Below are 72089 nucleotides of genomic sequence, written 5' to 3'. Positions count from 1 at the left end.
GCCATAGGCAAATAGACATTCTTGGGAGTTTATTGACAATAGTGAACATAAAGTACAAGTGATTAACATCCATGCCCAGGCTATGCAACTACATCTTCTTAAGCTTCCTAACCCTGCCGCTCCATGGACACCCACAGTAGAGGGGGAGGCAGCCAACAGACTGCCACACCGTCTGTGACGAACTTGGTGGGCATCCTCTGAAGGGCCGAAAACTAGAGGGCCCCGGCCTGCTTTCAGGATCCTGCTGTGTGGCAATGACACCCTCCTCAGCCTGTGGAGCTGGATTTGCTGGGGTCACAGGAAGAAAGGATTCAGATGGGCAGGACCAATTCCAAAATCACTTGGGTGGATGGCCCCGGGGTGTACACCTGCTGATCCTCCTCCCTATGGGAGCCCCAGGGCCTCTGGCTGACTCCTTGAGGAGAAGGAGGAGCTGGAGTAAGATCGAGCTGCCCCACACCCCACTCGGGTTGACAAAGTTGGAGGCCAACTATGGCATCAGTGATGGAGTTGAGCCAGAGCAGCAGTGCAGGACCGACGATGTCCTGGACCAAGGTCTCCACAGCAGCCACCATCCTACCAGTGTTGACTTCAATGCATTGGCATGCCAGCGCTTTCACCCCAGACTGAAGGCAGATGGACTCCTCCATTGTGTCTTGCAATCTGAGGAGTGCAACGGACATCCCTTCCTGATGTTCCCGAGCTTGCCTTTGCAGCTCCAACAACTGAGGTATGACCGAGTCCAGAGGCTTGTCATCTGACTTGGATTCAGCAGGTTTCTGACCTCCAGCAGTTGACTGAGTGCTGGAAGCCTGGGAAATCCCTATCACCATCTGCTGTGGATTGGATAGTGCGACATTCTCACCAGACTGTGACTCCAAAGCTGCTCTAAAGCTAGGTCCCAGTGAGGTCTGTGTCTCTGTGATAGTGGGGGGTGTGGGGAAGCGCTGTGACGGTCCTTCATTTAGGGTGTCATCAGATTCTTCTTCCGAGATGTCTTCAGGGCTTGAGGTGAGGACCTGGCTTGTTGACGCCCCTGGATGCTTTCCAGATGTGCCTGGAAAAGCAAGGAGAGCCAATTAGTGCATGGCAGGGGACTGCTGAACAGGGGATCTCACTCACAGTATGGTTGTCTGATGGGTGTTGTAGTGCACGATCCTCACTTGCTTGAGTGCTGTCGACCCACAGGAATGGTCCAGATCATCGCCGGCCAGCTGGATGACTCTATTTTCAAAATCTGTGAGGACCTTGATATCGGGCATTCCTCCACCAGTCAGTGACCTCTCCCTTTTGTTGTGTGCCAGCTTGTCCTGCATGAAGACAGATGGAGAGAGTGTAAGCAGGATGCCTGCCAGGCCAGATAAGAAGGATGTCTGGCATGTGTGGGTGCTGAATGGTGCCATGGACAGGATGAGGACATGATCTGCAAGGCAGATGGAGGTGTATGCTGGAGAGTGAATGATGATGTGCCTTGAACTGGCAGTGAGTGAGATCCCTGTGGATGTCCGATGGGTTTGTGAGTGTGTGAGTTGAGAGTGATGAGAAGAGTGACTTACCTGGGCAGAATGAAGGTCATCGTTCATCCTCTTTTGACACTGGGTGGCTGTCCTCTTTTGCAGGGCATTGGTGCTGACCACCACTGCCACCGCCTCTCATGCTGGATTGGTGACTTTGCTTGTTGGTCTTGGCCCAGGACAGGGGTAGATCTCTTCATGGCAGGTCTCCACTGCACCCAGTAGGTGCCTGAGGCAGGTGTCTCTAAATTTGGGGGCAGCATGTTTTCTCCCTTTGGCAGCCATGACTTTGGAGCAGCTTCCGATCCCTTAGAGAGTGAGATACTCTGTGCAGAGGCACCCTTTAAATATGGCATCCAGATTACTAAAGGCCTGAGGTGATGGTGGGGAGGCAAATCAGGGGTTGGCCCGCCAGCAAGCTGGCGTGTTTCTTGGGAATGCATTATTAATGAGGTGGGATGGACCGGGAATGGGACGATATGGAGCAACAACTCGCCATTGTGGCCTGCGGGTAAAACGTCCTTTTTCCCACCCGCTACTGCACTTTATGCAAATCTGGGACGATTTCGCCTTTGGGCTACTTTAACTCGCAAGTGGCATTTAAACCCTACTGACTGACATCCCATCCATTGCAGGCATGAAGTACCGGTAAAACCCCATTGTCCGGAGTCTGTTAGTCAGCACCTGGTAGGTGGAGGGATCAGCTTTAGGGACCAAGTTGTTTGGGAAGTGTCCCACCTGACAGGAGAGGAACTATGGAATTCCCTTCAGACAGTCCAGTTAATAAGTAGTCGGGTTCAAATAATAAAGAAGAACTTAACCAACTTTGACATAAAAAGAGTGACCAAATATTGTGGCAATAGGGTTGGTGGACTTAAATGTACATATACGATTTTTAATATAATAGGTAATGCATAGAGATTTATTCCTCTGGTTGTACTTGTGTGTTAGATGCAATGGCAGATCGCAAATACCTGAAAAAAACGTTATTTTGTTTGGAGTGCAGCATGTGTTGTTGTGAAGATAAAGCACTACATGTGCATAAATATACACACACAGACTCTGCATTTCCCTGATTTGGGAATGGTCTGGAGAAGGCAGTATAACTCAATTCTTGGGGACTAGACCACTCTAAAACATGTGTTTGTGTAAGTTTCTTTTGTGTATCATAGGTGTGTGAAGAAGACAGACCATAAGTCAACTCCCTATAGTTATTTTGTAAAGATTAACAAATGTAGGCTTGCAGTTAAACCATGTTTAAAGTGGTTAAATTTGACTGTGTACTAGGCGCATAGGAGGCTACTTCAGGCAATAGGTAGACATTTTATAGTCTGCTTCCTCTGAGAATAATTAACTTTTTCATTTAGTTCAACAGAATTAACTATAAATCAGTTCAAACTGACTGCTTCCAGCATCCCTTGATGATTACATTTTGAATTATGGTTTAAAAGTCAGGTTTGAATGAAGTTCCGCTGATTAATTTAGCCCAAGGCTAAGACAGCGGGGGAAGGGGTAGAGGGCCTGGGACATTGAAAGGAAGATACAAAATGGAGGTCAGCAGAAAGTGAATGAGTGTTTCTTTCCCAACCGAAGTGATCAGTGGTTCATATTATTCTGCCTCTCATCAATCTCGAAGATATGAAATAGCTCATTGAGTGGATGACTGGAGAGGGCATGTCAAGATCAGAAGGATTGATTGATTCAGCCAGGGACTGTCAGCATTGAACGTTCACTAAAGGCTCATGCAACTGCACTTTAATTTAACAGTTTTTGATGATGTAGTTACTGTACAACGTAGGCTTTATTAGCCAAGAGTAGGGTTAATGGAATTGTTAGTCTTTTTGTGTATAAAATCTACAGAGAGACAGGATGATGAACTTCAGTTAAGTACAACTGAAATGTACCTTTTCATAGCCTCATGGGTCTCTTAACCAGCTCATGGATAAAGGCTACAAATTTTCAGCGTTTGTGGAAAATGCAATGCAATATCAAACAGATTAAGTCCCAGAATCCCATGATATTCGACTCACTAATGCAAACTTGTGGAGAATGGTGTGGCCCTCATTGTTAATGGCATGTTAGTTATATTTTTAGGATACACAGGTGAAGGGCATTTTAAATCATGTACTTTGAGCACATATGAATAGTGGATTCCACCAGTATGCTTGAGTCCTTCTGTGACTGGTGGGCACCGCGGGGGCTGGGGGTGCATTGTCACCCCCAAGAATGATATTTTGGTTTAAAGTTTCCTTTGACATTCTGATTTTGGTTAAAGTGGCCACCAGGGGCTGTCATCCCCTCTCATTTATTGATTTTTGTTTAATTTATTGTTTTTTTATTTTACTAAAAGAGTGTACATAGGGGATTCTGCTGGCACTCTTGAGGCTTTCCGCAACTTGTAGGCACTGTGGGGGCTGGGGTGCATCATCACACCCCGGGAATTATATTTTGGTTCAGTTAATTAAGTTTCCTTTGATGTTTTTGTTTTAGTTACAGTGCCCCACCAGGGATTGTCACCCATGTTTAACATATTATTTTATTGAATTTTGGTTCTATTTAAAAGAGAATATAAAGAGGGGATAGCTGGGACACTATGTTATATGGGAGGAAAGCTGCAAGACTGAACAAAGTCAATAAGCTCTCTCAACAAAGAAATCCTCTTGGTTTTTGCTTCACCAACCAGCTTGGGTCCTGTTAACACTCATCCTTCCCTTTGTGATCTCTCCTATCTCATCCTATTCTGCCCTAGTCTCCAGGCATTTTCATCTCGAATCATTTTGCAGCTCCTTCAGTAAGAGAAATTGCCACTGTCACTATCAGTGGTTGTTCCCTGATGACATACCTTTGACTACCATTTCAGAGTAGGCTTTATCATGTTGAAAATAAAAGCCCCTTCACTAAAACAGCAGATAGGTGATTGCAAGGAAATGTGCTAAGTGTTTCTGCAATAATATCACCAAGAGTCAGCTCTAGACTTCAACACAAAATCTAGACTGACCCTCCAGAAAGTGGATGTCAATGAGTTATTAAACCAAGGCCCCATCTGCCCAGTAAAATAGTTGGAAGAGATTCCATTTAAACTGTGTTGAGGAGGGGATTTCTCTCCAGTGTTCTGGTCAATATTTATCCCTCAACTAACACAATTAAAACAGACTAGCTGATCTTTATCACATTCCTGTTCATGGGAGCTTGATGAGGCAATTTGGCTATGCTATTTCCTACATTCCAATTTCAGAAATACTTCACTGGCTGTAAAGTGCTTTGGAATGTCCTGAGGATTTGTTAAAGGTATTATTTAAATGCAAGCCCATTATTATTTCTTTACAATAAAAGGGTTAATTGGCTAGCATGTATAACAGATGCCTGATCTGCTTTCAAAGATTATTTAGGGAATGAAAAACATGATTGGCTAAATTTTCGGGCTTTGCCAACGTTGGGAATAGAGGCAGATGCGACCCAAAAATTAGAAGGTCAGCTGGTATGCCAACTTCCTGACCCTGTTCCCAATGCCAACCATTTTGGCTGATGCAGGTTTGAGGCCTAGGAATGCTCCTGCTCCATATGGCAGGCAGGCAATTAGGCTTGTTAAGAGCCTTATTGGGCAGGGATTAAGGAGACCGACTGGGATTTTCTGGTAGGCTTCCAGTTTTCCAATGTGACAAGGTCAGATAAACTGCCTGGAGGTGGACACTCACCACAGGCTGAGGTAGCAGTGCTCCTGGCAGGTCTACAGGCCCTTCCTGCCAGCCTGGCAGGATATCGTCAAAGGCCGTCCTGTAGAGGGCTTCCCCTAATCTCCCCGACAGTAGCCTGTCTAATTTTTGTGTTTTTTAATAAAAGCATTTAAAATGTGGCACCTTCTTTGTTAAAAGTGCTCTCCCAGTTCCTTACCTTGCACTGCAATCAGGTGCTTCTCTGAAGTTGGGAGGACTTTGATTGGCCTTTGAGCTTCAGGAATCCACCCCCCGCTCTTAATTGGACAAGGAACTCTGTCTCCATGTCTTCAGGTTTGGGACCTGAAAACAAACTTGAATCTTGTTTGCTGCCTCCATGGTGAAAATTCAGCCCAATGAGTTCTCTCCTTGGTGAGTTCTACTGACCTCTTGATGAATCTTTAGGGATGCACGGGGTCATTGCCATCGATAGCCTCTGAAAACCGTTAGATGGGGTACTCCTAATCTTACTGTTTTGCACTCAGAATTTTCCATGCTTTAGTCAGGCTGTCAATCAATATTTTCAGCTGTGAAAAGCCCATCACATTTTTAAGGTAACCGCACTTGCCGTTAGCAGCTTTCCTTTTGTACAAAGATCCACACCACAAGGTAGACGTTGAAATTATCTGCTCATTGAATAGAGAAAGGAAACAAAAAAAATTGTGTATTTATATAGTGCCATTCACATCATCGGCATGTCCAAATATACTTTGAGGAAATTAATTGCTTTTGAAGTACAGCCATTATTGTAGGGTAGTAAATGTAGCGGCCGATTAATACCCAGCAAAGTTTCTCAACTAGCAATGAAAGGCCAGTTAATTGGTTTTAATGACATTGGTTGATGGGTTACTGTTGGTCAGGGCACCTGGAGAAATTCCCTCCTCTTGTTTGAAAAATGTCAAGCAAATGGGAACTCAATTGAACCAGATCAGAAGGTGCAACACCATGGCTCCTCTGACCTCACTGCACAGGAGTATCTGTTTAGATTCTGGTGAGATTGGGCTTGGGCTTCCAGCATGTACAAATGCATGTTACCTTGCAGCAAGGGATGAAATAAAATTAAACAGCTCAAAGGTGGACCAAAACTGTGGTACAAATGATGCCATGAATTGTGGCAACATGTCTGGTTTGACTGGTAACTGGTACAAGACTTAAGGCATAATTTTTGTGACTGTATCTGATATATCGTTACTCCTGTCACACGTACTGAGATATTGAAAATAAAAAAAATCTTAATTGAATATAAAAACCATGCCTGTCTTAGTTGGCTGAGTTCTTGATTGTCTTTGAATTATTTTACCCTAATCTAATGAGATGGTCAGGGACTGATGTGGTGTAGGGAGTGGAGTGGTGGGAATTTTAATTTCCTCCCATTCTTGGAGGTTAACAGTTTTAAAAATCTCAAATACACCCCCAACTCACCCGCTTCCAGTTTTAAGAGGGTGTTTCCTTTTGTGGGGGAGACTAAAACTAGAGGACAAGGTTTACGAATAAGAGGTCTCCCTTTTAAGGTAGGGATGAGGAGATTTCTTTTGTCTCGGATGGGTTGTCTCTTCCCCAAAAAATAGTGGAGGCTGCATCTTTAAATTTATTCAAGGCTGAGTTAGATAGATTTTTGATAGATAAGGAAGTCAAGGGTAATGGGGCGTAGACGGGAAAGTGGAACTGAGACCACAGCAAGATCAGCCATGATCTTATTGAATGGTGGAGCAGACTTGAAGGGCCAAATGGCCCACTCCTGCCCCTCAGTCCTATCCTAACAGAGGCAGGGCAAGAGGCTGATGACCATCCCACTCTCACGAGGCAGGTTGGTCTCTAAAATCTTTTAAGGAGGCTGCCTGCCTCCATTTTAATAGGATTTCTATTTTTAACCCATGAAGGCCAGCTTTCCCAGATCTCAGGAAACCCAGCAGGTAACAGGAGGCAGTGAGGACCAGAACCATGAGGCAAGTTGGTTTCCAGCCCTGGCTTGTGGACCAGGAGGAGCAGGAGAGTCTTCACCCAGCCCAACAAGCTTGCCTCCATGTCATTGAACCCCTGCCATCTCCCCCATCCCTCCCATGATATCTGACCCTGTCTCGATGGACCATCTCTCCCACCCACCACTGGCTGACTCCAATTTCAATATCCAAGCCCCCAGCAGCAGCTGCCCCTCCTTCCCAATCATCACAACGTCAGACTTCTCTGGCCTCTGTTCCTTGGCTGCTATCACACCTCTCAGATAGATTGGCTGCTTGATCATAAACCTAGTGAAAAAATATGAAAGGTACCCTGCAGTTAACTTCTGTTGGATCTTCGGGAAACCTACGCTTCTGGGTTTCCTGGCTTCAAATCTGTCCTATCCCCTCCCTCGAATATCTTCCCTGCACTGAGTAAACATCAGAACCAAGATGTTCCCTGGCCTTTTTAAGGGGGAAGCTGAATGAACACACAAATGACCTAAATTAAACATTGCCTCCGTCTTGTAGAGTTAGTTGGCCCCTTAGTCGCAAAGTATTACTGCTGGGCTGCAATTTTGCAGCCAATAGTTGCAGTCTGGTACCAGGAGAACATACATATGTACATGCATTTGCCAGCAGAGAGTGCCAAGAGGAAGTACTTGCATTTATCTAACATCTTTCACAACTTCAGGAGTCCCAAAGGACTTTAATGCTGATGAAATGTATTTTGAGGCGAAGTTACTGTTGTAATGTAGCAGCCAATTTGAGCTTAGCAAGGCCCCACAATCAGCAAATAATCTAGAGTGATGGATAAATGTTGTCTGCCTATACTTTCTTCAAAGCCTGTCATATGGAAACTTTTATATCCACCTGAGTGGGCAGGTGGGGCCTTGGTTTAACATCCCATCTGAGAGACTCAGCTGAAGTTATGCATCTCAAGTTTCTGGGGTGGATCTTAAGCATACACACTTCTGACTCAAGAGATACATGTGCTATCTACTGAGCCGTGGCTTACTCTGCCTCTTAACATTGACATTAACAGGCACTGGATGCAAATTGTTGAACACATACATGTTGCCAGCTCTGTGTAACTCAGGTCTTTCAGCTTCAACTCACTCTAAGCAAGTACCTGACTCAATGCCAATGCATCAGAGATGACACAAAGATTGCGAAAGGATGAAAAGGAACTCATAAAATGTATTTGCAACAATTTTGTGTTCAGTTAAATTGATGCATAAAGAACATTGATGATTATTATTTTTGTTTAAAGTCTGTGTTGCTATTAACACAGTGATTGATGCCTTCAACCTAACTCCACTGGAAATGAAAGCTAATTGCACTCTGCATACATAAAATTAAAATGATGGCATTTTTCAAAGACTATTATTCTGAGTAATTCATCCTAACACTTTTATAGTCAATAATGATTTGTATTTGTTGGAAAATAATACTTTTCAAGGCCCTTTAGTGGGCTAATTTTAATGAACAGCTTCATAGTGGATATTATTTCACTCTTTGACTGAAAAGCAAAATGCAGTTGGCGGTAAAGTTATTAAGAGTGAGAAATCGCCTTTCGTCATGATATATCAATACAGTAGAACAGTTTTTATTTTGCCCCTGAGCCTCAATGCTTTTGATAACCAAATTAAAGAAAAGGGTTTTATTATTCTAGCAAAGACACCGTGAAACATTTAACAACATTAAGGCCCTTGAAAAGGTAGCGATAGGACATGCAAGATGAATTAATTTGTCACCAAGCTAAGTTGAAGAAAGGACAAGGGAGTGCAACTGGTACGAGTGGAAGTCGAAGGGGAGGAGGGTGATGGGGTCCTGGAAACTGAGGCTGCAGGCGATGAGACCATTGCTCTGGCCAGACGATGCAGTCGTGATTGTGTGGCCCTGATAACTGCAAGATTCCATGAGGAGGATGACGAGATGCAGTGAGGACTCCCTTGAGAGCACAAGATAGCAACTGGGAGTACCTGGCACCAGTCTGGCAGAGGTAATTGCACACGCACTGTGTACAGGCCTTGCTGGAATACAGTGGGAGCATGAACTTCAAAAGTACTTGATCCTTTTGCATGCATAATCACCTGTCCCCTTCAGCATTACATCTTCATCTGTTCAGAATGCAGACAAGGAGGGCAGCTCAGCCTCAAAGGTGCTCAGAGCATGCGTATCATCACGAGACCTAATAACACTAAGGATATTCTTGCAGTAAACACAATTAACATCAAGATGCAGCATCACTGAGGTGGACTGTGACTTTGAGATGGGACAATCATTGTGGTCAGAGGCACAGAGTGTCTATGCACTGGACAGAGGAGAGGCCCTGGGCTGCGACTTGTGACTCAATTTTGCAAGGGACTAAGGTTTCACATCTGAATGACTCAAACGCACTTCATCATAACAAGGAGCCATATAAAAGAAGGCGTGATTATGAGTGCATTTACATTGGTGAACATTATATACAAGTGATTAACACCCAAGCCCATGTTGGGCAAGTACATCTTTTTCACTTTCCTAACCCTACCGCTACTGATGGAGCTTTGGGCTGACAAGTCTCTGGGTCCAGATGGCCTTCATCCTAGGGTCTTAAAAGAGGTGTCTAATGAGGTAGTTGATATACTGGTATTAATTTTCCAAAATTCCCTAGATTCTGGAAAGATTCCATCAGACTGGAAAGTAGCAATTATAACCCCTCTATTCAAGAAGAAGAGAGAGGCAGAAAACAGGAAACTTCAGCTTGACGTCTGTCATGGAGAAGGTGTTAGATTCAATCATTAAAGAGGTTACAACAGAGCACTTAGAAAAGCTCAAGCCTCTGTCTGGATCAGACAGTGCACTGTGATCACCAGATTGTGACTCCGAGGCTACTCTAGAACTAGGTGCCATTGAGGTGTGTGTCTCTGCACTGGTGAAGGGTGTGGGTGTGACGGGACTTCAATTAGAGTGTCATCAGATTCCTCTTCTGAGGTGTTTTCGGGCTTGAGTCGAGTGCCTGGCTCGTGGACCCTCTCGGCTGCTTCCAAGATGTCCCTGTGAAAGAAAGGAGGGATCACCAGTGCATGGCAGGGGACTATGGAACAGGAGACGTCACTCACAGTATGGTTGTCTAAAGGATGTTGTACTGCAGGACCTTCACTTGGATGAGTGCCATCAACCTCGACCTCAACACAGGAACAGTCTTCATCCTCACCGGCCTGGTGGATGGTTGTATTCTCAAAGTCAGCCAGGACCTTCAGTTGTGGCATTCCACCCCTGGTCTGGGACCTCTCCTGTTGTTATGAGCCAGCTTGTCCTGCATGAAGATAGGCGGAGAGGGTGTATGCAGGATGTCTGCCAGGCCAGATGAGAAGGATGCGTGGCATGTGTGATGAGTGGTGTCATGGACGGGATGAGGACACAATCTGCAGAGATGACGGTGTGTGTGTGAGAGAGTAAATAGGTGATGTCTCTTGAACTGGCAGTGAGTGAGGATGTGTGATGTGCTTGTGAATGTGTGAGATGAGAGTGATGAGTAGGGTAACTTACCTCAGCAGAATGGAGGAGATCATTCATTCTCTTCTTGCGCTGGGTGGCTGTCCTCTTTTGTAGGGCATTGGTTCTCACCACCGCTGCCACTGCCTCCCATTCTGGTTTTGTCACCTTGGATGAGGTTCTTCACCCAGAGCGGAGGTACATGACTTCACAGTGGGCCTCCACAGTGTTGAGTAGGTGCTCGATGGAAGTGTCACTAAGTTTGGGGGGGGCAGCATGTTTCCTCCCTTTGGCAGCCACCAGTTCCCAGCAGTTTCCTATCTTTTAGAGAGTACTAGCTCAGTGCTGGGGTGACCTTTTAATATGGTGCCTGGATTACAGAAGGCCTGAGGTGATGGTGGGGCGGGCGAATCGGAGTTCACCCTGCCAGTGATCTGACGTGAAGCCTGTGCCTCTCAATTTTTTCAACAAAGTGGCCCACGATACAGCGAAGAAACCACCATTGCCGTCGGCGGGTCAAATGCCGATTTCCCCGCCCGCTTTCGGACTTTTGCTGACTTCAGGGAAAATCCTGGCCTTTGTCTTAGGAAATGAAGCTGGGCAAGTGGATGAAGTAGCAGTGGGTGACCATTTTGGAGATAGTAACCATGACACAGTTAGATTTGGCATCATTATGGAAAAAGGTAAAGATAGAACAGGAATAAAAGTTCTAAACTGGGGGAAGACAAATTTTACAAAGCTGAGAGGTGAACTGGATACAGCTACTAGAAGGGAAAGCAGCGTCAAATCAGTGGGAGGCTTTCAAAAGGGAGTTTCTGTGGGCACAGCATAGACATGTCTCCACAAAGAAAAAGGGTGGTACTGCCAAATCTAGAGCCCCTTGGTTATCCAGAAGCATACAGGGTAAGATAAAGCAGGAAAAGAAAGCTTATGACATTCACAAAAAGCTTAACACTGTAGAAAGCCTAGAGGTGTATAGAAAGTAGAGGGGTGAAGTAATACGGGAAATTAGGAAAGCAAAGAGAGGATATGAAAAGATATGGGCAGGTAAAATCAAAGAAAACCCAAAGATGTTTTACCAGTGCATTAAGAGCAAGAGAATAACCAAGGAAGGGGTATGCCCTGTCAGAGATGTACATGGTAACTTATGCACTGATGCTGAAGATGTGGGCAACATTCTCAATGAGTACTTTGTCTCTGTCTTCACTAAGGAGAGGGATGATACAGACCTTCTAGTTAAAGAGGAGGAGTGTAAAATATTAGATACAATAAGCATAACGAGTGAGGGACTGACAGCCTTGAAGGTGGATCAATCACTAGAGCTGGATGGATTGTATCCCAGGCTGTTAAAGGAAGCCCTGGAGGAAATAATGCTTTGACGATCATTTTCCAATCCTCATTAGAGATAGACGAGGTACCAGAGGATTGGAGGTATGTGAACGTTGTACCATTTTTAAAGAAGGGTGCAAGGGATAAGCCAGAAAATTACAGGCCAGTCAAGTCTGATTTCTGTGGTGAGCAAATTATTGGAATCAATTCTGAGAGACAGGATAAACTGTCACTTAGAAAGGCACAGATTGACCAGGGATAGTCAGCATAGTTTTGTTAGGGAAGATTGTGTCTTAATAACTGAATAGAATTTTTTGAGGAAGTAACAAGGAGGATTGATGAGGGTAGTGTAGTGGATGTTGTCTACCTGGATTTCAGTAAGGCATTTGACAAGGTCCCACATGGCAGACTGGTCAAAAAAGTGAGATCCCATGGGATATAGGGAAAGATGGCAAGTTAGATCCAAAATTGGCTCGGCGGCAGGAAACAAAGGGTAATGGTTGATGGATGTTTTTTCAAATGGAAGGCGGTTTCAGGTGGTGTTCCACAGGACTCAGTGTTGGGGGCCCTGCTGTTTGTTCTATATATCAAAGATTTGGACTTAAATGTGGGAGGCATGATCAGGAAATTTGCAGATGACACAAAAATTGCCCATGTAGTTGATAGTGAAGAGGATATCTGTTGTCTCCAGAATTATATCAATGGTTTGGTTGAGCAGGTGGAAAAGTGGTACATGGAATTCAGTCCAGAAAAGTATGAGGTATGCATTTTGGGGAGGGCAAACAAAGCAAGGAAATACTCAATAAACGGAGGATATTGAGAGGGGTTGAGGAAGTGAGACACCTTGGAGTGCATGTCCACAGATCCCTGAAGGTGGCAGGACAGGTGCATAAGGTGTAAATAAATCATAAAGAATGCTTTCCTCTTTTGGACAAGGTATTGAATACAAAATTAGGGAAGTAATGATGGAACTGTATAAAACACTGATAAGGCTACAGCTAGAATTTTGTGTACAGTTCTCGTGATCACATTACAGGAGGGACAAAATTATTCAGAGGGGAGTACAGAGGAGATGAGGGCCCTGGGGTGATCCAAATTGTTTATTGGGATTAAAGGGGAAACAATTTGCAGGGCCTTGGGGAAAGAGCAGATGATTGGGACTAATCAAATAATTCTTCCAAAGAACTAGCACAGGCCCAATAGGCCTCCTCCTGTGGCTATGTGATTGTAAATACATTGCTCATGGATAAGATTAATACATAAATCATACTTTACTCCTTTATTGTCAGATAGATAATCAAGAAATAACTGTATCTCTTCCATATACCACAGCTGAATAGTTAAATTAGAAGCACAAAATCACAAAATGCACAATAGTTGCAAAAATAAACAACCCTCGAGTACATTCTTTACCCTGTCAAAGTTGTCTCAGTCAGAGTTCAAAAGTTCATGGTTTTACTGCACTAAGACCAACAAAAAATCAAATTTGCTTTCAGTGTATTCATTCGTTTTTTTTTTTACTTTTAAGGCTGACTTTTGCAGTAAGGAAGGCTTACAACAACGTGCCCTATGAATGGCTAGTCTTCCTGTGCATTATTTAAAAGGGAAATCTGTGTTCCTCCAAAAGACTTTCAGAATAGAGGTGGTCTTAGTTGCATTTTCAGGTTATGCAAAAATATATTGACACTGTGCAGAAATGGGGTTTCATAGCAATGGTAATGTTAGCAACAAAGCGTGACAGGAAGTAAGTGTGCAAAATACATGGAGCTCATACACATAACATGATTTTTTTTGTCATAGGAGTTTCTTGCAATTAAGCAATAGGCATCACTATTGAATGAGAGGCTGTAATTGGCCAGTTGCACTGCGGTTTCTGCTTCCCTTCAATGGAGAGTTTTATTTATTTATTTATTTGAAAAATATACTTTATTCATAAAATATCCGGAAGAACATTACAAAATATTTCAAAATCGCCATCACAAAAAGTGCAATCAGATTCAACTTTTACACATGGATCATGAGGTGCTTCAATACGATCAATGAATATTACAATCATATCAATATGATCATTACAGACAGTCAGGCAGTGCAATGGTATTGGAGTTATCAACATACATCATGTTGCACTCTGAGGTGCTTCAATACAATTATAATACAATTAGTATTCACTGCATACATTCATTGTGAGCCTTACAGCCCGAGCGGTCTATACCTTTCCCAGCCGCTCAGTGCACTGTGGCAGAAAGGTCTTAGACAGCGACCTTTCCCCATTGCGCCTTTGTGGCGGCTGCCCCAAGCTTTAGTGCGTCCCTCAGCACGTAGTCCTGGACCTTGGAATGTGCCAGTCTGCAACACTCGGTCGGGGACAATTCTTTGCGCTGGAAGACCAACAAGTTTCGGGCAGACCAAAGAGCGTTTTTCACTGAGTTGATGATCCTCCAGCAGTTGATGTTTGTCTTGGTGTGTGTCCCTGGGAACAGCCCGTAGAGCACAGAGTCCTGTGTCACAGCACTTCTCGGGATGAACCTCGACAGAAACCACTGCATCTCTCTCCAGACCTTCTTTGCAAAGGCACAATCCGCAAGGAGGTGAACAACGGTCTCGTCCCCACCACAACCACCTCGAGGGCAACGTGCAGAGGGGGTGAGACTCCTGGCATGTTGGAAGGATCTGACAGGGAGGGCCTTTCTCACCATTATAACACATTTACGGATTATAACAATGGCTTCAAGTCACTGATTTAAGAGCAATTTAAATTTTGGTAGGTGCTGTGAAAACACATCAAGGTGAAATTGTACTGTTAAGGTCTATCAGAAAATGCAACACCTGCCCCTTCACTTCTTCTCTCCTCGCCGTCCAAGGGCCCAAACATTCCTTTCAAGTGAAGCAGCATTTCACTTGCACTTCCCTCAACTTAGTCTACCGCATTCGTTGCTCCTAATGCGGTTTCCTCTACATTGGAGAGACCAAACTCAGACTGGGTGACCGCTTTGCAGAACACCTTCGGTCTGTCCGCAAGCATTACCCAGACCTCCCTGTCGCTTGCCATTTCAACACTCCACCCTGCTCTCATGCCCACATGTCTGTCCTTGGTTTGCTGCATTGTTCCAGTGAAGCTCAACGCAAAATGGAGGAACAGCACCTCATCTTCCGACGAGGCACTTTACAGCCTTCTGGACTGAATATTGAGTTCAACAATTTTAGATCTTGAACTCTCTCCTCCATCCCCACCCCCTTCCCGTTGCTTCCCCCCCCCCCTTTTTGTTTTTTCCAATAATTTATATAGATTTTTCTTTTCCCACCTATTTCCATTATTTTTAAATGTATTTCCATCCATTGTTTATCTCTACCTTTTAGCCCTTTTAGTATTCCCCCACCCCCACTAGAGCTATCTGTACCTTGTCTGTCCTGCTTTCTGCTCTTAATTAGCACATTCCTTTAGATAATATCACCACCTTCAACACCTCTTTGTCCCTTTGTCTGTGACATCTTTTGGTTATCTCCACCTATTACTGGCTGCTTGTCCCAACAACCCCCACACCCCCCCCACAAACCAGCTTATATTTCACCCCTTTCCTATTTTTACTTAGTTCTGTTGAAGGGTCATGAGGCCTCGAAACGTCAACTGTGCTCTCCTCTGCCGATGTTGTCAGACCTGCTGAGCTTTTCCAGGTATTTCTGTTTCTGTTTCTACTTTACATTTTAATCTTAGTAAGAAGCTGAAATAACAGTAATCAACTTTGTAAATTGATCACAGCCAACATTACCTGAAATGAAACTGTGCATCTACCAAGTATGCAAACGTTTACTTCACCTGATTAACCAATAGAGAATATTCAATACTTTTTCATCTTGTTTTGATGATCAGGTCTCAAAGCTTCCACAAGCTGCATTGGAAGGGAAGCGCAGCTTTAACAGAGGCTTCATGATGTAAGGATGGATTCCAAAGGACAGCATCCTTTAATGGCTCCATTACTAGTCAAAGATACAGTCATAAAATAAGAATTGAAGATGGATGATAGAATTAGTCGCCAGGAAATGTTAATTGTCTTTTGAATGAGTTCAACAAGTGTAAATACCTATTCTGGCCCATGGTTTACAGAATATTATGATAGAGTAATATGCTGCTTGCACAAGAGAGGTCATAACCTTTCTTCACATTAATCAATCAAAATAGGCTGTTTTCACAGCAAGCTGGTAAGGAGAAATCTGAAGAGATGGGCCATGAAATGAGAATACAGTGACACCAAGCCCTGATTGATTCCTGTTCAATGGAAATGTAATCTTTTGTTTCTTTTAATAGGCCTTGGAGAGGGTGCAGGAGAGATTTGTTTGAGTCATACCAAGGATGGGGGACTTCAGTTATGTAGAGAGACAAGAGAGGCTGCAATTATTCTTAATAGAGCTGTTCATAATTATGTAGGAATTTGGTAGAGCAGAAAGGGAGAATCTGTTCCCACTGGCAGGAGATTTGGTAACCATAGGGTGCACGTTTAAGGTATTAGAGAAAAGAATTAGAAGCAAGATGTGGGGAAATGTCTTTACACAGCAAATCGTTGTGATCTTGAATCCATTGCCTGAAAAGGTGGTAGAAGAAGATTCAATCATAACTTTCAAAAGGGAATCTGATAAAAACTAGAAAGGAAGAAATCTGCAGGGATATGGGGAAAGAGCAGGGGAGTTGGACAAACTGGATAACTCTTTCGAAGAGTTGGCACAAGCATGATGGATCAAATAGCCTCCTTCTGAGCTACATTGGAGAGACCAAACGTAAACTGGGCGACCGCTTTGCAGAACACCTGCGGTCTGTCCGCAAGAATGACCCAAACCTCCCTGTCGCTTGCCATTTTAACACTCCACCCTGCTCTCTTGCCCACATGTCTGTCCTTGGCTTGCTGCATTGTTCCAGTGAAGCCCAACGCAAACTGGAGGAACAACACCTCATCTTCCGACTAGGCACTTTACAGCCATCCAGACTGAATATTGAATTCAACAACTTTAGGTCGTGAGCTCCCTCCCCCATCCCCACCCCCTTTCTGTTTCCCCCTTCCTTTTCTTTTTTTTCCAATAAATTATATAGATTTTCCTTTTCCCACCTATTTCCATTATATAAAATTTTTTTTTTTCTTTACATCTTTTATGCTCTCCCCACCCCCAATAGAGCTATACCTTGAGTGCCCTACCATCCATTCTTAATTAGCACATTCATTTAGATAATATCACCAACTTTAACTTTAACACCTATGTGTTCTTTTGTACTATTGTTGTTGACATCTTTTGATGATCTGCTTCTATCACTGCTTGTTTGTCCCTACAACCACACCCCCCCTCCATTTCTCTCTCTCTCTCTCTCTCCGCCCCCCACACACACACCTTAAACCAGCTTATATTTCAACTCTTTCTTGGACTCGAACTCAAGTTCTGTCGAAGGGTCATGAGGACTCGAAACGTCAACTCTTTTCTTCTCCGCCGATGCTGCCAGACCTGCTGAGTTTTTCCAGGTAATTCTGTTTTTGTTTTTGTTTTGGATTGCCAGCATCCGCAGTTTTTTTGTTTTTATCTCCTTCTGAGCTGTAGTGTTCAGCAATTCGATGATTCTTCATGACTTCAACATGTTTCTCTCAGACTTTCCTTCATCCTACAATGTCTGAACTGGTAGACCCAAGATTGGTGTCACTACCATTACTTCATCATTGACCTAGTCTTTGTTTATAAGGCTACGCTGTTGGCAATTACTGTTGGCCAGCTAATGGCCAGATGGTTAACACATCTATCACATTCTTCTGTCTGCTATTTTAGTGAAGGCTTGGGCCCACTGGGAATAAACTTGTTAACAATCTTATCGAATAGTAGATAGAGGACTGTCATATGGATGTGTTATATATTCATTCCGGTATGGTTTACTTTCATTTCTGTTCTGTACTCTTCACAATCTTCTTGATGTCCTGTATTATGGTGCCTTGGACCTTCACCAGATTCGTGGATAATGATAAAACTCTGGGACATTCAGTTTCTGTATTGCAACATGAGGAGATGAGTTTCCTTTGTGTGCAAACTTTAATTACTTAAGTGCAAGTTCAAGTCAAGAATTGTGATGCAGTTAATCTTTCATTTTAACCAAGATGTACACTCTGTTAGGACAGAACAGAAAGGCAACATAAACACAGATTTGTAAGCCAGCCTGCTAAGTATTGTGCATTGTGAGGATTAGTGTCAACCGTGGGTCATGACTCTGCATCAGAAGATCATGGGATCAAGTCCCACTCTAGAGATTGGGCATAAAACTGACACTCCAGACAAGGTGCCACTAAACTGAGGCCCTCTCTGTCCTTTCAGGTGAACATAAAAGATTTCATTCCACTATTTTGAAAATAAGCAGGTTGGTTCTCCTTGGTGTGCTGAACAATATTTACCTGTCAATCAATATCACTAAAACAGATTACTCTTTGTAGGAGCTTGCTGTGATAAATTGGCTGCTGCGTTTTCTATATTACAAAAGCGAAGACACTTCAAAAATACTTCATTGATTGTTACTCACTTTGGGACATTCTAAGGTAATAAAGACACTATATTAATCTTAGTTTGTTTTCCTTTCTATTAATCCCCTCTAGATGACATTATTCCAACATGGAACCTATTGTACCAGGTTGGCAGGCACTGTTCCCCTGTAACCAATCTTTCTTCACCTTGCCATTACTATTTGTATCTCTGAAAGTCATCTCACGACAATTGCATTTAAAAATCAACATTGCTTTGGATTTTTGATTCCATTTTCCATTTCATGCCTCTGTTGGTTTTCAAATTTCTCTCATGATAGTTAGTCAATGTATTGTGGGGTCAGCTGGACACAGAATTGCAGAGTAAAACACTCAGTCCCTGTATTCTGTTGGATTATGAAGCAGTTAGATAGAAGGGTGCAATGTTGGTTAAAAAAAAGTATTGAAACATTTAGGGCAGGATTGTCCAACATATGGTCCACAGGCCACAACCTGGCCAAGCCTCTCTATCCGGCATGCGGAGCCAGTGTTCAAGACACAGGTCAGTTCAAGTAAAAGATTCTGCAAGGAGCTGCTCCTTCAATCACAGGCTGTTTCTCTCCAGTGTTTGCTACTGATAGGCTCACAAGTAAGAGAAGCAACTTGTGATTGGAGGAACAGCGAACAGTGTGAAGGCAGCTGGCTTCATGTTAGTGAGTCCAATGGGTAAAGAGAGAGGCTTTCAGGGAAGGGAGAGGTGAGAATGCCTGCTGGAGGGAGGAGGGAGTGCAGGGTAGGTCGGGGGGAGGGGGGCAGGAAGGGAATGGATAGATGGAGGGAGGATATGGCGGAGGAGGGGCGGGAGAGAGAAGGTGGAGACAGTGGAGGGCGAGGGGGAGGAGAGAAGGACAAGAGGGGAGGGTAAAGAGGAGAGACTGCCTGCTGAGGGGGAGGGAGGGTGGGAAGAGACACTGCCTGTTGGGTGTGGGGTGTGGATGGAGGAAAAGATAATGCCTGCCAAGTTGGGGAGGGGGAGCAGAGAGTGGCAAGGGTGAGGGAGGGTAGGGGGAGGGGTGAATACCTGCCAGGGTTTAGAGCTGAGATGAATACAAGGCCCAAGGTCCCTTAAAGGACTACAGGCATCAAGATGGCAGAGTGGCGGTTGCAGGAACAGTGCGACCCAGGACAACTGGAGTGTTAGATAGGGCGGGGAGAAAGAGCCTTGGTACTTTCATAGCCGTCCCAGCCCTCTCCTCACCATTTCCATCTCCAAACCAGCTGGGCCCGGCAAATGTGAGTGAGTTAGTGTGTGTGAGAGGCAGTGAATGTGTGTGCATGAGAGAGTGAGTGAATGTGTGAGAGAGTGAATGAATGCATGCAAGAGAGAATGAGTGTGAGAGAGATAGTGAGTAAATGTGTGTGTGAGAACATGAATGTGTGTGTGACAGAGTGAGTGTGTGAGAGAGTGAATGAGTATGTGAGAGAATAAATGTGTGTGTGAGAGAGTGAATGTGTGTGTGAGAGAGTGAATGTGTGTGTGAGAGAGTGAATGAATGTGTGTGTGAGAGAGTGAATGAATGTGTGTGTGAGAGAGTGACAGTGTGTGAGAAAGTGAATGTGTGTGAGAAAGAGTGATAGTGTGTGAGAGAGTGAATGTGTGTGAGAAAGAGTGACAGTATGTATGAGAGAGTGAATGTGTGTGTGAGAGAGTGAAAGTCTGTGTGAGAGAGTGAATGTGAGTGTGAGAGAGTGACAGTCTGTGTGAGAGAGTGAATGTGTGTCAGAGAGAGTGACAGGGTGTGTGAAGGAGTGAATGTGTGTGAGGGAATGACAGTGTGTATGAGAGAGTGAATCTGTGTGTGAGAGAGTGACATTGTGTGTGAGAGTGACAGTGTGTGAGAGAGTGACAGTGTGTGTGAGAGTGACAGTGTGTGAGAGAGTGATAGTGTGAGAGAGTGACAGTGTGTGTGAGAGAGTGACAGTGTGTGAGAGTGACAGTGTGTGTGAGAGAGTGACAGTGTTTGTGAGAGAGTGAATCTGTGTGTGAGAGAGTGACATTGTGTGTGAGAGTGACAGTGTGTGAGAGAGTGACAGTGTGTGTGTGAGAGTGACAGTGTGTGAGAGAGTGATAGTGTGAGAGAGTGACAGTGTGTGTGAGAGAGTGACAGTGTGTATGAGAGAGTGACAGTGTGTGTGAGAGAGTGACAGTGTGTGTGAGAGTGACACTGTGTGTGAGAGAGTCAGTGTGTGAGAGCGTGAATGTGTGTGGGTGAGAGTGAATGTGTGTGTGAGAGAATGGCAGTGTGGGTGAGAGAGTGACAGTGTGTGTGAGAGAGTGAATGTGTGTGTGAGAGAGTGACAGTGTGTGTGAGAGTGACAGTATGTGAGAGAGTGACAGTGTGTGTGAGAGAGTGACAGTGTGTGTGAGAGAGTGAATGTGTGTGTGAGAGAGTGACAGTGTGTGTGAGTGACAGTGTGTGTGAGAGAGTGAATGTGTCTGTGAGAGAGTGGCAGTGTGTGTGAGGGAGTGAATGTGTGTGAGAGTGACAGTGTGTGTGAGGGAGTGAATGTGTGTGTGAGAGTGGCAGTGTGTGTGAGAGAGTGACAGTGTGTGTGAGAGTGACAGTGTGTGAGATTGTGAATGTGTGTGTGAGAGAGTGACAGTGTGTGTGAGAGAGTGAACGTGTGTGTGAGAGAGTGATAGTGGTGTGTGAGAGAGTGAATGTGTGTGTGAGAGAGTGGCAATGTGTGTGAGAGTGACAGTGTGTGTGAGGGATTGAATGTGTGTGTGAGAGAGTGACAGTGTGTGAGAGAGTGAATGTGTGTGAGAGAGAGAGTGACAGTGTGTGTGAGAGAGTAAATGTGTGTGTGAGAGAGTGAATGTGTGTGTGTGAGTGACAGTGTGTGTGAGAGAATGAATGTGTGTGTGAGAGCGTGACAGTGTGTGTGAGAGCGTGACAGTGTGTGTGAAAGAGTGAATGTGTGTGTGAGAGTGGCAGTGTGTGTGAGAGAGTGACAGTGTGTGTAAGAGTGACAGTGTGTGAGATTGTGAATGTGTGTGTGAGAGAGTGACAGTGTGTGAGAGAGAGTGAATGTATGTGTGAGAGAGTGACAGTGTGTGTGAGAGAGTGAATGTGTGTGTGAGAGAGTGGCAGTGTGTGTGAGAGTGTGACAGCGTGTGTGAGAGTGACAGTGTGTGAGAGTGTGAATGTATGTGTGAGAGAGTGACAGTGTGTGTGAGCGAGTAGCAGTGTGTGTGTGAGAGTGACAGTGTGTGAGAGAGTGACAGTGTGTGTGTGAGAGTGACAGTGTGTGAGAGTGATTGTGTGTGAGAGTGACAGTGTGTGTGAGAGAGTGACAGTGTGTGTGAGAGAGTGAGTGTGCATGTGAGAGAGTGACAGTGTGTGTGAGAGAGTGAATGTGTGTGTGAGAGAGTGACAGAGTGTGTGAGAGAGTGACAATGTGTGTGAGAGAGTGACAGTGTGTGTGAGAGTGACACTGTGTGTGAGAGAGTGACAGTGTGTGAGAGTGTGAATATGTGTGTGAGAGCGTGGCAGTGGGTGTGAGAGAGTGACAGTGTGTGTGAGAGAGTGAATGTGTGTGTGAGAGAGTGACAGTGTGTGTGAGAGTGACAGTGTGTGAGAGAGTGACAGTGTGTGTGAGAGAGTGAATGTGTGTGTGAGAGAATGGCAGTGTGTGTGAGGGAGTGAATGTGTGTGAGAGTGACAGTGTGTGTGAGGGATTGAATGTGTGTGTGAGAGAGTGACAGTGTGTGAGAGAGTGAATGTGTGTGAGAGAGAGAGTGACAATGTGTGTGAGAGAGTAAATGTGTGTGTGAGAGAGTGAATGTGTGTGTGTGAGTGACAGTGTGTGTGAGAGAATGAATGTGTGTGTGAGAGCGTGACAGTGTGTGTGAGAGCGTGACAGTGTGTGTGAAAGAGTGAATGTGTGTGTGAGAGTGGCAGTGTGTGTGAGAGAGTGACAGTGTGTGTAAGAGTGACAGTGTGTGAGATTGTGAATGTGTGTGTGAGAGAGTGACAGTGTGTGAGAGAGAGTGAATGTATGTGTGAGAGAGTGACAGTGTGTGTGAGAGAGTGAATGTGTGTGTGAGAGAGTGGCAGTGTGTGTGAGAGTGTGACAGCGTGTGTGAGAGTGACAGTGTGTGAGAGTGTGAATGTATGTGTGAGAGAGTGACAGTGTGTGTGAGAGAGTAGCAGTGTGTGCGTGAGAGTGACAGTGTGTGAGAGAGTGACAGTGTGTGTGTGAGAGTGACAGTGTGTGAGAGAGTGATTGTGTGTGAGAGTGACAGTGTGTGAGAGAGTGACAGTGTGTGTGAGAGAGTGAATGTGTGTGTGAGAGTGACACTGTGTGTGAGAGAGTGACAGTGTGTGAGAGTGTGAATGTGTGTGTGAGAGCGTGAATGTGTGTGTGAGAGAATGGCAGTGTGTGAGAGAGTGACAGTGTGTGTGAGAGAGTGAGTGTGCGTGTGAGAGAGTGACAGTGTGTGTGTGAGTGACAGTGTGTGTGAGAGAGTGAATGTGTGTGTGAGAGAGTGACAGTGTGTGAGAGAGTGACAGTGTGTGTGAGAGAGTGACAGTGTGTGTGAGAGAGTGAATATACGTGTGAGAGCATGACAGTGTGTGTGAGAGAGTGAATGTGTATGTGAGAGAGTGGCAGTGTGTGTGAGAGAGTGACAGTGTGTGTGAGAGTGACAGTGTGTGTGAGGGAGTGAATGTGTGTGTGAGAGAGTGAATGTGTGTGTGAGAGAGTGGCAGTGTGTGTGAGAGTGAATGTGTGTGAGAGAGAGTGAATGTGTGTGCGAGAGAGTGACAGTGTGTGTGAGAGAGTGAGAGTGTGTGTGAGAGTGAATGTGTGTGTGAGAGTGAATGTGTGTCTGAGAGAGTGACAGTGTGTGTGAGAGTTAATGTGTGTGAGAGAGTGAATGTGTGTGTGAGAGAGTGACAGTGTGTGTGAGAGAGTGAATGTGTGTGTGAGAGGGTGACAGTGTGAGAGAGTGAATGTGTGTGTGAGAGAGTGAAGGTGTGTGTGAGAGAGTGACAGTGTGTGTGAGAGAGTGAATGTGTGTGTGAGAGAGTGACAGTGTGTGTGAGAAAGTGAATGTGTGTGTGAGAGAGTGAATGTGTGTGTGAGAGGGTGACAGTGTGAGAGAGTGAATGTGTGTGTGAGAGAGTGACAGTGTGTGTGAGAGAGTGAATGTGTGTGTGAGAGGGTGACAGTGTGAGAGAGTGAATGTGTGTGTGAGAGAGTGAAGGTATGTGTGAGTGAGTGAATGGGCTGAATTTTCCCCCTGTTGGGGGAGGCAGTGCGGTGCTGGGCGGGGGCCTGTGTGAACCTGATCGGTGCCCCTGATCGGGGACGCACCACCATTTTACGTGGGTGGGCTAATTAAAGCCAGCCCAGCATGATGCTCGCCCGGAAGCGCTGTGCACTCCCTGTGCGGGCTGGGGGGGGTGGGGGGATTCCCTGAGTCATTCGGGGTGCTCTGTTGTGCATGCACGCAGAAGAGTGCAGAACCCTCCCTGAACACAGAGACGCCTCAGGGAGATCAGTTTGACATGTGTAAATTTAAATAAAGGGAAATAAAAACTTTTAAATCATGTCCCCTCATGTGACACTGTCACTTGAGTTGGGACATGTGAAGAATTATTTTTAAAATTTTTATTAACTTTTAAAACACTTCATGAAAACTCATCCCGCCCGTGGATGAGGTTTCATGTAAAATGCAAAGGCCGCCTGGGCTCTTCACCTCCCCGTCAACCTTAAGGTTGGATGGGCAGCTCAGCTAATTGGATTAATTACTATTTTAATGGCCTTAATAGGCCTTTGATAGTTCAGCAGGCGCGTAGCCAAATCGGCTGTGCACTCGCCGAACTGAAAATCTAAATGACACGCAGTGATGTCGGGACAATCGCCCAATGTCACCACAGGTCATTTTATGCGTCGGTGAGTGGGCCCCACCTCCGCTCACCAACCAGAGAATCCTGCCCAATGTGTGTGAAAGAGAGAATGAATGTTTGTGTGTGAGAGTGAGAGTATGTGTGTGTGTGTGTGTGAGTATGTGTGTGTGTGTGTGTTGAGAGTGAGAGTGCATGTGTGTGTGTGTGTGAGAGTGAGTGCGTGTGTGAGAGTGAGTGTGTGTCTATGTTTGAGAGTGAGTGTGTGAGAGTGAGTGTGTGTGATTGTGTGTGTGCATGTGAGAGTGAGTGTGTGAAATTGTGTGTGTGTGAGATTGTGTGTGTGTGTGTGTGTGCATGTGAGAGTGTGTGTGAGATTGTGTGTGTGTGTGAGATTGTGTGTGTGTGTGAGATTGTGTGCGTGTGAGAGTGTGTGTGTGTGTGTGTGTGTGTGAGTGTGTGTGTGTGTGTGAGAGTGAGTGTGTGTGTGTGTGTGAGTGAGTGTGTGTGTGTGTGAGAGTGTGTGTGTGTGTGAAAGTGAGTGTGCGTGTGTGTGTGTGAGAGTGAGTGTGTGTGTGTGAGTGAGTGTGTGTGTGTGTGTGTGTGTGTGTGTGTGAGAGTGAGTGTGTGTGTGAGTGCGTGTGAGAGTGAGTGTGTGAGAGTGAGAATGTGGCCGGAAATTTCCAGCCCCGACCACCCCACTGTGGTGGGTTCCCCCAGAAGGTCCCGTCAGTGTGAGGGGCTGGAAAACTCCGGCCTGTGTGTGTGAGGGAGTGAGTGAATGTGTGAGTGTGAGAGAGAATGTGATAGAGTTAGTGAGTGTGTCCGTGTGTGTGTGTGTGTGTGTGTGTGAGAATGAGTGAATGTGTGTGTGTGTGAGTGAATTAATGTGTGTGTGCATGTGTGTGTGAATAAGTGAATGTGTGTGTGTGTGTGAGGGAGAATGTGTCTGTGAGAAAGGGTGTGTGTGATAGAGTGAGAGTGTGTGTGTGATAGAGTGAGTTTGTGTGTGTGTCAGGGTGAGTGAGTGTGTGTGAGTGTGTATCACAGTGAGAGTGTGTGTGTGATAGAGTGAGTGTGTGTGTGTGTGTGTCAGGGTGAGTGTGTGTGTGTGTGTATGACAGTGAGAGTGTGTGTATGATAGAGTGAGTGTGTGTGTGTGTCAGGGTGAGTGTGTGTGTGTGTGTGTGTGTATGCCAGTGAGAGTGTGTGTGTGAGAGAGTGTGTGTATGTTTGGCTCTCTCCTAGTCTCAGTATTCTCACACACTCACATACACCCAACACACACACTCTCACACACTCACTCACACAAACTCACTCGAACAGTCATCTTGATTAATTACTCATTTTTTAAACATTGACATTGTTTTATCTTTACTCAGCAAGCTGTTTCTTTTCTTCATACTCAACATTGTTTTATAAATTCGTGTTTCATGTTGTGCCAAAACTTATCTTTCCGAAATTTGCTCAATTTACTCATTCGGCCCATGAGTGAGAAACAAATGAAACGTGGCCCCTCATGTGAAAAGGTTGGATAAGCCTGACCGAGGGAGATGTTTTGCCTTTCCCAGGTATTCAGGAAATACAAGAAGTGCAATCTTTGCGCCAGTCTAGGTAACTTTTTACCATGGGTAACCCAGTGTAAAAGAACTGCTGCCTTCCCCCAACTTTGCCAGTATTTAACAACTGGAGGCAAGCAACAACAGTGACAACTTGCATTTATATAGCACCTCTGACATAGCAAAACATCCTGAGCTTCATAGGAGTAAGCAAATGCTAACAATCACACATCTTTTGCATTACTTTTGTCATTCCCTGATGGGAATGTTCTAGAGGGTCTGGAAATTAAAAAAAAAAACTTTTGTTAACACTACTGCAATCACAATGTTTATTTTGGACAGAGCATTAATGATTGGTGACCCCAATATTCTTGACCTTTAAAAACACTTATGGAAAAAAGTGGGCCATTCCTGGAAGTAAAGCCAAAAAAAAGGGGAAAACTTTCGGCATTGCCTGTGCACTGAGAAGAATTTCATGACCGAAGCTACTATTGCCAAGTATTATAACAATCATAAACCAGTCAATATTCATAAGGAGTAAGTATTTGGAAGTTGCCCAAGGGGATAAAGATTGAGTATAGCAATGGAACCAAAAGAAATGTTAAATAACGGTATGTTTTGACTTTCAGAGAGTCATGAAAATTTCCAAGCGTTCTGATAAATTATTACTTTCTTGCAAAGTTACTCATATCTTTTAAAATCATGGGCAGACTGTTCTCTTTGGCTGCAATCTGGAAATTGTGCTGGTTAGGTTACAGTTCAGGAGCAGAATCTTGTATCCTCCCTCATGGTGCGCTGCATGTAGATGGGGCATTTAATTAGGTGGGAGTGTGGTAGGTGGGGAACCTGCCACCTTCCTACCTCCATCCCAATTAAGTCCATGGCAGAATGTCCTGTGGACTGCCTTCCCTCCCTGCTGCCAACTGAGGCATTGAAGTGGGAAATTAATGCCCACTTAAGGGTCTCATCCTGCTGGTGCTAACCCAGTGGTGGGTGGCAGGCTCACCATGTGGGCTCGAGCGGGTCTGCTCGTACAAAGGCACTCAGTGCCCGATCAAGGGACCCAACATCGGGAAGGGGCTTGTCCCGCTGAGAGTTGTCCTCCTGCCCTTGCTGCCAAGCCCCTCACCCCGCCTCATGTCCCCCACCTCCAGCTATCACTCACCTCTGCCTGGGTCCCTCCTCAATAGCCTCGATTGGCAGCACCCCTTAGTCCCGGGGAAGGCCGGCCACTGGCCTGTCAAGTGCTTGAATGGCACAAGATGCAGCGTGCCTCCCGGAAAAGAGGCAATGCGGGGGTCTCATTGGCTCTCCAGCCTGTGGGCAAGACCCCTGTTGCCTCCACAAGATTTAGTCCCAAGTTTTCACTGAAATTCATTCACAAAGTGAAACCTTCCATGACCCAACAAAATAGGGCAGAGTAACAGAACTGAGCTGTTTCTTTTATTTCCTTTCAAATAAGTGTTATGCCTTGATTATTAGTTTTATCAGCAAAAATTAGCATTATTAATAAGTGCAGCCTTTCACCTGTAAGTGACCGGATTTGAAATCACTGAAAATGACTTTAAAGGAATTTGATAGTGAACAATTTAATAGTTTCACTGGTGGGCACAAGTCAGTTTCTTAGCAGATTAAATATCTTTTGAGATGAGAAAGCTTTTAAAGTGTGACTACTAGTGCCTATGTGCCAAAGAAAATGAGCTTTCTCAAACCAGAGCAACTGATGGAAACTCACAATTTTGACCTTGGGGGTGTGTCCTGTTTTGAGGGCAGGGACCGACCTGGACCAACCGAGTTTTAAACCAGTGTAAAAAATATGAACATCAGTGGTTTTGGGCATAATTCCACAATCTGTTGTGCTGATCCTTGAAATTGCATGGAATCAACCAGATACTAATTAATTCAGGAGCAGGGACCTTCAGAAGTGACCTTCCTTCTCAGCAGACCCCGCCAATAGAATAATTAATAAGCGAGAATGGCTTCATTGGAGTAATTCAATCAAGGCATTCAGCCAAACTCATAAGAATAAGAGTCATGTATGTCCATAAAGACGAGGTCATGAATGGTTTGAAACTTTTTTAACATCGACTCGAGGGCCATCTAGAAGTCATCAGTCATCAACTGTCAAAAATCTTCCTCATCTGCTCTCAGTTAGGAACAGCAATTTTTTGGTCATTTTCACCCCTTTTCTGCCTTATTACATTTTCGACAGGTATTGATTCAATATGGCCAAACGTAACTTGTGCAAGCTGCAATTTGCAGAACTCTAGACAGAACCCATCAGTAGATTCTTTATTATGTCTGATCCTTTTCTCACCCAAAGACTGAGCAAATGAACTTTCCAACTGGCGTTGCTAGATAACAAGCTGAAATTAGGAATTCTGGATGATTCTTCTCTTTATTCCTTGATTGCTGAAAGTGTGTCTCTTGACAACATGCTGAGATCGCCATCTCAGTGCAGACCTGATGCCTTCGCTATATATGACTTAGTTACACAATGAGTATGACTCATTTGGACGCTGGATGTGTCTCTGTTGGACAATCTGGTTCATAAAATGGACGTCCAGCAGTGATATCAATAATAAAGGCAGGGTCTCCACTTACAGTCCACTTTTCCATCAGCTATTCTCTTCTGCAGCCCCGTGTGTCACTGATCTTCAGTCACGACCCACCCAGCAGTGAATTGTTCCTAATGCTGAAATTCAGCACTGTTCACTGCTTCTCTTAGCAACTGAGCAATTGGGAACATGGAAACTGTTTCGCTTGAGCATTTTGTGAGCTGAATGCATTCAGCAAATTGTAAGCTTCACAAGCAAGTAGTCCTGTACTGCTGTCAGCTACATGGGTCGTAGGCCTTTTTGTGATATTACAGCATGAGAGCTACAGGTCTGTGAGTTAGCAGCACTTACCTGTATAAGACCACGGGTTATAAGCTGGGCAAATGTTTTTCAGTGACATCTGCTATTAATTGAAAGAAAATGGTGAAAGCGCCAGAGCAATTCCGTTACTTCACTGTACAACAACCATATGAATGACTAAAGAGTCCAATTCTCAAGCAAGAGCTCTTGGCAAAGATGGAGGAGATGATAAAGGTTGCACAACATCGACTCTTGAAACTTAACGCGTGATCTACTTTGCCGTCTCTCAGCCATCTTTCTACCATTTACTGGAGGGGTAAATGCTTTAGAGCACAGCATATAGACCAAGAGGAGGACACCCAGACTAAGAGGACATAAAAAGGGAAAGAGAAACGACTTGCACCATGAGAGATCAAGGAGACTAGGTCCATGTTCCCTAAAGTTTAGAAGAATGGGAAGCGATCTCATTGAAACATAACATTTTTAAGGAGCTTGACAGAGTAGACAAGAGGGTGTTTTCCCTGGCTGGGGAGTCTGAAACTAGGGGTTGCAGTCTCAGAACGAGAGGCCTGCCATTTAGGACTGAAATGAGAGAACATTCTTAACTTAAACTGTTGTGCATCTTGGAATTCTCTGCCAAATGGGTGGTGGATGCTCAGTCATTGAATGTATTCAAATCAAAGCTCAATGGATTTTTGAATATTGAGGGAATTAAGAGATATGGAGACAGTATGGGAAGGTGCAGCTGAGGTGAAAATCAACTATGATCTTACTGAATGGTGGAGCAGGTTTGAGGACCATATGGCTTTTCTGCTCCTATTTCTTATGTTTGTGTAGCACTTTTCACAACCTCAGGAAACCCCAAAGTGTTTTACAGTCAAAGAAGTATTTTTGAAGTGTAGTCGCTGTTTTAATGAAGTAAAAAAAAAAGTCAATTTGCAGACAACAAGCTCCCACAAGTAGCAATGTGATAATGACCAAACAATCTGTGTTATTGCAATAAAAGGAAAATATTGCAGATGCTGGAGATCAGAAATAAAAACAGCAAGTGCTGAAAAAGCTCAGCAGGTCTGGCAGCATCTGTGGAAAGAGAAACAGTCGGGAGAATTCTCCCCCCATCCAGTGTGGGGGGTGGGATGCGGTGGTGTTGTCTCTTGGTGGGGGGGAGGGGCACGGACCCGATCGGCAACCCTGATTGGGTCCGCGCCGCCATTTTACATGGGCGGGCCAAGTAAGGCTGACTGGTCCCTGTGCGGGCGAGGGTGGGTTCTCTCAGTCTGGAGCCTTTGCTCTTTCGCACGCATGTGCAGAAATCTCCCTGAGGCACAGAGCTGCCTCAGGGAGATTAGTTTAAGTTCCCAAAATTCTAGTAAAGAAAAGAAAGAATTTCAAGACATGTCCCCTCATGTGACAGTGTCACACGAGCTGGGACATGTCAATGAACATTTTTGAAAAAGCCTATTTAATTTATAAACCCCTCATGAAACCTCATCCCGCCCGTGCATGAGATTCCATGAAAAATGTGAAGGCCGCCTGGGCTTTTCGGCTGCCCGTCAAACCTTAAGGTTAGACGGACAGCTCAGTTTATTAGTTTAATTTATATTTAAATGGCCTTAATAGGTCTTTGACAGTTCAGTGGGCGCCCAGCTGACTCGGCTGCGCGCCGGCTGAACTGAAAATCTAAATGATGTGCGGTATTGTTGGGACACCCGCCCGATGTCACCGCGCGTCATTTTACGCCTTGGCAAGTGGGCCCCGCCCCCAATCGCCGAGCTGAAGACTCAGGCCAGAGTTAATGGGCAGAATTTTGCCGTCGGTGAGCAGGGGGGCGGGGCCCACTCACCGACGCGTAAAGTGACGCGGGATGGTGTCGGGCGGAACCCTCGACATCACCGCGCCCCATTTAAATTTTCAGGAAGGCGAGCAGACAGCGAAATCAGCTGCAGGCCCGCCGACCTGTCAATGGCCAATTGAGGCCATTGACAGGATCAATTGTACAATTAAAGGACCTGCCCGTCCAACCTTAAGGTTGGTGGGTCGGCCAGGAACCCCGGCGGCAACTAGAGAAAACACGAAACCACATCCACCAGCGGAATGAGGCTTCATGTAGGGTTTAAAAAAGTTTAATAAACTTATTATGTAAATTATGACAAGTCCCATCTCACATGAGGGGGACACATTAAGGAACTTTTTTTTTCTATTTTTAATATTTTTCAAAGTATAAGCGACCTACCTGAGGCAGCACTTAGCCTCAGGGAGATGTGGGCATGCGTGAAAGAGCGCACTCTCGCTTTTGGGGAGTTCCCTCCTCCCGCCCGCACAGGGAGCGCATAGCGCTTCCCGCTGGACGTCACGCTGGGCGGGCCTTAATTGACCCGCCCACTTAAAATGGAGGCGGGGCCCGCTTCTCCAGCGGGGATGTGCTCCCCACCCCCCAGAGATTGGGTTGGGCCCGCCCGCCCGCCAGGCACAAAATTCTGCCCCAATGTTTCGAGTCAAATATGACTCTTCTTCTGAATTGAATCTGTTTTAGTGGTTGAGGGATAAATATTAGCCAGGAGAACTTCTGCTAAATCAGAAACTGGTGAAAATATGGTACTCACTACCACACTTTGGAAGGAGTAATTTGACAAGGAAGTATTCAATGAACGGCATGGCACTAGGAAGTTCTGAGGAACAAAGGGACCTTGGCGTGTGTGTCCATAGATCTCTGAAGGCAGAGGGGCATGTTAGTGGGGTGGCGAAAAATGCATGTGGGACACTTGCCTTTATTAATCTGTGAAAGAGTATTTGAAGTAAATATACAGAGATGCCATTAAGGGAAAGTTGGACAAGCAGATGAGGGAGAAAGGAATAAAAGGATATTCTAATAGGGAAGAATGCAAAGGGGTGTGAAGAGGCTTGTGTGGAGCATAAACATGAGCACTGTCCAGTGGGACTGTACGGCCTGTTTCTGTGCTATACATTCTATGTAATTTTATATGAAACTAATGTGTTTAAAAATGAGAATGTGGAAATCACTGCCCTAGAAAACAGGAGCTGCAGAATCAATTGAGGCTTTTAAAAGGCCTTAAAAGGCAGATAGATGGTTACACTGGAGATAAGGTATTAAAAAGGATGTCCTGGCAAGCAAAGTGCTGGAGCAGATTCAATGGCCCACTCCACTCTCCATATTCACACTCAATGGCCCACTCCTCTCTCCACATTCACATTCAATGGCCCACTCTCCGCATTCAGACTCAATGGCCCACTCCTCTCTCCACGTTCAGACAATGAGACAATGATTGGGTTGTGATAAACTGGAAGGTTTTTGTCTAAACCTATTGCATTAAAAGAAAAAGAAGGAGAAGGTGCTGCTAAAGTCATCCATTTTTCTGATGTCTATAACCTATTTAAAGTAAATGATTGTGAAATGCTAGTAGTGTATCATTTAGATTGTACATGTCAGTAGTGAAAAGTGGGAGCATAGCTGATGAGATGATGATGCTGTTCAAAAGATTAATAAAATTAGAGGGGAAGAAAAATTGATATGAAATATTTTCTGTTCAATAATCTCCTCTAACATCTACATAAAACATATCTGCTTCTGTGTCATTTTGAAGTGGGTAGCATTCTTGCCTCTGAGTCAGAATGTTGTGGGTTCATGGCATGAACTCAGTACTGAAATTAAGGTGTGTCTTTTAGGGCTCTCTTTTAATATTAAATAACAACCCATGGGTAGTGGAAATCCCAGAAGACCAAAAAGTTTATCCAGTGTACTTGCCAACAGTCCTCCCCTAACCAGCACTAAAAACACACTTTATCTCAGAATCATAGAATCAGCAGAGCATGGGGCCATTCAGTTCATTGTGCCAGTGTCAGCTCTTTGATAGAGTTATACGCAACTCACTGTGTAATTTTTTTTCTCATGTCGCCATTGAAAGAATGGAGAGAGGAGGACCCAGAGAGACAGGCAGCAGCACCTAAAAGAGTGGGAGAGAGGAAGACCTGGAGACAGACAGTAGCACCTAAAACAGATTTCAAATCCAATCTGTGGATCCAGAGCGGACCAAAAAAAATCAAACGGACGTTGCAGGAAAACAGGTAGTATTTTTCTCATTTATTTTACAAAACTCGGGTAATTTTAGCAGTTGCAAAGTTTTATTAATGGTAGTAAGGTTTACTAATAGTAGTAAAGCTTATTAGATTGGTTGGTAAGTATTTCTTACTTATCATAACTAGGGAATTTCAATCAGGGCAAGTAGAACATTTATTGAAATAATAAGAATATAAGCACAGGCGGGACTAGAGACATTAATTAAAATTTAATCAGTAAAATAATTAATTAATTAAACAGTACAAAGTTGACAAGACAGGTAACATGCGGCGGCTGCAGAATGTGGTAGCTCATGGACGCCTATGTGATCCACGGCAAACATGCCTGCAATAAGTGTCTGTGCCTTGAGGAACTTTGGCTTGGAGTTAGTGAGCTGGAGGCCGAGCTGCAGACACTGCGACACATCAGGGAGGGGGAAAGTTACCAGGCCATTTAGTTCCAGGAGGCAGTCACACCCATTAGAATAGGGTCTTCTGATTTGGTCCATTGTCAGGGACAGGGGAGTGTGACTACAAGTGAGGCAGGTGGGGATCAAGAAGGTAGAAGTGGAGCTCAGCCCTTGCAATAGTCCAACAAGTTTGAGGTTCTTGCAGCCTGTATGGATGAAAGCAGAGAATGCAGCATGGATAAGCAAACTCGCCATGGCACTCGTGGTAAAGGAAGCCATTCAAGCAGGGGTAGTTAATAGGAATATAGTGGTAGTAGGGAACAGTATAGTCAGAGGGATAGACACAGTTCTCTGCAGCTGAGAGTGAGAGTCCATAGGGACTGTGATGCCTGCCTGGTACCAGGGTTTGGAGAGGAACTTGCAGTGGGAGGTGGGGATCCAGTTGTCATGATCCATGGAGGTACCAATGACATGAAGATTATGCATAGACTCAATGAGCAAGATATAAATCAGGAAATTAGAGGTATATGTAACAAAGGTAATATGGTAATCAAAGGGGACTTCAATCTATATATGGATGGGTAAACACAATTAGCAGGAATTCTGTGGAGGATGAATTCCTGGAATATATACAACATGTTTTTCTAGAACAGTGTGTTGAGGAACCAACTGGAGAATAGGATATTTTAGATCTTATATTGTACAATGAGAAAGGGCTAATTAATAATCTTGTTGCAAAAGAGCCTTTAGGGAAAAGTAACCATAATATGATAGAATTTTACTTTAAATTTGCAAGTGATGTAGTTCAATCTGAAACTGGAGTCTTAAACCTAAACAAAGAAAACTGCAAAGATATAAGGGGCAAATTGGCTATGGTAGATTTGGAATCTACATTAAAAGGCATGGCAGTAGACAGGCAATGGCTAGCATTTAAAGAATTAATGCATGGTTTACAACTAACTTACATTCCTTTGAGGGACAAAAACCCAGAAGAAAAACTGACCCAACCATTGCTAATGAGGGCAGTTAAGGATTATATTAGGTCAAAGGAAGAGGCTTTTAAAGTTGACAAAGAGAAGTAGTCAGCCTGAGGATTGGCAGCATATTAGAATTCAGCAAAGGAGGGCCAAGAAACTGAAAAAGAAAGGGAAAATAGAATATGAAAGTAAACTAGCGAGAAACAAAAAAAACCTGACTGCATAAGCTTCCAAAGTATGCAAAAAGGAAAAGATTAGCAAAGACAAATGTGGGCTACTTAGAAACAGGAGAATTTATAATGGGGAATAAGGAAATAACAGAGAAACAGAACACACACTTTGTGTCTGACTTCACAGAGGAAAATACAAAAAAACATCCCAGGAATATTAGGGAACTAAGGGACCAGCAAGAAAGAAATTGGCATTCATAACAAAGCAGTACTGGAGAAATTAATGGGACTAAAAGTTGATAAATGCCATGGACCTGATGATCTACATCATAGTGTTGAAAGGGGTGGCTGTAGAGATAGTGTTTGTGTTGGCGGTTATCTTCCAAAATTCTATAGATTCTTGAATGGTTCCTGCAGATTGGAAGGTAACAAATGTAATCCCACTATTTAAGAAGGAAGGGAGATCCCACTATTTAAGAAAGGAGGGAGAGAGCAAACAGGGAACTACATACTTGTTAGCCTGACATCAGTAGTAGAGAAAATGCTAAAATCTATTGTAAAAGATGTGATAACAGGACATTTAGAAAATAATGGTAGGATTGAGCACAGTCAACATGGATTTATGAAACGGAAAACACGTACAGGAGTAAAGAAGCCTTGCTGCAATTGTATAGCACCTTGGTGAGACCACACCTGGCGTATTATGTACAGTTTTTGTCTTCTTGCCTAAAGAAGGATATACTTGCCATAGAGGTAGTGCAACAAAGGTTCACTAGACGAATTCCTGGAATGACAAGATTTTCCTGTGAGGAAGGTTGAGTAAATTGAGCCTGTATTCTCTAGCGTTTCAAAGAATGAGAGGCGATCTCATTGAAGTACACAAAATTCTTACAGATTCGACAAGATAGATGCAGGAAAGATATTTCCCCTGGCTGGTGTTGGGGAGGGGATCCAGAACCAGGAGACACAGTCTCAGAATAAGAGGTGCATTATTTAGGACTGAGATGAGGGGGAATTTCTTCACTCAGAGGGGTGGTGAATCTTTGGAATTCTCTACTCCAGAGGCTCAGTCATTGAATATTTGAGATAGAGATTTCTAGATATTAAAGATATCAAGGGATAAGAGGATAGTGCAGGAAAATGGCACTGAGGTACAGGATCAGTTAAATAATAGAGTATGCTAAGGGGATGAATGGCATACTCCTGCTCCTATTTCCTATATTCACTGGTTCTTTTGTCAGCTGCCTGTCATCCCAGGAATTAGTCTGGTGAGCCTTCGTTGCACTTCCTCTATGGCAATTCCTTAGGCAAGGAGACAAAAACTGTACATAATACCCCAGGTGTGATCTCACCGAGGTGCTACACAATTGAAGCAAGACTTCTTTACTCCTGTATGTGATTTCCCTTTCATAAATCCATGTTGACTCTGCCCAATCCTACCATTATTTTTTAAATGTCCAGCATCACACCCTTTAAAATAGATTCCAGCATTTTCCCTACTACTGATGATCTGCCACTGGAAACAATTTCTTTTTATTTACTCAATCAAAACTATTCATGATTTTCAATGGCAAATCCCCTCACACCTAAGGGATCTTGGGCTTCACAAATAAAGCTACTGAGTAGAAAAGCAGGGTGGTTACGCTAAACCTATATTAAGCTCTGGTTCGGCCACAAGTAGAGAATTGTGTCCAGTCCTGCTCATTACACTTTAGGAAGGATGTTAGTGTCCTTGAGAGGGCGCAAAGAAAAGTTACCAGAATGGCTCTAGCAATGGGGAATTTTAGTTACAAGGTTAGATTGGAGAAGCTGGAGTTGTTCCTTGGAGCAAAGGAGATTGAGGGGAGGTTTCATAGAGGTGTACAAGATTATGAGTGGTTTAGATAAGGTAGGAAGGAAAAGTTATTTCCAGCAGCTGATACAAGGAATAGGGGACACAGATTTAATGTTTTGGGCAAGAGATACAAGAGGCTGTGAAGAAGAACAATTTTAAGCAGCAACATGGAACTCGCTGCCTACAAGGCTGGTGCAAGTGGGGACGATCAATGACTTCAAAAAGTGATTGGATAGATACTTGAGAGAAATAAACTAGCAGGGCTACAGGAATAGAGTAGGGGGACTGCAACTAAATGGATTGCTCTGCAGAGAGGTGGCACAGACTTGATGGACAGAATGGCCTCCTTCTGTGCCGTAATAAATCTATGACCCTGTGACTCTAGCTTAATGCCTGAAGACACAGCCTCCAATGTTGGACTGATGAAAATTGGGGATTTTTAATAACTTATTTGTTCATGAGATGTGAGCATCATTGGCTAGGCCAGCTTTTATTGCCCATCCCTAATTGCCCTTGAGGAGATGGTGGTGAAATGCCTTCTTGAACCACTGCAGATGCATAAAGGGCCAGAATGGGAGAAAGGCAGAAAGCTGTAAGGGGTTCGATCAGTGCTCATTTTACCATTACTGTTGGTTCTTGATTTTAGGATTTTATAAAGGACAAACTCACAGGAATACAGGAGTTTAGGCTCAACCACAAATTTATTTATTGACAGAACACCTCCACTGCCCCTAATACAGGAGCTCTAAACTAGTGTACTGATGCCACACAACACTAAACCACGAACGTATTTATAAAACTCCACTGAAAAGTAGGACCACAGGCAAAACCCCACACTTCTGCCCCAAAACTTACTTGGTCTAACTCAAACCCCCTTTCAGGACTTAGTTACTACCCTTAAAGCTATCTTTAATTCTAAGCCCCAAAATCTGTGGATCTGGCTGATTCTTACACCTCCCCACATGGTTGGTCACTCCGGTGCGAGCTGTAGATCTGTGAATCAGGTTGACTGTTGCTGATCCTCCTTGGTGATGGCAGTGCCAGACCTCAAGACCTTGATCTTTTTATTACAAATCTTGTTTATAGTATTAAAGTACATTTCCTGGAGCACATTCTGTTTGGATGGTTGGTGCTTAGTACCCCTAAATCTCTTTAGTCTGGTTCCTGCCTTGATTCAGACGACCCATACATCGCGATGTTGTTTCCCCGACTGAAACAATGGACCCCATCCCAGTGTAATGTCTCTGGATCGCAAATTAATGTGTATGTGATAAAATCCATTTCTCCTTAGCTATTGTGGATATTTGTGTGACGGCTGTTGTCTAGGGCCATTTGCTGTGATGGTCTCCCAGTTTCTTTAATTGAATTTTCTGATGGCACATGATTTATGTCTTTGAGATGATAATATCCCAGTATCTTTACATGTATCGATTTGATTTCAGTATTGACATGAAGCGAGGTCTTTGGGATTTTTAATATTTAATCAAGTCCAGTTGGAGGGGATTCCAATCCTACAACCGTGGAGGCTGTTGGTCTCGGGGCAACTGCATTCTCAGGTGCCAGTGGGCTAGAAGGAAATAGGTGTTTTATTTGTTCATTGGATGTGAGCTGGGGTGGGCTTTATTGCTCCTCCATGATTGCCCCTTGCAGAGGGCATTTTAAGAGTCAGATAAGGACAGCAGATTTCCTTCCCTAAAACAATTGGCAATGATTTCATGGTCCTCATCAGACTTTGAATTCAAATTTCACCATCTGCTGCGGTGGGATTTGAACCCTGACCTCCGATTACCCTGGGTCACTGAAATACTAGCTCAGTGGCTATACTACTACCTCCCCTCATAAATCTACACAGTAATCCTTGACAATGACATTCCTGACACCTTTGGCCATTTCACAGCAATCCCCACCATTTGTGCTGGAGACAGTGATCAGGGCTTAATTTTCAAATAGGCAGTGTTTCAAGTTCATACCCCTCCCTCTGGATTCTTATCTTCTCTTGATCTTTTCATTGAGAACTGTCGGCGTGACATCAGTCGTCTAAATTTCTCTGCTCCTCTCACCTACTCTAACCTGTCTCTCTCTGAACTTGCTGCAGTCCGTTCTCTCAGGTCTAACCCTGACATTGTCATCAAAGCTGCTGACAAGGGTGGTGCTGTTGTTGTCTGGTGCACCTCGCAGAGGCTGAGCGTCAACTCGCAGACACTTCCCCCTACCTCCCCCTGGACCATGACCCCACCACTGAACATCAAGCCATTGTTTCCAGGACTGTTACTGACCTCATCTCCTCTGGAGATCTTCCTTCCACAGTTTCCAACCTGATAGTCTTCCAACCTCGGACGGCCCGCTTCTACCTCCTACGCAAAATCCACAAACAGGACTGTCCCAGCAGACCTATCATGTCAGCCTGTTCCTGTCCCACCAAACTCATTTCTTGCTTTGTTGACTCCATTCTCTCTCCCCTTGTCCAGTCCCTTCCCACCTACATCCGTGATTCCTCTGACACCCTACATCATATCAACAATTTCCAGTTCCCTGGCCCCAACCACCTCCTCTTCACCATGGACGTCCAATCGCTCTACACCTCCATCCCCCATCGGGATGGTCTAATGGCTCTCAGCTTCTTCCTCAAACAGAGGCCCGAATATTCCCCATCCATCACTTACTCTCCTCCGTCTGGCTGAAGGTGTGGCTATGGGTACCCACATGGGCCCCAGCTATGCCTGTCTCTTTATGAGGTATGTGGAACATTCCTTGATCCAGTCCTACTCCGGCCCCCTCCCACAACTCTTTCTCTGGTACATCGATGATTACTTCGGTGCTGCTTCATGCTCTTGTCGGGACCTGGAAAAATTTATTAATTTGCTTCCAATTTACTCCCCTCCATCATTTTCACATGGTCCATCTCTGAAACTTCCCTACCCTTCCTTGACCTCTCTGTCTCAATCTCTGGAGATAGACTGTCCACCAATATTCATGACAAGCCTACCGACTCCCACAGCTACCTCGACTACAGCTCCTCACACCCCGCATCCTGTAAGGACTCCATCCCATTCTCTCAGTTCCTTCGCCTCCGTCGCATCTGTTTTGATGATGCTACCTTCAAAAACAGTTCCTCTGACCTGTCTTCCTTCTTCCTTAACCGAGGTTTTCCACGCACAGTCGTTGACAGGGCCCTCAACTGTGTCCGGCCCATCTCCCGCGCATCCGCCCTCACGCCTTCTCCTCCCTCCCAGAAGCATGATAGGGTCCGCCTTGTCCTCACTTATCACCCCACCAGCCTCCGCATTCAAAGGATCATCCTCCGCCATTTCCGCCTACTCCAGCATGATGCCACCACCAAACATATCTTCCCCTTCACACCCCCGGCAGCATTCAGCAGGGATTGTTCCCTCTGGGACACCCTGGTCCACTCCTCCATCACCCCCTACATGGCACCTTTCCATGCAACCGCAGAAGGTGCAATACCTGCCCCTTTACTTCCCCCTCCTCACCGTCCAAGGGCCTAAACACTCCTTTCAAGTGAAGCAGCATTTCACTTGCACTTCCCTCAATTTAGTCTACTGCATTCGCTGCTCCCAATGCAGTTTCCTCTACATTGGAGAGACCAAATGCAGACTGGGTGACCGCTTAGCAGAACACCTTCGGTGTGTCCGCAAGCATGACCCAGACCTCCCTGTCGCTTGCCATTTCAACACTCCACCCTGCTCTCATGCCCACATGTCCGTCCTTGGCCTGCTGCATTGTTCCAGTGAAGCTCAACGCAAACTGGAGGAACAGCACCTCATTTTCCGACAAGGCACTTTACAGCCTTCCGGACTGAATATTGAGTTCAACAATTTTAGATCATGAACTCTCTCCTCCATCCCCACCCTCTTTTTTTCCAATAATTTATATAGAATTTTCTTTTCCCACCTATTTCCATTATTTTTAAATGTATTTCCAACCATTGCTTTATCTCTACCTTTCAGCCTTTTTTGATTCCTTCACCCCACCCCTCCCCCACTAGAGCAATCTGTACCTTGCTTGTCCTGCTTTCTATCCTTAATTAGTACATTCCTTAGATAATATCACCACCTTCAACACCTCTTTGTCCTTTTGTCTATGACATCTATTGGCTATCTCCACCTATCACTGGCCATCTTTCCAGCTCTACTTGTCCCACCCTCCCTTGAACCAGTTTATATTTCACCTCTCTTCTATTTTTACTTAGTTCTGTTGAAGAGTCTTGCGGACTCGAAACGTTAATTGTGCTCCTCTCCACAGATGCTGCCAGACCTGCTGAGTTTTTCCAGGTATTTTTATCTTTTTTTTCATTCATTCTGTTATCAGGAGGCAGATAACCTGATTCTAGATAGTTAAAAGTGAGTACATCTCACAGTCAAGCGCTGATTAAGAAATGTGGACTACAATTACATCTGCCCGTGTTGGAACTTTTAATGAGGCTTAGTGCCTGGTATTCATTTCTCCCTGATGTTTAACAATTCATAGATTAAGTTAAATGTAAATTAATAAGCAAAGAAACTGCAATCTTTTTATTTTCACTTTAACATTTAATCTATGTTAGAAATTTATATTCTATTAAAGTCTAGTGTTTAATTTCAAATACATTTTTCACTTGGATCAATTACAGTTCATTCCAATCTGCTGCCTTTCTTGAAAACAAGTGACTATTTGGAAAACTGAATTATCACTTGCACATGCTGTGGCACTGCCTGTACAGAGCAGGGAGGGAGAAATAGATTAACTAGCGTTCCTGCTCTTTCATTACTATCCAACCAACATTTGTAGGAAAGTGGGTGCAGGCAAGTTTTAAGGGGAACTATGCTTTGCAGATACAAGAGGAAATTTTGCAGATTCTGAGCATTCTGCATCTACAAATCACATTACAACAATCAGCAGCTGGGCGAATTAATCCTTTCCTTGGCACCTAATTTAAATAAACCATTCAGGATAAGGTTGGGTTGGCCCGTTGTTATTAACCAGAAGGCAGCTCCTTAAAGTGAGTGAAGGCCGCTAATAGTATATATAAAATCTAATTAAGCTGAAGTAAATTAATCAGTTAAGTTATAAGATAATTAATTGTGTTTACCAGACATCTGATGGCCTCAAGCGTATCAGCAGTTCCCATGTACTCCCAGAGACCTGGGCTTAGACAAGACTGTAAATAGAGGCAGGCAGCCAAAGCAACCAGCGCCCCCATCTAGGCTGCCACCTTGACCAGGTCCGGGAACAGACCCATGAAAGGATCCACCAATTTGGTCACTCTCCTTAAGTCACACTGATGCTAAGTCATGTTGCTGGAGTAGAACAGTAGCAGATTTACTGATGTAACCATGCTGAATGTTCCCTGGGATTGCTGAGTGCTGCTCATTCCCCTGCCCTGCCAAATAAGAGTTGACATGTTCTGTTACACATTGCTGACATTCCTCATCTTATACAAAACTTCTCTGGAGCATGCCTGCCTGTACGCATGCTGCAGATTCGCAAAGTGAAGTAAAGAACTCTCAGTATACACTGAAGCCCCTCCAAGTGCCATTCTAATCTTTTAAAATATTGAGGGTTGCCATGGGAAGCAAAGACTTTTCTTCAAGATTGCACTTTAAGAGCACTTCTCCACTCACTCAGGTTCTCTTCTGACAGCTGCAACAGCATTCCCGGTTGACGAACGTTGCTTCCGTGCCATTTGCAAATGGACTTCTTTGGAAAAGGCAAATGGCAGCTATCTGCTCTCTCAGATCACAGTGACAGGGACAGCTGTGCTTTGATTTTGTGCACTGAACACAAATGATAATTGTACATGGCACACACAATATGTGTACAGATTATGTTTACTGATCATCAGTTCTGATCAGTGCCCAAGTTCATTCCTGCTCTGCAATATATTTTTGACTCACTTCACTCTGCTGTTTGTTGACACTGTGTAGTGGACATTTTGTTTTGAGCTGGTTTATTATAGCTGTGAGATATGAGCTTCCAATGAATTGTGCTCCAAAATGACTGTTCTGTTGCTGTGCATATCTCCTGTCTTCCAAAAGGCGCACTTGCTAAATGTGTAGTGAGATGGGGCTAATCACTTGAACTCAGGAGTGATAGCATTTGTTTTTTTATTCATTCATGGGATGGAGGCTTCACTGGTTGGGTTAACATTTATTGCCCATCCCTAGTTGCCCTTGAGAAAGTGGTAGCGAGCTGCCTTCTTGAACTGCTGCAGTCCATGACAAGCTGAGTGAGTGGGCAAATGCAAGGCAGATATAGTATAATGTGGATAAATGTAAGGTTATTCACTTTGGTAGCAAAAACAGGAAAGCAGATTATCATCTGAATGGCTATAAATTGAGAGAGGAGAATGTGCAACGAGACCTGGGTGTTCTTGTGCACCAGTCTTTGAAGGTAGGCATGCAGGTGCAGCAGGTGGTCAAGAAGGCAAATGGTATGTTGGCCTTCATAGCGAGAGGATTCGAGTACAGGAGCAGGGATGTCTTGCTGCAATTATACAGGGCCTTGGTGAGACCACTCTTGGAATATTGTGTGCAGTTTTGGTCTCCTTTTCTGAGGAAGGATGTACTTGCTATAGAAGGAGTGCAGCGAAGGTTTAGCAGACTGATTCCTTGGATGGCAGGACTGACATATGAGGAGAGGTTGAGTCGGTTAGGATTATATTCGCTGGCATTCAGAAGAATAAGGGGGAATCTCATAGAAGCCTATAAAATTCTAACAGCACTAGACAGGTTAGATGCAGGGAGGATGTTCCTGATGGTGGGGGAGTCCAGAACCAGGGGTCACAGTCTGAGGATATGGGGTTGACCATTTAGGACTGAGGTGAAGAGAAATTTCTTCACCCAGAGAGTGGTGAGCCTGTGGAATTTGCTATCACAGAAAGTAGTTGGGGCCAAAACATTGTATGTTTTCAAGAAAGAGTTAAATATAGCTCTTGGGGCGAAAGGGACAAAAGGATATGGGGAGAAAGCAGGAGCAGACTATTGAGTTGGATGATCAGCCATGGTCATAATGAATGGTGGAGCAGGCTTGAAGGGCTGAATAGCCTAATCCTGCTCCTATTTTCTATGCTTCTATGTGGTGTAGGTACACCCACAGTGCTGTAAGGAAGGGAGTTGCAGGATTTTGACCCAGCGACAGTGAAGGAATGGCTAGGCGGGGATGACTTATCTCCAGCAACCACAACTATCTTCCTTTGTGCTAGATATGAATCCAACCAGTGGAGAGTTTTCCCATGATTGCCATTGACTCCAGTTTTGCCAGAGCTCCTTGGTGATGAGCCTTGTCCAAATTCCTCAGTGTCTCAAGCAGGAATGTTCCCCCTGACACTACAAAAATACTGCAGTCCCTGTGTGGCCCCCTCCAAGATTGCCTCCACTGACACCCAGCCACCTAATCCCCCGGCCTAGAATATTGTCAGCTTAGTGAAGGAACCAGTTGAGTTCCTGGTTTGACTGGTGCAACTTGCTGTATCCATGTAAGTGACGCCCAGACTTTGAGGCTGCAACATCTCTGCTGACCACCCATTTTGTGCCATATTTTAAAATGAACCCCATTGTGTGTTAACTGATAGGTCCTTCATCCAACCTTCTTTTAGATGAGACATGAATCTAAGGCCCTGTCTGTCCTCTCAGGTGGGTGCAGAGGAACCCATGGCATGATTTGAAGGAGGGCAGGGCAGTTCTCCCTGGTGTCTTGGCCATTCAACCAATACCTCTTTGCCTATTTCATTGCTGTTTGTGGGACTTTGCTATGCACAAATTGGTGGCTACTTTCATACACTTCAACCATGGCAACACTTCCAAAAATGTCCACTGTTGGTTGTAAAGCATTTTGTCACCTTGTGAAGTTGTGAAAGACGCTACGTAAATGCAAGTTCTTACTTCCTTCGGGTTGTGCATACCAGAGTGATTGCTGATTGGATCCCTGGGCATTGTTCTTCAGCTCTGAGTGGAGGACAGTGCTGGATCCTTACTTTCAACTTAGGTTATCTCCAGAATGGTTGATACATATGAGTGGTAGCGTGAGTCTTGTGCACAGTGGCAGACACATCCTTCACAATTTAGAGGCATCACATCAGTTTTATTAATTGTTCTGACAGGACAATTGCTCTTGAGATTTGCATTTTATAATCAGATGTTCTATGAGCAACAAATTATGAGATGATTTGGAATGTCGGACTCATATAAGCTGTGTGTTATGAGGCCACTGAAGGTGACTGTACCCCTTAGTCCCTTTGCTGCTGCTCCCTGTCACCCATCCTTTTCCCATTGGAAGATCAATTCTGTATGGGCATCAATCATTCAACAACACAAGGATTAATTTGTTCAAGTCACGGATGCTATGCTCAGGAGAACCTTTCAACAGTAACATGGAATTAAAAAGGCTTTTGGTAGAACTCATATGCACTTTGCATCCAGCCTAAATTTTATCCCTCTGCATATAAGTACCCATTTCCAAACTTGCACCATTTCCTATTCACTCTTTGTCCTGGCCTGTGCTCATTGATTTACATTGAATCCCAGTCCAGCAGCAGTTCTCATCCTTGTTTTCAAATCCCTCTATGGCCTATCCCCTCCCTGCCTTTGTGACTGCCTCCAGCCTTCCAGCCTTCCAAGATCTCTGTGCTCCTCTAGTTCTGGTCTCTTGCACATTCTCAATATTCATTCTCCAGCATGCTTTCAGGCTAGCTCCTAAGCTCTGGAACTTCTTCTAAACCTCTCCAGCTCTTTACAGCCCTCTCTCCTCCTTTAAGATGCTTCTTAAAAGTTTCCTAATATCTCCTTGTGGCTTTGAGTCAAATTTTGTCTGATTAAGCTCCTATTTTACTATACTCGCTAGGGTTTACCACATCAAAGATGCTATATATAAATGCAAGTTGTTGTTGAAATGGTGCATGGAGTAATCTTTCTCCAGGGGCTGCACTGAATTACTGACCCATCAGTAGCACTGCCTCAAGAATAATTTCCTCTGATTTTTCTCATCCTGTTTGCCATGCTGTTGTCTTTTTCTTGCACATTTCTTCTGACAGTTTGGATAAAAGTGCCATTTGTTGGAGTCTTCCACATCTGCTGTCAGTGCTCTTTCATCCCTGACCAACAGGAACCAAGTGACTGCTGGGCAAGTCAAGTCTAGCCAATTTCTTCTTTCTCCTGTGATATACAGTTCCACTGCCACACACAATGAAATAAATGTCCAAGATAATCTGTTTTTAATGATGTTTTAATGATGTAAGAAAAATATTGGCCAGGACACCAACAGAACTCTCTTTCTCTTCTTCAAATTACATGCTATAAGGGCTGTGAAATAAAGCCTGAAAACAGGTGTAGGAGAACGCAATGCATGATTGATCAGTGCCAGTGTTTCTGAGCAGTGTGCAGCCAGCAGCAAGTGTGCTATTGACTGCTGTGCACAACTGTGAGATGCTAACGTAAGTTCCAGCCATTGACTGAAGCCAGTGTCATGGGTTTCCATCACAAACTCTACTCCCTCGCCACTGACGTCACCCCTCTTCCTGGCAACTCTCAGAGGCTGAACCAGAATGTTTGCAACTTTGGTGTCATATTTGACCCTGTGATGAGCTTCTGACCATATATCCACATCATCATGGAGACTGACTAATTCCACCTCCTTAACAACGCCCAATTCTGCCCCTGCCTCAGATAATTTGTGCTGAAGCCCTGATCTATGACTTTGTTAGGTCTGGACTCTACTGTTCTAATGTACTCCTGATCAGCCACACTCTCTGTAAACTTGACATCATCCAAATGCCGCCTTGTCTTAACTCACAACAGATCCCATCGATCCATCACCTCTGTGCTTACTGACTTACATTTTCTCCCAGTCAAGCGACACCCATTTTAAAATGTTTGTCTTTGTTTTCAAATCCTTCCATGGACCCGTCCCTCACTGTCTCAGTAATCTCCTGCAGCCCCCAACTCTTCAAAGTATATGTGCTTATCTAATTCTGGCCCTTTGAGCATCCCTGATTTTCATGCTCCACATTGGAGCTGCCTGAGCCCTAATTCTGGAATTCCCTCCCAAACATCTGCACCTCTCAACCTTGCTTTCCTTCATTAAGATATTTCTTAAAACCTACCTCCATGGCAAACTTTGGGTCCAATATTTCCTAATGTGGCTCGGTATCATTTTTAAAAATGACTTGGAACTTTTTTTAAGGTGCTATGTAAATAAAAGTTGTTGTTGTATTGTTGTTGAACCCCTTTATAATCTTACGAACCTGTAGTTATAAACCTGCAATTTTAACTTAAGTGGGTTCATGTCCAATTTACACCCTGCATGATTCCACTCTCAAATGAAAGCTTAGGTTTTAGCTTTTCTTTGCTAATTGTACAGTAATCTATGCAGGATACTGACCACTGTTTAATGTCCTTTAGGTAAACATGCCAAGGATGCAAAATGCAGCTAAAATATAGGGTAACAATTCAGGTTGCTCAGTGTTAGTTGCTAGCCCTGATAAACACACAATCTTCTGTCAGAGTTAAGTCCTATTCCAGAGACCTGAGCGTATGGCCTGAGCTGCAGGAACATGCTGCACAGTTGGATGTTAAACCAAGGCCCTGTGTACCTTAAATAAAAACAAAAATGCTGGAAAAACTGAGCAGGCCTCACATCATCTGTGGAGAGAAAAACAATGTAAGTTTCACCCCATTTCAATGTCGTTCGGGCTCAACACCAACAATAACTGGCAGCAATGTAGCACCCTCAATGTAGGAAAATGTCCCAAGGCGCTTCACAGGTGCGTTATCAAGTAAGATTCGATACCAAGTCACAGGTGGCTTTCTCTCCATAGATGCTGTCAGACCTGCTAAGTTTTTCCAGCATTTTCTGTTTTTATTTCAGATTTCCAGCATCCGCAGTATTTTGCTTTTAGCCCTGTGTACTTTACAAAGTGGATGTGAAACCTTCCACAGCATCGGTCAAAGTAGAGAAGAGGTGTTTTCATCAGTGTCCTGGGCAATATTTATCACTTTGCCAACTTCACTAAAACCAGATTATCTGTTCATTAACTCATTGCTATTTGTGGAACCTTGACGTGTGCAAATTGGCTGCTATCCTGTTACAAATATTCTTCACCGTTGTAAAGTACTTTGGGACATCCTGAGGTCATGAAATGCGAGTATTTCTTTCTTGGTAGGCTTGTGTAGCCATAAATAGAAGCTGGTGGCAGAATAAAGACTGACGGGTAACCCACATTGACCACAGTATCTGATAATGAATGGTGACCGTTGCTTATCGATGCTTATCTTGCCACGAGTCTTATTACTTTTTTTGGGACTGAGTGGGATCAGTGCTTCATGTACATTATGTTCCGCAGTGTGCTGTTGACACTTTGATCCAGATGGGAGATTACTGAAGGAAGACTGAGTTGCATGAAAGGATGATAATCAGATTGGACAACACAAATGAAGTAGGAGAGACGCTAGCTAAACATTCAGGATGGTGGGAGTGCTGTCTGATTCTTGTTCGAAGTCAGTGCTCTAACTCATGAATAATTTTCAGCAGCAATTTTTTAGTTCAGGTCATAAAACTGCGGATACATGACAACTGCAGATACACAATAATTGCAGGGGGAGGCAGTGGCATAGTGGTGTTGTTGTTCCTGGACTGATAATGCAGAGACCTGAGGAATGTTCTGGGGACCTGGGTTCAAATCCCACCATGTTTGAATTCAATAAATATCTGGAATTAAAAGTCTATTGATGACCATGAAACTATTGTCAATTGTTGTAAAATCCCATCTGGTTCATTAATGCCCTTTAGGGAAGGAAATCTGCTGTCCTCACCTGGTTTGGTTTACATGTGACTCCACAGCAATGGGGTTGGATCTTAAAAATGCTCTCTGACAAGGGTAATAAATGCTGGCCTAGCCAGTGATGTCCACACCCAATGAATAATAAAAAAAAATCTTTAGGTCATGGAGTTTGCTTCTTGGATGTAATCTGGAAGCTGGGCCCAAAAATATGCTCAATGTTACACACATGTTGCCAAAGTCATATTATGCCTCCAATATCCTGACAATTTCATGGAATGATATAGCATACACAGCACAGAAGCAGGCTATCTTACCCAACTGGCCTATACCAATGTTTATATTCCACATGTGAATCCTCCCTAACCCTGTCATCATAACCTTCTATTCCTTTCTTCCTTATGTGTATATCTAGCTTCCCTTTAATTGTGTCTGTTATTTACCTCTACTGTGACAGTGAGTTCCACATTCCCATTAGAATTTTCTCAAACTTAAAATAGACATAAATGGTTGCAATGTGGATGTTCCTAAATGACATCTAATGGGCTTGCTCATATCAATGCTGATTGTGGGACCTTGCTGCGCACAAATTGGCTGCTGCGTTTTCTTCCATTATAACAGTGACTAGACTTCTAAAGCGCTTAATTAGCTGTACAGCTCTTTGGAATATCCTGAGATATTAAAAGGTGTTATATAAATGCAAGTCTTTCTTTGTTTCCTTCCTTTGATGATTGTAAGGGGAGAGCAAATTTCCACATTTTCTTCCTGCTTGTCCTGGGTTCTTTGTGTCTCCCTAGAGATTACATGTCTCTCGGTGGGATGGGAAGGCTCTGTGTTCCGATGCAAGGGGCAGGAGACTTCCCGTATGTCAGCCCACCAACGGGGGACCGGTAAAACCCTGTCCAATGTTTCAGATCGATGACCTTTCGACCAAAGGGTTCCGTAATGAACTTGATATACTGGACAAGTTTCTTACTTGAAACAAATAACTTTATTACAGAGTTCTTTTAGAAGCTACATGTTTGAGCCAGGTCCACGACTAGAAAACCCTGCCCTTAAGATTACCTGTGTTTCAGGCTCGTTCATCAGAACAGTCATGTGACCCCCTAAAGGCAGTAAGGATAGGTTATACTTACAATCACGACATTTCCTCCCACTTTAGTGTTTTTCCATTTAGTATTTAAAAAGAAAACCTTAATCCACAGCATATCCATATATACACAGGTCATGTGAGTAAAGATCAAGTCTCTGAGGTGGTTTTCTAATTCGGTTAGAATGGCGTAATTCTACCACTTGGATTCTCCCACTAGATCGACATGATCAGGAGCTGCAACAACTGCGACATCTTAGACAATGGCTGTTCAGGATTAGGTAATTGAACAGAGACACCAGGTATAACTGTTCGAAGTCAATTTGTTACCTCAAGGATTAAAGGTTCGACATCAATTATAGTTGGAATAGCTGGTTGTTGGAATGTATCTCTACTCTTTAAATGATCCATATGTTTTTGAACAATCCAGTCTTCCACTTGGAATGACAAGGGCCCAGTTTCAGGACCCATTAAACCAGTAACTCAACTAGGTCCATTTCCAAAATTCTGCACGAAAACTGTATCTCCCACAGTAAATATTCAAGCTTTGCTATGAATATCGTGATTCAATTTCTGACTACTCTGGTTCTTCTCTACCTTCCCCTCTAAGTTTGGAAATACCAGACTTAACCTTATATGAAGCTGGTGTTTCATCAGTAATTCAGACAGTATTGAACCCGTAGATGCATGAGGAATCGTACGATAATGGAGAAGAAAACGTGAAAGTCGAGTTTCTAAAGTACCTCCGGATAGCTTCTTCATTCCTGATTTGACAGTTTGCACTGGTATTTCAGCTAACCCGTTTGATGATGGATGATATGGTGCTGTTTTAATATGTTTAACGCCATTCGAATTCATGGTTCTCCAAAATTCCGTACTAGTGAAAATCGTATCGCTGTCCAAAGCAATGACTTCCGGTAGGCAATGAATGCTAAAACGATCGATGCAGCTTCTCAATAGTTGCACACAATGTCAGTCACCTAACTTCATACACGTCCATTCACTTAGAATTTGCATTGATCACCAATAAAAATATGGTACCTAATAATGGATCTACATATTCTATAGGCCACTCCCATGGATGCAGTGGAGCTGAAACAGGCAACTTCTGTTGTTGCTGACACTGGAGACAGTGCTTGACTGTGCTTTCAATGTCACTGTCTATGCCTGGCCACCAGACATAGCTTCATGCAAGCATCTTCATCTTCGATATGCTTGGATGCGCACTGTGAATCTCTGTCAAGAGTGGTTCCCTTCCTAGTGAAGGGCAATGACTCTTGATCCCCACAACAAGATTCCATCTTGCCAGCTTAACTCTGTTTTACAGGCATGGAATTGTCTTATCTCTTCAGACACTGGTGAATTTGGCCACCCTTGTGATACCTGGTCTCGGATTTTTGACAAAATTTGATCCATGTTTGTCCAATTCCTTATTTGCTTCGCATAGACTAGCAAAGAGTCCAAGATATTCAACACATGTACAACTATTGTGGCACTGGACCATGTACAATGTTATCTGGTAACAGAAGATGACTGAGTGCATCTGCATTTGCAATATGCACACTCGGACAGTGCATAAAACTGTACTCATATGCTGATAAAATCAAAGCCCAACATTGAATTCTTGCTGATGCTATTGGCGAATGGCTTTATCCTCACTAAATAAACCCATTAATGGTTTATGGTCTGACACTATGGTGAAATGTCATCCATTCAGATACTGGTGGAATTTCTTCACTCCAAATATCACTGATAAACCTTCCTTTTCTAGTTGTCAATAACCCTTCTCAGCTGCAGAGAAGGTTCTGGAGACATACCCTATTGGCCTTTCGGAACCATCTTCCACCCTGTTTGAAAATACAGCTCCCACGTGGTAAGGAGACACAACACAGGTTAATATTAACTTATTTGATGGGTCATAATGTACTAGCAGACATGATGAATGTAATAGCTTCTTGACTTTTACGAAGGCTTTTTCTTGTTGCGCATTCCATGGCCAACGATGATTCTTTTTCAATAATAAGTGTAAAGGTGCTAACACTGTTGACAAGTTTGGCAAGAAGTGATTGTAATAATTTATCATGCCCAAAAAAGACTTGTGTTCAGTGACACTGGAAGGACAGGTTGCCTCTTTGATTGCCCTGACTTGCTCCTCTACTGGATGCAACCTCTTGGCATCCACTCAGTGACTTCTGGCACTTGGAATGTACATTTCTCTTTCCTCAATCAAACACCAGCTTTCAAAAATCTTCTAAAAACCTCTTCTAGGTTGGCCAAATTTTTGGCTTCCATTGATCCTGTGATCAGGACATCATCCAGGTATACTACTACTCGGGGAAGCCTTTGCTATAGAATTTCCATGATCCTTTGGACAATTGCACATGCAGATGATACACCAAAAAATAGGTGTGTGTATTGATACAGGCCCTTGTGCTTGTTGATGGCTACATACCCTCTAGACATGATATCCAGCTCTAGCTGTTGGTTTGCATGGCTCATGTCCAGTTTGGTGTAGGATTTTCCTCCAGCTAGCTTAGTGTACAGATCTTCAGTCCTCAGGATAGGATATTTATCTAGTTTAGTAGTCTTGTTCATAGTTAATTTGTAGTCCCCGCAAATGCAAATAGTTTGATCTGTTTTCATCACAGGGACTATGAGTGCTGCCCATTCTGAAAATTGGACTGACTGGATGATGCCTAGCTTCTCTGAGCAGCACAATTTTGCATCCACCTTCTCCTTTAGGGCATAAGGCACAGATCTGACCTTAAAGAACCAGGTGTTGCCTCTGAATCTACATATATTTTTCCTTGTAAGCCTTTTATCTTTCCCAATTCTTCACAAAGTACGCTGTTGTACTTCCTTAATAGTTCAGGAATTCCTCCTGTTCTCACTTGAAATATTTGTGACTGGTTGAGCTTAATTTTTTGTAACCAATCATGGTCCAGAAGACTAGGTCCTTCACCTGTCACAATGATCACTGGAAGCTGGGCTGTCTGTTGCCTATAGGGCACAGGTACTGCAGCGATGCCTTTTACCTGTATTGACTCTCCAGTGTAGGTCTTCAGTTGAGCCATGGCCTGCTCCAGATTCAGTGGCTGGGCACCTTCCTTTAGGTAGTTAAATATGTGTTCTTCCATCACTGTGGTCGAGGCTCCCATTTCTACCTCCATTCACTTGAAGGGTGACGGTGATTGATTCAGTTTTTACTGCTTTTGACATTGTATATGGAATAGATATCAGTATCGACAGCTTTTGGTTCTGTTATACTGTGCACTTCAATCATCTTAATGTGCTGTCTCGATTTTGCCCTGCATTGCTTTAATACCTGTCCTTTTTTGTGGCAGTAATGGCATTCTGCCTCCTTGAATCTGCAGGCTTCTGGTTCATGGTTACCCCTACATCTGTAACAGTTTAATTTCTGTATCACTGCTGTGATGCTTTCACTAGGCCTTCTTGTTTTTCAAACAACAGAGACTATCTCCCACTTCATGGATGTTTCTCTGGTTTGCACGCCATACCCAGCAGTAGGTTCCCGCCCCAACTGAAGAATAGCGCCATGTTGCACACTCCGTAAAGCCTGTGAGTTCCTCTCAGCACTTTCCATGGCTAGCGCTAATTCCATGGCACGCTTCAGATCAATGTTAGCCTCCGTAAGTAAATGGCGCTGAATGGTGTCGTCATGAATGCAACAAACCAACTGGTCTTGTAACATGTCATTGAGGAGATCTCCAAAGTCACAGTGCTAAGTCAACTGCTTCAACTTCACTATATAAGTTGCGATGGACTCTCCCGGAGCCCTTACTCTGGAGTTAAACTTAAATCTCTGCATAATTACCAATGGCTTTGGCTGAAAATACGCCTTCACGAGGTCTACCAATTTGTTAAGAGATTTAGAATTAGGCAGGCTCAGGGCCGTCAGACTGCGGATGAGGTTATATATCTTGCTACCACTGACACTTAAAAGAATTGCTTTCTGCTTCTCCTCTGCTGTTATTTCATTCGCCACAAAATAAAAACCTAGGTGCTCTCTGTACTGGCTCCAGTCTTCCATGAACGAATCATGAGGGTCGATTCTACCAAAAACAGGCATGACTGGAGAGTATACTTTTCTTTCTTTCCTTAAGAACTGATGTACTCACATTCACAAGGCGAGGTGCAGCATCGGAGCTATTTTACCCTCCTCACCAAGTGTAGTGAACTTGATGTACTGGACAGATTTCTTACTTGAAACAGGTAATTTTATTACAGAGTTCTTTTAGAAGTTACATGCTTGAACCAGATCCATGACTAGAAAGCTCCGCCCCTAAGATTATTCACTCTTAGGGCTCATTTGTCAGACCAATCACATGATTCTGAGAGGCAGTAGGAAACATTATACCTACAATCACTACAGGTTCCCAGTTCTCATGGAAGATCATTTACCTGAAACGTTAACACTATTCGTACTTCTCCACTGATGCTGAGCATTTCCATCATTCTCTATTTTTATTAATATATACACAGGTTATTTTCCAGGATGACAAACACTATCAAATTAACTAAGACTTCATCAATAAATGAATCCTCATCAAACCAGCCTGACAGCTATTCATAGCCCGTTCAGTCATCAGTCCTGTCATAGACTAACTCCCAAGGTTTGTAGGTTCATTTGATTTAATGCTTTGTTGAGGCATCACCGAAAAGGTGGGAAATGTTTATTAATCTGTCAGCTTGCATTAGCTCAGACTGATGTTTATGGTGGAACAGCATTATGTCTCACTGATAATCCACAAAGGTTTTGCAAGGGTTATAATTGTTTCTTATTGGTGATGAAATGATGCATTCTTTAGGGGTTTTGGAGTTGGGACTTGCCATAGTACAGTGAGAAAGAAAGCGGGAAGAAAAAGTATAAACTTTCATTTATATAGGGCCTTTCACAACCTCAGGACATTCCAAAACACTTTAGAACCAATGAGGAAATTTTGAAGTTTTGTAATGTAGAGAAACACAGCAGCCAATTTGCTCAAGCAAGGTCCCACAGAACAACAAGATAAACGAACAGATCATCTGTTTTAATCGTTTGGTTGATGAGTAAGTTAAGGATGGAATACTAGGAAAGCTCTCTTGCTTGTTGTAAAGTTGTGCCACAGTATCTTTTACATTCATCTAAGAGGGCAGATGGGACCTTGATTAAAATATCTGAAAGATGGCACCTCCCATATTGCTGCACTTCCTGGGGACTGCACTGACATGTCTGCCTAGGTTATATGATCAAGTCTAGATTGGGCTTCAGGACCCATAGACACTCTGACTCAGAGGCAACAGTGCAACCCCTTGAGGCAAAGCTGACTATGACATGACAAGGACGAAAAGAAAAAATGCCATATCTGACAATATGAAACAAAAACCAAAAATCCCAACAGCTCAAATCTAATTGAGCTCCTATGCCTGTTGCTCAATTTCACTTTTAGACACAGATAAATCAGGATAATATTTGCTTTTCTCTAGGCCTGTCATGTCATTGAAATGTCTTGAAGTGCTTGACGCAAAGAATTATTTTGGAAGTGGGATGGCTGAAATTATGAAAGTAAACACAGCAACCAATTCAACTGCAATGAGACAAGCAACCAAATGTTTTTTTTTTGATGTGGTATTGGTTAGCATGCATATTGGCCAGGACAACGGGAGAACATCCTGTCCTTTCAAGCAAAACAAGATCTTTAACATCACCTGAAGAAGTAAGTGGATCATTGTTTTAATGTGTTATCCAAAGTACAGAGGAGAAAAATGAAGAAATGAACCTTGAATAAAAGCTGAAATATGGAGTGATCTGGATGCCATAATGACCACTTTTGATCGGTTTTAAGGCATAGCCTTTATCATTTTACTGCATTGGCTGTGAAGTGTTTTGGAGTTTCCTGAGGTCATGGAAATGTTTTACTATTCTATGTCTTTCTTATTTTTAAAAAATCTTTTTGTAGCTAAGCATAGTAGCTCCTCACTTAAAGACCACAAATTACTTTTGGGCACTTGAACCAAAATGTTATTTTGGTTCAAGTCTGTTATTTTAACCAAAGCTTTAACCAGTTTAAAATAATCAAGCTCCATGTTTCCATTATAACAGAGGAGAGACGACTTTATGTAAGTTTGTTATGTACTGGTATATCAGCATTGCCAACAGGACATGTACAGTTAGAAGCATTTCGCATGGACTCTATTATTAAACTGCTGCTGGGCTATTTACTGAGTTCTGATATTCAGCTCATGTAGGTGTGAGGATGATTGAAGAGAACAAGATAAATGAGTGCTCGCTGCAACACACATTACACACACGCAGATAGCTCAGCAACCTATTACCAAAAGTGGAGTATTATAAATTTCAAATTGCACTAAACACTCTGCCATTTGGATTCCTGAGTTGATCATGTGCTTGCTCTTATTTTATTTTTGAGCCACATATTCATTTAAAGGGCCATCGCCTTCAGTGGAAAGTAAAGGGGGAGGAGACCCAGTAAGGTGGATTATTTACACTGGACAACGAATGCAATTTTGGGAAGGGAGAGGGCTAAAAATTGGATCGCTCCCATTTTCAGGGATAACAATTTGCGATCAGCCTGTTCCTAGTTGCATTGAGGCAGGCAGTGCCTCCTCATTTGAATAAGTGTAGCATTCAGGCAAGCGTGACCTGCCGGCTGAATCTTTAACTGAAGCCCTGCAAAATGCATGGCCAGCATTTGTTCCAGTTAGCCTGATTTTCTTAAAGGCAGCCTGTCCCTCTTAAAGAGGAGCTGCATTCATTATAAGGAAGCTGCTGCTGCTGACTTGCCTATATTGCAAGTGGCTGTAAAGAGAAGGACCCAAAAGGAGCAATGACCAAAAGAGAGGGCTTCCGGGTTCTTAATCAGGGGTTGACAGAAGAAGAGAGGCCATGATTCCACAAGGGGGAATCAGGAGACCATCAAGGAATGCCTTCCGAAGGGATTGGCAGTAGGTGGTCAGGGAAGTCAATGCAAGAGGTCTGGATCCAAGGACAGGCAGCAGTGCTGGAGTCTTCAAGGTCAATAAAAGCATTGTCACAGGACATCTGTTACCCACCAGACCAATGTTCTCTTACGCTGCGTTATACACCACACCCTCATCGCTCACCAATAGCAATACCTAGCAGTCAAGAGTCAGGTCTAACAATCGCCCTCACAAATCCAATACCCAGCCTCACACTCTCCTTACTGATGCCAGGTCCTCAATCAGGCACAAAGTGCCTGACTACTCGGGATCCCTGCCAGGAAGACACTGGCAAACAGGATTTTCTGGACAGCTTTCCGAGGGTGCAGGAAAGCCGTGTGTCCCCCACTTAATTCCTGAACCACCATTAAGTTGCAGTGGACTCAGGAATAAGGAGCATCAATTGGCTCACCAGCGGCAGGGAATCTCGTGTAGCCCCTTTTGCCCTCCAACTCAATCGGGGGGAGGTTTTGCCGCTGTTGGGTGTCTGAAGCAGGGCTTCTCCGACGATTAAGTGGACCCACTGCCGTGGTTGCCACTGTGACTCACTTCATTAAATCAAGCCCATTGTAAGTCTCTTCTGTAAATCTTCAAGATATATATTTTCTTTTGGTAATGGTATCATTGATCGGTAAACACCTGCCAGACTAGTGACTTGCAGTAGTTATTAAGGGTGGTGAAAATAGGTTTCCTTTTATGCAGAGGGTTAAGTGAGCTAGTGCAGGGCATCAGCCTACCTGGAAAGAGGAGGTAGTTTGAGATCAAGAGGTTAGATGATGTCAAATTAGGTTTTAAAAGCCTATTGAGTGTAAAAGGAATGGAAAACTAAGGGAGTTGAAAGGTTCTAGTTTTTTGAGGTCAAACTAAGAGAATAATAGGGACAGATTCAAATCAGTCAAGATTTAGAGAGGTAAAGTGACATAGTTGAAGGATTGGAACAACAAAAAAAGGAAAGTTCAGGGGAGCAACAACCACAGACATATTGGGCAGAATTTTGCCCTAGGATGGCGAGGGGGCCCCTCCGGCTTGGCGGCCAGCCAATCCCCGCCACTGAAACGGGGCCCGCCGCCATTTTGAGCGGGCGGGCCAATTAAGGCCCACCCAGCAGCCTGCCCGACGGGAAGCATTGTGTGCTTCCTGTTCCGGGGTGGGGTAGGGATTCCCCATCTGTCGAAGTGCGCACTTTCACGCATGCGCACGAAAGAGCCCACTGCTCCCTGAGGCAAAGTCCTGTCTCAGGGAGAATACTGACAGTGTCAAAAACATTAAAACTAGAAACACTAAAAAATTATTAACGTGTCCCCCTCATGTGACAATGGAACACATAAACTTTATTAATTTTTTACAAAGCGGACATGAAACTTCATCCCGTCAGTGGATGAAGTTTCATCAATAATCTGGAGCCCGCTGGGGCCTTTGGCCTGCCCGCCAGCCTTTAGATTGGACGAGCAGGTCTTTAATTACTTTAAATAGCCTGTCAATGGTTGATTTCGCTGTCCGTCCACCTTCCGAAAAATTTAAATGGACCGGGATGACGTCAGGGATTCCTCCTGATGTCATCCCGCATCATTTTCCCCTCAGCCACTGGGCCCTGCCCCCAAATCGCCGAGGGGAAAATCCTGGCCATCGAGAAAGCAAATATAAAATTCAGTCATTTTACGCATTTATTGAGGAAGTTCACTTGAAGAGAGCTAGGGTGAGGGGCTCCTATCATCAGAAAATAACAACAACTTGTATTTATATAATGACTTTAACTTAATAAAATATCTCAAGATGCTTTACCAATTTGACACCAACTCCCATAAGGGGGCAGTTGGGAAGGTGACCAAAGCTTGGTCAAAAAGGTAGACAAATCTTATAAGGATTGTCTTAAAAGATGAGAGGCAGAGAGGTTTAGGGAGGTAATTCCAGAGCTTATGGGCCAGGCAACTGAAGGCGCAGCTGTCAATGGTGGAGCGATTAAAATCGAGGATGTGCAAGAGGCCAGAATTAGAGAGATCTCAGTGAATTGTAGGACTGGAAGAGGTTAGAGAGATACAGAAGGTCTAGGCATGGAAGAATTTGTAAAGAAGGATGACCATTTTTAAATCAAGTTGTTGCTGGACCAGGAGCCAATGTAGGTCAGCGGGTACAGAGGGTGATGGGTGAAGGGACTTGGTGCGAGTTAGGATTCTGGCAGTGGAGTTTTGAATGCATTCAAGTTTACAAAGGGTGGAAGGTGGGATGCTGGTCAGGAGACCATTGAAGTAGTCGTGCCTGGAGTTAAGGTCGGTTTGGATGAGGGTGGCAGCAGCAAAGGTCGTGTTATTCCTGCTGCTTACTGACAGGCAGCGAGAGATGTTGCATATTTTATATTTATCTCAGAGCCATGCAAGGATGATACTAGTTTCCAAGTGTGCAGCATGTTTATTTACAAGAGTTCTAAAATATTTTTGCAATCACAAAATGTCTGCACTTTTGTTTATCCCAGTTTTAGCTTCGAGCAGCTTCTGTGGCATCTGTTCACTTATCTGAGTCAACACCCAGGCTTATCCAATCAAGCATAATGAGCATAGATCAGTCATCAGGCTCTCATTGTCAAAAACAGAACAATTAAACCATTGAAGACTCCAGGGGGCAACCCCAAAGCGAATGTGTCAGATTTGACAAGGTTATTTTGTTTCTTTAGCTGAACCTTTTCAACAAATCTAACAAGTCCTCTTGGGAATGGGTGTTGAGCAGTCGGTGGTCCTTGTGTGGGTTGCAGAGCCCCGTTCAAAATAAAAAGCCTCTAATATTGGCTCAATTTTTGGATGGTGGAGTGCGGCTGCCTTTCAGGATAAAACGCAGTCTATTCTTCTCTGCATCACAAAACACTGAATCACAAAAACAGATTGTGGCAAGCTGCTTCTGCTCCTTGTCGCTGCAACAAACAGCAGTTTGTTTGACAACAACAATACTTTGGGGGAATAATTATAACAGTGCTTCTCAAGCAATTTCACACTATGACCACATTTTAATGCTTAAATTGCTGCCACCCCAGAGTGAGAGCAGTGGTGGGAGGTGGGGTGGACGGGGGTGGGGTGAGTCGTTGAGCGGTGGGTGGGGTGTGGTGTTGTCAGGCAGAGGCCAATGGTTCTGTCCACAGCCATTTGAAGACGCTGATGGGCCTCGGACCTAAGAATCAAGCATACACATGTAATGGAGCTTTAGTGCTGATCCCAGGACTGAGCAGTTGCCAATGTTGCCTCGGAGCCTGTAACCCTAAATGATTGGCCCGTGACCCCATTGGGGGTCATTACCCACGGCTTTGGAACCTCTGAGTTTAAGCTGATTGGCCGATATTCCTTTGATTCTTTCCCTTTCTTTCCTTCAAAGAGTTATTTATAAATAAACACAGTAAAGTGTTTGTAATTTAAATAATGTGTTTGCCTGAAATAGATTCCAACAAACTGCCTACACCACCCTGCCCCCACCACCCCACTCTGCTGTTTTGGTGGGATTTTATCTCAGCCAGAAATTTGGCTTGGACTCTCTCTTTGGCTGCCAGATTTTAGTGTAAGTAACCAATAAAGTACATAGGGCAGACATGTGTTTGGTGATATATTGCATAGAAACAGGCCATTCGACACCACACTGATGCTATCCTCCACCAAGGTTCTGCACAAATTTACTAGAATGTCTCATCTTTTCAATTCTATTCCTGTAGACTAATATGAGTCACCTTCACTGTCATATTTGTATAATGATATAAAGGCACCAATCACTCACAAGGGGTTGTGTAAACACATTGTGGGTTCATTTATTTAGCCTGGGCACATGGGAACAGATATATATGTGTAGAAAGCTTGAAGACATCAACAGCAGAGCTGTGTGCCCTGTTCTGCCCACAGGCCAAAGTGAAACTGAGACTGGACCACATGACACACCCCTTCTAGTAATGACATGCTGCTATCCCTTAAAGGCACATTAGAACATCTCCCTTTCTTTTTAAAGATACTTACCCACCTTCCAAAGGAGTATAACTATTTACAATAGATGTTCATGTTTAGTGATAATTACATACGTGTAAAGGACTAATGAATCTATGGGTCTCTAAAGCTAGAAGTAATCTGCTTATGTGTCTAGATCTTGGAATGGTAACCTTGTCTGGAGGTTTCTTTAATGGATCACAGTGATCTGTGGTGTCGTCCTTCTTGGATATTGTTCCTGGTTGTATTTGGGATCTAGTCCTCAATACAAGAAGACTACATGGTAGTTGAGGAGTTGGAATGGATCTGATTTGTCTTCAGTTACATCTCACCATTGTGCCTTTGTGTGGATGTTGATTCTGAACAAATCCCTGTCACCTCAGCTGGTTGCCACATACCTTCTGTAGGACACTGGATGAGACCTTGTTGTCCCAACTGTAAACTTGGCAGTTCAGTACCTGCATTTTTATTGTGCACGTTGGTCAGCTTTTCTTATAGTTTTAAAAGTTGCTGTCTGGTTTCTGAGAGCGTAGAATGGGTATGAATAGGTAAATTGGCACACACTGGTCTGCCAAACATGAGCTGTGCCAGACGTGGAATAGATGCACTTAAAGGTGTCACTCTCGGATGTAACATTGCAAGGTGTCACTCTCGGATGTAACATTGCAAGGTGTCACTCTCAGATGTAACATTGCAATGTATAGATCTTGCTTGGTCTGTCTAATTTGAGAATTAGGGATTTCACCATGCAAATCATTCATTCAGCAAGGCCATTAGATCTAAGGTAATGAGGAGAAGTAGCAGTGTGATTGATATTCCACTTTTCACATATATCCTGAAATGGCTTACCAATAAATTGTGGAGCGTTATCTGCAATGTTCTCTTTAGGCACACAAATAACTGAAAATAGCTCTTCAAGTGTGTGCAACAGTTGTGCTTGATGTATTGTGCAACTGTTGAATAATGGGGTACTTGGTAATGATGACGATGAAGTCAGTGCCATGGACGTGAAAGAGATTGGAGATGATTTTGGACCAAGGATGGGTAGGAACTTCATGTGGAATCAATGGTTCTTTGTGCTGACATGGTATATGCTCTTGACATGCCTTGCAATTCTTAATGACAACCTCAATGTCATTGTTCATACCCATTCAATAGACTGTCTCTCTTGTGAGTCTTTGCATCCGATCTTTGCCCATGTGTGAGTGATGAAGTTGTTGATGAAAGATTCTGGTATGATGACTTGCCTGCCTTCAAAAATGAACCCCCGGGAGATACCTAGCTCATCCTGGTAAGGCCAAAATGGTCTCATGTGTTTGTGGACATGCTGAATTGAATCAGGACATCCTTCAGTGATAGTTTTCCATAGTTTTTGTAGTGTGGAATCTTTCACCATTTCTTCTTGTAGCTTCAGGAACTTGCATTGCTCAAAATGTACCAGATAAATTTGGAGAATATCCTCAAGTTCGAAGTCAATGAAGTCAATTTGTAGATCAAGGATAGATCTTCTGTTTTTGCTGGGTTAGGCAAAGAGCTAAGTGTATCTGTTGTAATCATCAAGTTACCTGGCTTATACCCAATCTCACAGTTGTAACCTTTGAATCTTTATCAAGAGACTTTGCAACCTTAGCAGTGCACAGGTCAATGGGTTTCACTAAATCATCTCCAGTGGCTTGTAGTTAGTCTCCATCACAAATCTTTTCTCAGATAGATAGGTATGAAAATGCATGATGCCAAACACTAAAGCTAATGTCTTGATGTTTGAGTAGTTGGATTGTGTTACAGGCAGAGATTTTGAAGCAAAGGCAATTGGTTTGTCTTTTTGTAGCATGCATGCTCCCAGTCCTTTCTAAGGGATTTATCTCCAGGGTAATTGTCTCACTAGGATCGTAAAATTGCAACATTGATGCTTCTGATAATTATTGTTTCAATGCTTCAAAGAGATATTGGTCTTCAGGCCACAGGAAAGGCACATCCTTTCTCAACGTATCCTAAGAGTTGATCATTTTTGAGTGAAAATGGGAATGTATGGGGAAAAGAAATGAAAGAGACCTAGCTATCTTCGAAGATCATCCTTATCTTGAGGAGTTTGCATGGCCTTTATTTCCTCTATTTTACTTGGATCAGGAGATATGCCAGCACTAGAATAAATAGGACCAAAGAAATTATTCAGCTGCACGTTGGTGGCACATTTCAGACTGTTCAACATCAACCCTTCATTATGTGCCACTTGCTTCAATAAATGCAGATAATGGTCATGTTCTTGCTTTTTCTCTTCCCACAACAGCAACTTCACCGGCGATACAGATGCATCCTGGCAGTATATGTGATGTGGTCCAGTCCATGTGAGCTTGAAAGAGATCCTGGCTAGCAGCCAAAAGGAAGTTGCTCAGAACAGTATCATCCAAATGGGGCACACAATGTATTAAGCTCTTGGGACTTCTCTGCTAATATATTGAACAGTAACCATTTTGGCATCAAGCTTCAAGAAGAATTTTGCACATGAAAATCTCGGATTTAACTCTCCTAATGTGGGTATTTTGTAAACACAATGTTTCAAAGCTGCGTTTAAGTGTCATGGATCGAGGCATACTTTCAATGATCCGTCCTTCTTTATGACACGAGTAATTGAGCTGCACCAGTCCATGTGCTCTTGTACTCTTCTAATGATCCATCTTTCTCTATTTTGTCTAGTTCAAACTTAAAATTTGTCTTGTTATCCATGTGCTCTTGTACTCTTCTAATGATTCCATCTTTCTCTATTTTGTCTAGTTCAAACTTAAAATTTGTCTTGTAAGTGCATGTTGCATTTGTAAGGTGGATCAATTGACAGGCTTGCATTCTCCTGCAAGTGTAATGTTGCAGCTCCCTTGAAATTGCCAATTTTGTCGAAACATTCTGGATATTTTGATGTAAGGTCATGAACTGAGGCAATAGTACTAGTTTCTGAGGTTGACCTGCTGTGTGAGGTCTGACTGATTCCATGGATTGTCACTAATGTGAGGTCATGGCTTGCCAGTGATCTATAATTGCTGGATCTTCATTTCCATGATATAGGGCATCTGTGACACCCAGGAGGATTGACTGTACTTGCACTTCAGGACTACGGACCCTGCACATGAAATTAGTGAACCGTTGTATGCTGAAAGTTGCACAGTAGTAGGTTTCACCATGGCTGTCCATGTCTATGCATACATTTCTTTTAGAATTTGCAGAGGTAGTATGTTGGACTTGCTCCTGTGTCAATCTTGGCTGATAATGAATAGTACCTACTTTCTTAGGGCAGATAATTTGGATTTTGTTCAAACACTTCAAATGGTGTGACAGTATTGATGTTTTCATTGAGATTGATGGTGTGAAACCTTTCTTCACCACTCTTCATCTTGTCATGCACATCATCGTCATGCTTCGGTTTGTCCATCACCTCATGTATCTGTTTATAATGGGATACCGGATGGTCATTCTTCTTTACTGAACATACCCATTGTGTACAGTCTGTTTGGATTAGTGCATGGCCATTTGTAGCTGCATCAGCCTTTGCTCTAGTGCAACTCCACTATAATAGTCCTTCCACATGCCTTGCAGGACTGCTGGAAAGCTGGACAATTCCTTGGTGCATGCAGGAGGCCACACCTTCCAGGTGCCATGATGGGCTTGGGTATTCCAGTGAGTGCGTCAACAAATGGGGTAGTACCAGGACCTGTAAGCTTTGTTAACCTGCATGGATTGCTTCGTACTTACATCCATTCTTGAGTAGCTCTTCAATGCTATATGTTTTGGGCTTGACTTACAGAATTTCTGAAACGCTTCCATGGGATTGGATGCGATCACCAACTCAACAATTCTGTCTGCTAGCTCTGCTTTTGTGAAATCACAGTACATACCCTTTCTTCTGCATCTGCTGATGTGTGGTCCATGGATTTGGTAGGTTGTTGTCGAAATGACATGAACTCTAGTCATGAATGGGGAAGTTTAATCTGATTCTGAACTGATCTTTCAATGTAGTCCATACCTTTTGTGGATCATTTAGATCTTCTACTGTTAATCCTGATCTATTCAGCCTGTGCAGGTCTTCATTTCCAATTGGTAGGTGAATTTTTATGGCTTGCATAATAGGTTCAGACACACTTAAATCAAGAAACTATAGTTGTGTATGCTGTTTAACCATTTTGAACTTGGACAGTAGATCAGCTGTATCCCAATTCAAACTGGGGAATTTTGTGGACATTTTGACAATATCCCTTTGACCTTTCTCCTCGTTTTCTTCAATCTATTGTTCAACAACTCTCAATGCCACCCATTATAATCACAACCTTCTCTGGCCCAATATTTATGACAGCTTGGTTTTGTTGGTTTATTTTATCTTTTTGTTTGACTCTCCCTCACTTGCTAGCAATCTGGCTCACATCCAGGTCACTCGCCTGTCCTGACTGAGCTAACACAATACTGGTCCTCTCCTCACACTGTTCCACTCGCTGAACTGACAGGCTTTGCACTGCAATCTCACCATGAGGGATTTTTCTGATTAGTCAGCATGCTGCGTTTTCAACATTCACTGAAGCTGGGACCTCATTGGGGTCTGACCAAAACGTCAAGGGTTGTATCATGCCATGTAACATGATCTAAGGCTGCTCACCATGTTAATCTTGTTGCCAGGCTGTTTTACCACCGCTGAACACCAGGTTGTGCTTTTATAAAGATATAATGGCAACAATTACTCATGGGAACCCACAAACATGTTGTGGGTTCATTTATTTAGACTAGGCACATGAGAACATGGGTATAAGGCTTGAAGCAGCAGAGCTGTGCGCCATGTGCTCTGCTCAGAGGCCAAAGTAAAACTGAGGCTGGATCACACGACACACTTCCTCTCTAGTAATGGGATGCTGCTATCCCTTAAAGGCATATTACCACACTTACCTCATGCCCAATACTGCAGCCCACAGCATATTTATTAGCTTTATCGTTGGCCAGCTTAAGCAGCAATTCATGGAGTTTTCAGAATAATAAAGATTGAAATATCAGACTGTTTTATAGATGTGAAATAGACTGGAGTTATCTGATGGTCAGATAATGTTTTAGGGACGGTGCATTCAAAATAAATGGCTTTCTTTGAGAAAACTGGTACATTCATCACTCAAAGTAATGGCTTGTGACGGGGAAAGAATTTAGCATTGTATCATAATGTAACAGGCTCCTGGTTCACGATGGCGGTATCACATCTGGAACATTTTCATCCATGAGAGCCTGCACGTTTTGAGCAAAGAGCTGGTCTGCTAGCTGATGAAAAGCAGAGGGAGAAAGCGGGAGAGTGATATCAATTGGAACAGAAGAACTAGTGGGATGGCTGTACCCTGACTAGTGCATTACTGAGATTGGGGTCAGGAACGTGCAGAATATAAAACAAACAAAGCTTTCTATCTCTGACTGAGACTACAATGAGCTCCTACATTATTGATCTTTGCTGTTCCCAGCTGAGCTTTGTATGATACCAACCCTCATTATTTTTTCATCACTTTTCCAGGTAGATATCTTGGCTAGATTAGTATTCTGCAGAAGGAGTGACAGAAATGATTGAATGTTTCTCCATCCAGGAATATTAGCCCCAGGAGCATAGACCAGGAAAATTAAAGGGGCCCTGCAGAAAATGTTCCGGCCACAAAATTATTCTCCATAGTGCCACTGGAGCTGGTACTACAGAAGACAGAGGCCCCCAAAATGGCAGGTGCTGTTCTTGGCCTGTACAATGCCCCATGCTGGGAAGGGCAGTAGCATCTGCATCCATGCATGCATGCACTGGAAGCATTTGTAGTGGGCACTTTGTGGCCTCTCAGGTTGATTTAATGCACTTTCTGCAAATTGAAACCATGCAGGCCCAGCAAATATCTTGTGCTAACCACTCATGGCTGAACAAGAGTTTAGTTGCATGAGGAATCCCTCACTAACATTACTTAAAGGGCCAGCCGTTCAGCTTGAAGGTAATACGCTTTTAACTTACTGTTGCTTTTACAAAGTTTCTGAAAGTGTTGTGGTGCATTTTTAGAGATAAATTGCTATATTTGGAAGGGTGTTGTTGCACCCTGAGAACAAAGGCAGAGAAGTTTTGTCACAACCGTTACCAGGACTGTAGTTACAGTTCCTCGCAATCGGTAACATTGCAGGAAAATGGAGCTGAGTCTGCAGAGAGTGGAAGCTCTGCACACAGAGAGGAGGAAGGCTCACCACAGAAGGTTCCATCTATCGAGGGTTTTCAGGGAACTCTTCTCTTACCTCCACCTCATCCTAGAGCATTGCCTGAGGGGCCTGAGATTCACCAAGGAAGTTGTCACTGAACTGTGCCGCCTCCTTCAATGGAATCTGTAGCCTCCCAGCAGGGTGAATCAGGGAAACAGAGGAGCAGATACACGGTCTTGTCAAGATGGCATGATTCCCCACTTGTGCAGGGAATCATTGACTGGACACATGTTGATCTGTGGGCCCCACATGTAAATGGAGAGATGCACCGGAACCACAAAATGTTCCACTCCATCAAAGTGTAGTCGTTGTGCAACCATTCCCAAAACATCATGTCAGTGAATGCCCACTATCCTGTCAGCAGCCAGGATGCCTTCACCTCGAGCCAGTCTGCCATACAGGCCGTCTTCAGCCCACAGTGAAGGGCCCAAGTCTGGTTGTGTCAAGACAAACGATACCATGTGTACATATGACTGATGACTCCTATCCACACTGGAGGACAATGGGCTTATATTAAGATGCTGCCACCAGCAACATCATGGAGGAGACCATCGACATTCTCAAGCAATAGTTCTGCTGCCTGGAGCACTCAGGGGGGAACCCACAATAATGGCTGGAGCATGTCTCCAAGTTCATGACGGTCTGTTTCATCCCCCAAAATCTCGGTAATATGAAGGTGCAGACATTGCCTCCAGGTAAATGGAGGTCACATGAGGAGGACGAGGCGGGAGGCTGCTCCCGTACCCGTCACTCCAGATGGGCTTTCCCTGAGCACCTACAGAGACTCACATTCCCTTAACATGTTATCCATTCACCGCCACAGCTTCATAATCCATTGCTTCCTATCCACCCGTGATGGTCCCATTACAGCATCCTCTTGGCCAAAACCCTGCAATAAAAGCCACCAAACAAAACCTTTTCCATAACAATTTTAGCCAACAACACATCCGATCACACAAAAAAACTGAGCTATCCACTCTCGTGAATCCCCTTAATGCCTTTGCATACCAAGGAATCATGTGCAGAGCTACAGCATAGCTGATGGAGGGCTGCTGACTTTCACTTGGGGAGGTTGCAAATGGCCTTAAAAACAAAAAACTGCGGATTCTGGAAATCCAAAACAAAAACAGAATTACCTGGAAAAACTCAGCAGGTCTGGCAGCATCGGCGGAGAAGAAAAGAGTTGACGTTTCGAGTCCTCATGACCCTTCGACAGAACTAGGTGAATCCAAGAAGGGGTGAAATATAAGCTGGTTTAAGGTGGGGGGGGGGGGGTGGGTTGGGTGGGGGGAGAGAAGTGGAGGGGGGTGGTGTGGTTGTAGGGACAAACAAGCAGTGATAGAAGCAGATCATCAAAAGATGTCACAGACAACAGAACAAAAGAACACAGAGGTGTCGAAGTTGGTGATATTATCTAAACGAATGTGCTAATTAAGAATGGATGGTAGGGCACTCAAGGTATAGCTCTAGTGGGGGTGGGGGGAGCATAAAATATTTAAAAATATTTAAAAATAATGGAAATAGGTGGGAAAAAAAAAATCTATATAATTTATTGGAAAAAAACAAAAGGAAGGGGGAAGAAACAGAAAGGGGGTGGGGATGGAGGAGGGAGCTCAAGACCTAAAGTTGTTGAGTTCAATATTCAGTCCAGAAGGCTGTAAAGTGCCTAGTCGGAAGATGAGGTGTTGTTCCTCCAGTTTGCGTTGGGCTTCACTGGAACAATGCAGCAAGCCAAGGACAGACATGTGGGCAAGAGAGCAGGGTGGAGTGTTAAAATGGCAAGCGACAGGGAGGTTTGGGTCATTCTTGCGGACAGACCGCAGGTGTTCTGCAAAGCGGTCTCCCAGTTTACATTTGGTCTCTTCAGTGTAGAGGAGACCGCATTGGGAGCAACGAATGCAGTAGACTAAGTTGGGGGAAATGCAAGTGAAATGTTGCTTCACTTGAAAGGAGTGTTTGGGCCCTTGGACGGTGAGGAGAGAGGAAGTGAAAGGGCAGGTGTTACATCTTTTGCATGGGCATGGGGTGGTGCCATAGGTGGGGGTTGAGGAGTAGGGGGTGATGGAGGAGTGGACCAGGGTGTCCCGGAGGGAACGATCCCTATGGAATGCCGACAGTGGGGGTGAAGGAAAGATGTGTTTGGTAGTGGCATCATGCTGGAGTTGGCGGAAATGGCGGAGGATGATCCTTTGAATGCGGAGGCTGGTGGGGTGATAAGTGAGGACAAGGGGGACCCTATCATGTTTTTGGGAGGGAGGAGGAGGCGTGAGGGCGGATGTGCGGGAGATGGGCCGGACACGGTTGAGGGCCCTTTGGCACTAGCAGCATGAGTAACTGAGGCCTCTGATTGGCCAGGAGCTCTAGGGGAGGGTGGGACTTCTGCTGCTGGGGATCTCAATCGTGGGGAAGGACCAACGGTGGCCACTTAAGTGCCTTGATTCCATTGATCCTCCCACACGGAACTGACCGGGTTCCCTGTTGGTTCTCCAACAGGTGGATGAGGCCCCCGAGGACCCGACAGAATCCCAGTCAATCTTGCAATCCTAAGCTATATCTGGACGTGGCAATGCATCAACACTCTAACCTGGCCCATTTTTAGTGCTGTCGCATCATACAGTGAGTGTGGAGGTATTAGCCATGGCCCAGTGGGAAGCATTCACATCTCTCAGTCAGAATGGCGTGGATTCAAGTCCCACTTTTGGAACTCGAGCATGTACTCTAGACTGTCAGCCCCCAGTGCTATGTGCTCCCTGGTCAGTGGTGCTGCTTTTTGGATGGCATGTTAAACCAAAGCCCTGTTTGTCCCCTGAGGTGGATGCATAAGCTTCCTTCAAAGAAGAGCAAGGGAGTTCTCCCTGGTGTCCTGGCCAATATTTATCCTTCAACCAGCATCATTATAAACAAATAATCTGATAATTTAACACATTGCTCTTTGTGTGCAAATAGATTTCTGCATTTCTTCCATACAGCAGTGATCACACTTCAAAGTAATTCATTGTCTGTAATAGTGCTTTGGGAGCTCCTGATGTTATGAAAGGTACTATATAAATGCTAATTCCTACTTCAGGATGCACAAAGAATGGGAAACACTGTCACTGGGTCAAAATCCTGGAACTCCCCCCCTAACAGCGGCTCAAGAAGGTAGCTCACCACCACCTTCTCAAGGGCATCTTGGGATGGGCAATAAATGCTGGCCCAGCTAGCGAAGCCCACATCCCATGGATGAATAAAAAAAAAACACCCACTGGCTCATGATTGACAAGTTTTGAGTGACTAATGCACAAGAAAAAAATTACTGTCACGATGACATATAGAAATTAAAGTCACCATACCTTACAAGGCGAAGCTGGGTAAAAAGGTAAGAAATATATAGGCAGGTTAATGAATGCATCCGGTAATTTACTCACAAGAGTGGAAGAGTGATAAAGTTAAATTTGCCAGAAAACCTCTAACAGTAGTAACAGTGGTAGAATTGTAACATTGAGTTCTTCTCCAGACAAATGTCCAGGCAAGGGGCACGTTGATCAGAATTTGGAGGCACTCTGAAGTACAAAACAAAGGAAAAATGAATAAATTAATGACCTTTAATGAATGGGAGTTCTCAATCACTTGAGTTCCAAAATACTACGGGCAGATAGGGGCCGATTGTACAGTCCACATAGCCTTATCTTAGAAATAAGAAAGACTTACAATTTATAGAAATGCAGAGAATATAGAACACAGTGACAGGAAATGTATCCCAGCTAGTCCATGCTGGTATTTGTGTTCCACATGGTCCTCCTCCCATCGCTCTTCATCTGACCCTATCAGTATGTCCTTCTTTTCCTTTCTTCACTATGTGTTTCTCTAGCTTCCCTTAAATGCATCTATGCGATTTGCTTCAGCTACTTCCTGTGCTAGTAAGTTCCACATTCTAACCACTCTGGTCACTTTGATAAGAAGAATAAAAAGGCAGTTAAACAGAGAACGACTGCAGAATTCCAAGTTGCAGAGGGTTCTAGGTGTTCTTGTGCATGAGTCATAAAAAGTTAGAATACAGGTACAGCACGTAATCAGGAAGGCTAATGGAATGCTATCCTTTACGGGAGGAATTGAACATAACAATAAGGATGTTATGGTTCAGTTATACAGGGCATTGGTGAGACCGCACTTTGAATACTGTGTACAGTTTTGGTCTCCTTGTTTAAAGAAGGATGTAAATGTGTTGGAGGTGGTTTACTAGATTGATACCTGGAATGAGAGGGTTGACTTATGAGGATGGGTTGGACAGACTGGGCTTGTTTCCACTTGAGTTTAGAAGAATGAGGGGTGACTTGACTGAAGTTTATTAGATCCTTAATGGTCTTGACAAGGTCAACGTGGAAAGGATGTTTCCTCTTGTGGGTGACTCCAGAACCAGGGGGTCCTGTATTAAACTTAGGGGTCGTCCTTATATAGGACAGAGATGAAAATAAATTTTTCTGAGGGTTATGTGACTTTAGAACTCTCTGCCTCAGAATGTGGTGGAGGCAGGGTCACTGAATATTTTTATGGCAGAGGTAGATAGATTCTTGTTAGGCAGGGGAATCAAAAGTTATCGGGGGTAAATGAGAATGTGGAACTCGGAATATGAACAGATCAGCTATGATCTTATTGAACGGCAGAGCAGGCGCGAGGGGCTGAATGGCCTACTCCTGCTCCTACTTTATACGTTCGTATGTAAAGATGTTTCTGCATACTGGATTTATTAATGACTATATTATAGTCATGGCCTCTGGTTTTAGCCTGCCACACAATTGGAAACTTCGCCACTTTCACTCTAATAAAACCTTTTCATAATCTTAAAGACTTCCATCAGGTCAGCTCTATAGAATCTTATCACAAGCACTTGACATCCAACGAATTATTTTTGAAGTGCAGTCACCATTGTTATGTCAATGATTAATTGTGGCAGACAATTTATGCACATCAAGGTCTCACATTTGACAGAATAGTGTCAGTTCTGGTTGCTTTAGTAGCACTCTTGCCTCTTAGTGAGAAGGTCAGGGGTTTAAATCCCACTCCAGGATTTGAGTACCAAAATCTAGGCTGATACTCCCATATAGTAATAAGGGAGTGCTGCGCTGCTGGAGATGCCACCTTCCAGAGGAACTGTTAACAGAAATCTCATCTTCACTCTCAAGATCCCATGCCACTATTTTGAAGAAGAGCAGTGGAATTATTCCTGGTGTCCTAGACAATGTTTATCTCTCAACCAACATCACTAAACCAGATTATATGTTTAGTTGCACATTGCTGCTGGCTGTGCACAAATTGGCTTCCATATTTCCTACATTGCAACAGTGAGTACACTACAAAAAACTACTTAATTGGCTGTAAAGTACTTTGAGATATCTGGTAGCCATGAAAGGTGCTATATAAAGGTACGTTTCTCTTTTATATAAATGGCTGGTCATCTATTTTAAGTGTGGTTGGCTGAAGAAGACTGTTGGAATCCCTGTCTCTTCTTCAAATGGTGCTAAGGAATCTTTCCACATCTATTTGAATAGGCAGACAGATCCTCAATTTAATATCTGATCTGAAAGATGGCACCTCCGACAGTGCAACCCTCGCTCAGCACGGTACTGGAATGTCAGTCTCGATTGCAAATACAAGTCTCTGGGGAATTAACCCATGACTTCCACTTTACTCAGAAGAAAAAGTGTTACGAACTGACCCGTTAGGCCTCATGGGATGAAATTCAACTGTAGCAGGGGCCAGAACATGAAATGCCGAGAGTGGATTGGCTGCCCATGATACACCCTGCCCAATTTTCATTTAGGAACATAGGAACAGG

Source organism: Carcharodon carcharias, chromosome 19 (genome assembly GCF_017639515.1).
Source record: "Carcharodon carcharias isolate sCarCar2 chromosome 19, sCarCar2.pri, whole genome shotgun sequence".
In the NCBI taxonomy this organism is placed as follows: Eukaryota; Metazoa; Chordata; class Chondrichthyes; order Lamniformes; family Lamnidae; genus Carcharodon; species Carcharodon carcharias.
Note: the sequence above shows the minus strand (reverse complement) of the source record.